The sequence below is a fragment of the Anas acuta genome, chromosome 4 (assembly GCF_963932015.1).
Source record: "Anas acuta chromosome 4, bAnaAcu1.1, whole genome shotgun sequence".
Taxonomy (NCBI): Eukaryota; Metazoa; Chordata; class Aves; order Anseriformes; family Anatidae; genus Anas; species Anas acuta.
This window is the reverse complement of record NC_088982.1, coordinates 716,371-777,523: the sequence shown is the minus strand read 5'-3', so window position 1 is coordinate 777,523 and position 61,153 is coordinate 716,371. Positions and strand designations below refer to the sequence as shown.

General features: G+C 64.9%; 3 protein-coding genes across 6 annotated transcripts; all 3 read right to left on the bottom strand.

Annotated features, from left to right (window-relative positions):
- Positions 1–8,499: 8,499 nt before the first annotated feature.
- Positions 8,500–36,667, bottom strand: ATP6V1B1 (ATPase H+ transporting V1 subunit B1). 2 transcript variants are annotated; one of them, XM_068679468.1, is made up of 15 exons: positions 36,303–36,667; positions 27,394–27,449; positions 26,400–26,498; positions 25,055–25,148; positions 23,903–23,980; positions 23,620–23,759; positions 22,554–22,655; positions 22,380–22,477; positions 22,132–22,255; positions 21,870–22,020; positions 21,316–21,398; positions 21,062–21,166; positions 20,458–20,587; positions 20,188–20,343; positions 8,500–8,653 (listed from the first exon to the last, which is right to left on the bottom strand). In XM_068679468.1, the coding sequence occupies exons 1-15, from the start codon at positions 36,379–36,381 to the stop codon at positions 8,586–8,588; spliced, it is 1,563 nt and encodes a 520-aa protein (XP_068535569.1). In that variant the 5' UTR covers positions 36,382–36,667; the 3' UTR covers positions 8,500–8,585. The 2 variants fall into 2 exon arrangements, with proteins under 2 accessions (XP_068535569.1, XP_068535570.1); XM_068679469.1 differs by lacking the exon at positions 36,303–36,667 and adding an exon at positions 35,434–35,473.
- LOC137855377 (shootin-1-like) lies at positions 12,889–19,760 on the bottom strand. Its single transcript, XM_068679467.1, has 16 exons — positions 19,358–19,760; positions 18,449–18,546; positions 18,223–18,274; positions 17,825–17,919; positions 17,238–17,358; positions 16,781–16,878; positions 16,449–16,530; positions 16,124–16,218; positions 15,723–15,869; positions 15,360–15,513; positions 15,140–15,245; positions 14,760–14,809; positions 14,510–14,619; positions 14,172–14,219; positions 13,855–14,050; positions 12,889–13,680 (listed from the first exon to the last, which is right to left on the bottom strand). Exons 1-16 carry the CDS (start codon positions 19,389–19,391, stop codon positions 13,433–13,435), a joined length of 1,734 nt encoding a protein of 577 aa, XP_068535568.1. The 5' UTR covers positions 19,392–19,760; the 3' UTR covers positions 12,889–13,432.
- A 1,663-nt stretch (positions 36,668–38,330) lies between the features above and the next one.
- VAX2 (ventral anterior homeobox 2) lies at positions 38,331–55,447 on the bottom strand. Of its 3 annotated transcripts, none has more exons than XM_068679466.1 (4): positions 54,483–55,447; positions 53,773–54,027; positions 49,139–49,265; positions 38,331–40,850 (listed from the first exon to the last, which is right to left on the bottom strand). In XM_068679466.1, exons 2-4 carry the CDS (start codon positions 54,023–54,025, stop codon positions 40,244–40,246), a joined length of 987 nt encoding a protein of 328 aa, XP_068535567.1. In that variant the 5' UTR covers positions 54,026–54,027; positions 54,483–55,447; the 3' UTR covers positions 38,331–40,243. The 3 variants fall into 3 exon arrangements, with proteins under 3 accessions (XP_068535567.1, XP_068535565.1, XP_068535566.1); XM_068679464.1 differs by having other exon boundaries at positions 49,078–49,265; positions 54,483–55,377; XM_068679465.1 differs by lacking the exon at positions 54,483–55,447 and having other exon boundaries at positions 49,078–49,265; positions 53,773–54,434.
- Positions 55,448–61,153: the final 5,706 nt, after the last annotated feature.

The following is a 61,153-nucleotide window of genomic DNA, read 5'->3' as shown; positions in this document are numbered from 1 at the left end:
ATTGCACCCCACAGCTGCACGGGGTTTGGTTCGGTTCGGGGCCGTGCCTCAATTTCCCCACCCGCAGGAAGGGCACGGGCGCACGTGTGGGTGCCGGGGGGGCTCTGTGCGTGCAGGGGGGGCTCAGGGAGGTGTGGATGGGGGGGTTACACACACGGGGGGGGGGTTCTGGGGGCCGGGCAGGGCAGGGGTCACGGCGCCCACCGTGCGGGCAGCCCTGACCTATTTAGCGCCGGCGCCCGCCCGGCTGCCGGGGGCCAGGCTGGAAAGTGAGATAATGGAGTGGGCAGGGGCTGGGGGGGCTGGGGGGGCTGCGGGGCTGCTCCCAGTAGGGGATTTCGAGCCAAACTGGTGTCACTGGGCTGCCCCCGGTGTCCCCAGCACTTCTGGATGCTCCCTGAAGGCTCCAGGTGGCCGCAGACCCCCAAGGAGCCACCCTATAGCCGGGGACCCCAGCACCCGGCACGGGGAGGATTTTGGGGTCAGCCCAGGCTCTGCCACTCGTCCCCACGTGTCCCCATGTCCCCCCCCCATGCCCTGGGGACCCTGGGCCGGCTGCGGTGGCGTCAGGGGCTGCTAAGCCCTGGCAGGCGCCTGGCAGGCGCTAAGAGGATCCAACGCCGCTAATCCCCCGCTGACGCAGCCCCCCCAAACCCCCCCCCAGGTCCCCACCACCGCCACGCTGACACCAGGGGGCTGGGGACACCTGTGGGGGTCCCCAGCCGGACCCCTGGGGGGGTGCTGGGGGGTGCCAAGGGGCTCCCCAAGCTCGGGGTCACCCCCCAGCACCCAGGCGCAGCGGGGACCCCAAAAAACCTCCAGCTGAGGGGCAGGCAGGGACCCCCCCCATGGGGCAGGGGATGGAGTAGAGGGAGGGGGCTGGCGGCTGGGGAGCACCCCAAAAATTCTGGGGACGCTCTGGGCTCCTGTGCCGGGCGCGGGGACGTGCTGGGGGGGCTCCCAGAGGGGCAGGGATCCCCCAAACATCCCCGTGCGCCCCCCTTCCTTATGGGGCTGAAGCCCCCGGCACGGGGCAGTTTTGGGGTGCGGAACCGGGGTGCCCCCACCCCGGGGTGCCCCCACGGAGAGGCTGACGTGTGGCGGTCCCAAACTGCGTTGCATTCACAGTTCGGGGAGCACGTCAAGGCTAAGGGGAGCTGACAGGAAAACCTTTAGTGGAACAAACGGGAAGATGATATCAGGCAAGGCTGACCGGAGCCTGAACCCCAATCCTACACAGAGCAAATTAACGTCAACCAAAATAGCGCCGGGCACCGGGCGCAGCCGGGCTGTCAGCCCGCATCAGGGCACGGATGCATAAGGGATGGAGCAAGGGGGGGGCGCGCGTGGGGTGGGGGGAGGCGTCACGGAGTGGGTGTGGGGGTACGGGGTTTGGGGGGGGAAAAATCCCGGCCGTGGGGATGCGCGGAGAGGGGAATGGAAAGCTCTCCGTGGGGTGCATGGGGCTGGGGGGCACAGAAAGCCCCCTCTGTGGGGTGCATGGGGCTGGGGGGCACAGAAAGCCCCCTCTGTGGGGTGCATGGGGCTGGGGGGCAAAATCCCAGCCATGGGGATGCATGGAGAGGGGAACAGAAACCTCTCCATGGGGTACATGGGGTTGGGGGGCACAGAAACCCCTCTCCATGGGGTACATGGGGCTGGGGGGCACAGAAACCCCTCTCCATGGGGTTGCACGGGGCTGGGGGGCAAAATCCCAGCCATGGGGATACGTGGAGAGGGGAACGGAAACCTCTCTATGGGGTACATGGGGCTGGGGGGCACAGAAACCCCCCCATGGGGACGCAGGGGGCTTGGGGAGGGGGTGGGAGGCAAAAATACCCCACTGGGGGGGATGTGCAGGGGGGTGACAAGCCCTGCTCCATGGGGTCCAAGGGGTGGGGAGGAGAAACCCAAATATCTGGGGGTGCACAGGTACATAAGGGGGTGGCAGCCCCCTCCCCATGGGGAAAAAAAACAGGGAAGCCAGAATTGGGGCAGCGTTTGGGATGCTGACCCCCCCCCAGCCCCATAACTCCCCCCTCCACCCCCCAAGCCCTGCGCCAGGGGTGCCCAGTGCCGTGGCAGGTGGCGAGCGGGGAGGCGGAGGGGGGGGGGGGGAGAAGCAGCAAAAAGCTCCGTGAAACACATCAAAAGCTGGCAAAGTGAGGGGGGGGGGGCAGCCGGGGGGGCCCCCTCCTCCTCCTCCCCCGGCTGAACTCGCACATTATTTGCGCTTGGCTTCCCCGGCAGCGAGAGCGCTGGAAGCCAACTCCCCAGCGAGCGCCGAAGCAGAGCTTCGCAGCCATTTTGTTGTTGGCTTGAACTGGAAAAAAAGGAGAGAAAATAAAAAAAAAAGGAGAAAAAAATAAAAAGGAGAAAAAAAATAAAAAAGGAGAAAAAAAATAAAAAATAAAAACAGGAGGAGAAAAGAAAAAAAACAAGGCAGCGCAGCCCTGCAGCCGATGGAAACGCGCGGTGGGAACGGAGAGCTGCGCGCACGCACCTCGCCGACAGCACCCGGCACCCGGTGGCTGCGACGTCCTGGGATGGGGAATGCCCCGATTGAGTGTTCGGGGTGCTTGGGGTGTTTGGGGTATTTGGGGTTCTTGGGGTGTTTGGGGTGCCCAAGGTGCCCAAGGTGCCCAGGACCCAGTACCCGGCACCTGGCACCCGGCAGCTGCGACGTCCTGGGATGGGGAATGCCCCGATTGAGTGCTCGGGGTGCTTGGGGTGTTTGGGGTATTTGGGGTGTTTGGGGTGTTTGGGGTGTTTGGGATTCTTGGGGTGCCCAAGGTGCCCAGGGTGCCCAGGACCTGGCACCCGGCACCTGGCACCCGGCACCCAGTGGCTGCAATGTCCTGGGATGGGGAATGCCCCGATTGAGTGTTTGGGGTGTTTGGGGTATTTGGGGTATTTGGGGTATTTGGGGTGTTTGGGGTGCTTGGGGTGTTTGGGATTCTTGGGGTGTTTGAGGTGCTCAAGGTGCCCAAGGTGCCCAAGGTCTCAGGGTGCCCAGGACCTGGCACCCGGCACCCGGTGGCTGCGACATCCTGGGATGGGGAATGCCCCGATTGAGTGCTTGAGGTGTTTGGGGTATTTGGGGTGTTTGGGGTGTTTGGGGTGTTTGGGGTTCTTGGGGTGTTTGGGGTGCCCAACGTGCCCAACGTGCCCAGGGTGCCCAGGACCTGGCACCCGGCACCTGGCACCCGGCACCCGGCACCCGGTGGCTGCAATGTCCTGGGATGGGGAATGCCCCGATTGAGTGTTTGGGGTATTTGGGGTGTTTGGGGTGTTTGGGGTGTTTGGGATTCTTGGGATATTTGGGATTCTTGGGGTGTTTGGGGTGCTTGGGGTCCCCGAGGTGCCCAAGGTGCCCGAGGTGCCTGAGGTGCCCGAGGTGCCCGAGGTGCCCAGGACCCGGCACCCGGTGGCTGCGACGTACTGGGATGGGGAATGCCCCGATTGAGTGCTCGGGGTGTTTGGGGTGTTTGGGGTATTTGGGGTGTTTGAGGTGTTTGGGGTGTTTGGGATTCTTGGGGTGTTTGGGGTGCCCAAGGTGCCCAGGATGCCCAGGACCCGGCACCTGGCACCCGGCACCCGGTGGCTGCGACATCCTGGGATGGGGAATGCCCCGATTGAGTGCTTGGGGTGTTTGGGGTATTTGGGGTGTTTGGGGTGTTTGGGATTCTTGAGGTGTTTGGGGTTCCCAAGGTGCCCAAGGTGCCCGGGGTGCCCAAGGTGCCCAAGACGCACCGGGTGCCCGAGGCGCAGCGGGTGGCACGCGGTGCCGATGCGCCCCGATGTCACATTACTGGGGGCAGCACCAGCCCCCCCCCAAAAAAAAACCCACAGCTCCCAGTTCATCCCAGCCCCCCCACAGCCCCCCCAGCAGCTCCCAGTTCATCCCAGTTTGCATCAGCACAGTGGGGACCGGTGCTCGCCGTGTCCAGCCCCAAACGGGCACTTTGCGCACCGGGGAGCGCACCCCACGGCATCGCCCCCAACCCTGGGGGGGTGGGGGGGGGAAATGGGGAGGGGGGCACGGGGAAAATCCCAAATCTCTGGGAGAGATGGGGAAGGGAAAGGGGCCGCCGGGATGTCCGTCTGCCCCCATACGCTGACCCCACTGCTTGCTGGGAGCGGCGGCCCCATGGCACCACGTGCGTTTTTGGGGGAAACACGGGAAAAAAAAAATCACCAATAACACCCCCACCAGCACCGGGCGGCTTTGGGATTGCGGTCACCCCACAAACCCAGCCGGGAGGCACAAAGCTGGGTTTGGGCGGCCCCACACAAACAGTTTGGGGTGCACGACCCCATAACGGTGGGCTGGGTGGGCACCCCACACCCCACACCCCACAGCGTTTGGGCACGGGGCCCCTGCAGCCCCGCGGTGACCCCATGCTGCAGGCAGAAATGGGGCCCTTTCCCCTACAGCCCCCTTCACCCACTCTGGGATCCTGCCTGCCCCATGCTGGTGTCCCCGTGTCCCTGTGTCCCCCTGTCCCTGTGTCCCCCTGTCTATATGTACCCCTGTCCATATATCCCCATGTCCCCATGTCCCTGCATCCCCATGGTCCCCTGTCCTTGTGTCCCCATGTCTCTGTGTCCCCATGTTCCCCTGTCCCCCTGTCCCCATATTTCCCTGTCCCCATGTCCCATATCCCTCTGTCCCTGTGTCCCTGTGTCCCCCTGTCCCCATGTCCCTCTGTCCCCATGTTCCCCTGTCCCCATGTCCCCATATTTCCGTCCCCATGTCCCTCCATCCCTGTGTCCCCATGTCTCCCTGTCCCTGTGTCCCCATATTTCCCTGTCCCCATATTTCCCTGTCCTCATGTTCCCCATGTCTCTCCATCCCCGTGTCCCCATGTCCCTGTGTCCCCATATTCCCCCGTCCCCCTGTCCCCATGTCTCTCTGTCCCCATGTCCCCATATTCCCCTGTTCCCATATCCCTCTGTCCCTGTGTCCCCATATTTCGCTGTCCCCATGTCCCTCCACCCCTATGTCCCCATGTCCCTCCATCCCTGTGTCCCCATATCCCTGTGTCCCCATATCCCCCTGTCCCCCTGTCCCCAGTCTCCCTGTCCCTTGGGGTGCTGCTCCCCGGTGGGACCCCAAGGCCACCCCAAGGGGTCCCAGCACCCTGCCCCAGAGGGTCACGGGGTGTCCCCCACCCTCACCCCATATGAATTTGGGGTGCTGGAGGCAGTGCCGGGGGCACTGCGGGACCCCGTCCCCTGTGCCCAGTATAGGGGAAGGGGCGGAGCCAGGATCCCAACACACCGCCCAGTGCAAACCAGTGCAAACCAGTGACACCCAGTACGTGGGGTGGGATGGGACTGAGGCCCCCCTCCGTGTCCCCAAGCTGTGGGACCACCCCAACCCCACAGTCCCCTCTTTGGGGTCTCTCCCTGGGGTCCCAGCCCAGGGGTGCTGGTTTGGGGTGCAGGGGGTGCCCAGCCTGAGCCCCCCATGTGGGTGTCAGGGTCCTATAGGGGTGCTGAGGGTCCCCGTATGGATGCAGAGGATTCCCATATAGTCAGGACCGGCCCCATAGGGGTGCTGGGTCCCAGCCCAGGGTCTTTAGGCAGATGTAGGGGTCCCTGTATGGATACAGAGGGTCTCTATAGGGGTGCAGGGGTTCCTGTAGAGGAGAAGGGGGCCCCTATAGGGGCACTGGTGTCCATATATGGGTGCAGGGATCCCTATATGAGTGCAGGGGGTCCCTGTATGAATGTAGGGGTCCCTATATGGGTGTAGGGAGTCCCTATAAAGGTGTAGGGGGTCCCTATATGGGTACAGGGGGTCCCTATAATGAGTGCAGGGGGTCCCTATATGGGTGTAGCGGGTCCTTATACGGGTGCGGGGGTTCCTATAGAGGAGAAGGGAGCCCCTATAGGGGTGCTGAGGTCCGTATATGAGTGTAGGGGTCCCTACATGGGTGTAGGGGGTCCCTATATGAGTGTAGGGATTCCTTATATGATTGTAGGGGTCCCTATATGGGTGTAGGGGGTCACTATACGGGTGTAGGGGGTCCCTGTATGACTGTAAGGGTTCCCTATATGAGTTCAGGGGGTCCCTATATGAGTGTAGGGTCCCTATATGGGTGCAGGGATTCCTGTAGAGGAGAAGGGGGCCCCTATAGGGGTGTAGGGATCCCTATATGGGTGTAGGGGTTCCTATATGGGTGTAGAGGTCTCTATATGTGTGTATGGGGTCCCTATATGAGTGAGGGAGGTCCCTATATGGGTGTAGAGGGTCCTGAAATGAGTGCAGGGGGTCCCTTAATGGATGAAAGGGGGCCTTATATGAGTGTAGGTGTTCCCCATAATGAGTGTAGGGGGTCCCTATATGGGTGCAGGGGGTCCCTGTATGGGTGTAGGGGGCCCGTATATGGATGCAGGGATTCCTGTAGAGGAGAAGGGGGGCCCTATAGGGGTGCTGGGGTCCATGTGTGAGTGTAGGGGGTCCCTATACGTGTGTAGGGGGTCCCTATATGATTGTAGGGGTCCCTATACGGGTGCAGGGGGTCCCTATACGAGTGTAGGGGGTCCCTATATGGGTGCAGGGGTTCCTGTAGAGGAGAAGGGGGGCCCTATAGGGGTGCTGGGGTCCATGTGTGAGTGTAGGGGGTCCCTATATGATTGTAGGGGTCCCTATATGAGTGTAGGAGGTCGCTGTACGGGTGTAGGGGGTCCTTATATGACTGTAGGGGTCCCTATATGAGTGTAGGGCCCCCATATGGGTTCAGGGCTCCCCATATGGCTGCGGGGGCCTCCTCCCTGTCTCCCCGCCCAGCATCAGGGGCTGCCCCTTGTGCTTTGGCTGATCCCAGACACCCTTTTGGGGGGGCTCCCTCTGCGCTCCGGAGACCCCCTGAGGGCTTTGGGGTCCCCCAAAAAACCTCGAGGGCCCCCCTAAAACAAATTTGGGCCCGAGGAGGTCCTCCCGGCCTGCAGGGGGCGCTGTGGGGGGGACCGGGCCGGGCCGGGCCCTTTCGCTGCTTCCGGCGCCGCGTGGGCAGCGGCGGGGCCCGGCCCCGCTCCCGGCCCGGTTGGGGCCCGGTTCCAGGCCCCGGTTCCAGGCCCCGGTTCCAGGCCCCGGTTCAGGCCCGGTTGGGCCCGGTTGGGTTCAGGCCCGGCCATGTGGTTCCTGTACGCCCTGAGCTGGCTGTCCCTGCTGCTGCAGGTCGCCTTCGTCACCCTGGCCATCGGTGAGGGGCTGGGGGAGGCCTTGGGGGAGGGATTGGGGGGGTTTAGGGGGGTCTGGGGGGGGGTTTAGGGGGGTTTGGGGGCTGGGGGGGGTCTCTGGGTGTCCCCCGTGTCCCCTTTTTGTCCCCTGTTTGTACCTGGGGGCTGCTGGGTTGGGGTCCCCTGGGGGTCCCCAGGGGGTCCTTAGGGGGTCCATAGGGGGTGGGGGTCTCCAGGGGGTCCCCAGGGAGTGGGGGGGTCCCCAGGGGGTCTCCATGGGGTGGGGGTCTTCAGGGGGTCCTCAAGGGGGTCCCCAAGGGGTGAGGGTGTCGCAGGGGGTGGGGGTCCACAGGGGTAGGGGGTCCCCAGGGAGTGGGGGGGTCCCCAGGGGGTCTCCATGGGGTGGGGGTCTTCAGGGGGTCCCTAGGGGGTCCATAGGGGGTGGGGGTGTTCAGGGGGTCCCCAGGGGGTCCTTAGGGGGTGGGGGTGTCCAGGGGGTCCTCAAGGGGGTCCCCAAGGGGTGGGGGTGTCGCAGGGGGGTGGGGGGATCCCCAAGGGGTGGGGGTCCTCAGGGGGTCCCCAGGGGGTGAGAGGTCTCCATGGGGTGGGGGTCCTTAGGGTTTGGGGGTCCCAGGGGATCCCAGGGGATGGGTGTCCCCATGGGGTGGGGGTCCACGGGGGATGGGGGTGCCCAGGGTTTGGGGGTCTCCAGGGAGTGGGGGTCCTCAGGGACTGGGGGGGTCTCCAGGGAGTAGGGGGTCCCAACGGGGTGGGGGTCCCCATGGTCCCGAGCCCCCCCCAGTACCACCCAATCCGGTCACCCCCACAGCCACCAAGGCACCCCGAGCTCCTTAGGGATACCCTAGGGTTTGGGATCCTTCTGGGTGCCCCCATTTGCACCCTTCCTTCCCCGGGACCCCCCCCCCCCCCTTTTATCCCCACGGGGGGGGGTGGGGGGGCTGATCCCATTGCTCCTCCCGCAGCCGCCGGCCTCTACTACCTGGCGGAGCTGATCGAGGAGTACACGGTGGTGACCAGGAGGATCATCAAATACATGATCTGGGTGAGTGCGGGGCTGCCGGGGGGGGGGCCACACCCATCCTGTCCCCCCCCCTCGGGGCGTTGGGGACACCGCTGCCACCTCTGACGGGTGCCCACAGCCGGGTTTTTGCCTCTTTATCTGCATAAAAACAGCTCAAGAGCTGCGTTTGCTTTGCTCACACCACAATTACTCCGTGCAGGAGTTTGGGGGGGGCTCAGCCCTGCTTGGTGCCCCCCCCCGTGACCCCCCCCTGCTCCTCCTTGCAGTTCTCCACGGCCGTGCTCGTCGGCCTCTACCTCTTCGAGCACTTCCCCGGCTTCATGGTGGGCGTGGGGCTCTTCACCAACCTGGTTTACTTCGGCCTCCTGCAGACCTTCCCCTTCATCGTGCTCACCTCCTCCAACTTCATCCTGTCCTGCGGTGAGCGGGGGGGGCAAAACGGGGTGGCAGGGGTCAGTACGGGGTGGCGTGGGGCAATATGGGGTGGCACGGGGCAATAGGGGGTGAGCACAGGGCAATACGGGGTGGCAGGGGGCAATACGGGGTGGCGTGGGGCAGTAGGGGGTGTCAGGGGGCAATAGGGGGTGGCAGGGGGCAATATAGGGTGGCAGGGGGCAGTACGGGGTGGCAGGGGGCAATAGGGGGTGGCGTGGGGCAATAGGGGGTGAGCACGGGGCAATAGGGGGTGGCGTGGGGCAGTACGGGCTGGTGTGGGGTAATAGGGGGTGGTGTGGGGCAGTACGGAGTGGCGTGGGGCAATATGGGGTGGGAGGGGGCAATAGGAGTGGCGTGGGGCGATAGGGGGTGAGCACAGGGCAATACAGGGTGGCAGGGGGCAATAGGGGGTGGCGTGGGGCAGTACAGGGTGGTGTGGGGCAATAGGGGGTGAGCATGGGGCAATACGGGGTGGTGTGGGGCAATAGGGGGTGGCAGGGGGCAATACAGGGTGAGCACGGGGCAGTACGGGGTGGTGTGGGGCAGTACGGGGTGAGCACGGGGCAATACGGGGTGAGCACGGGGCAATACGGGGTGAGCACGGGGCAATAGGGGGTGGCAGGGGGCAATATAGGGTGGTGTGGGGCAGTACGGGGTGGCAGGGGGCAATAGGGGTGAGCATGGGGCAATATGGGGTGATGTGGGGCAATATTGGGGTGGCACGGGGCAATAGGAGGTGGTGTGGGGCAATATGGGGTGAGCACAGGGCAATATGGGGTGATGTGGGGCAGTATGGGGTGGCAGGGGGCAGTATGGGGTGGTGTGGGGCAATACGGGGTGAGCACAGGGCAATATGGGGTGGCGTGGGGCAATACGGGGTGGCAGGGGGCAGTAGGGGGTGGCAGGGGGAAATAGGGGGTGGCGTGGGGCAATACGGGGTGGCACGGGGCAATATGGGGTGAGCACAGGGCAATAGGGGGTGGCATGGGGCAATAGAGGGTGGTGTGGGGCAGTACAGGGTGAGCACAGGGCAATAGGGGGTGGTGTGGGGCAGTATGGGGTGGCATGGGGCGATATGGGGTGAGTACAGGGCAATAGGGGGTGACGTGGGGCAATATGGGGTGGCAGGGGGCAATATGGGGTGGTGTGGGGCAATATGGGGTGGCAGGGGGCAGTACGGGGTGGCAGGGGGCAATATGGGGTGGCGTGGGGCAATAGGGGGTGAGCATGGGGCAATATGGGGTGGCGTGGGGCAATACGGGGTGGCACGGGGCAGTACAGGGTGGCAAGGGGCGATAGGGGGTGGTGTGGGGCAATATGGGGTGGCAGGGGGCAATACAGGGTGAGCACGGGGCAGTATGGGGTGGCAGGGGGCAATACGGGGTGAGCACGGGGCAATATGGGGTGGTGTGGGGCAATAGGGGGTGGCGTGGGGCAATAGGGGGTGGCGTGGGGCAACAGGGGGTGGCGTGGGGCAATAGGGGGTGAGCATGGGGCAATATTGGGGTGAGCACGGGGCAATAGGGGGTGGCACGGGGCAGTACGGGGTGGCGTGGGGCAGTACGGGGTGGTGTGGGGCAATAGGGGGTGGCACGGGGCACCCCGGCTGCCAGGGCAGTTCGGGAAGCCGCAGGACTTTGAGCTTTGAACCCTAATCCCGATTTATGGGGCGCGTGGGTGTGGGGAGCTGCTCTGGAAAGGAAAAACTCGGGAATAAACATTTGGGGTTGCGCGTAGACAGGAATTCAGCACGATTTCTGCAAAAAAAGGGCGGGCAGGAGGGAGCTTTGCAGCTTTTAGGTCCGGATTTTGTTCCCTGCGGTGCTCCCGACCCCATTCCTGTGGATTTTTCGGTTCCAACCCCGGTGCCCGCAGCCTCCGGGGCCAAATCCCTGCAGGACGGTGGCTCTGGGACGTCCTGGACATGCAGGGGGGCACTGCAGGAACAAAAACCCAGGAAAAAAACAGGAAAAACCCTGCAGGGGGGATGTGGGTTTGGGGCCGGGGGGCACGGGGAGGGATTTGTCCTTTTTTTTTATCCTGACCCCGCTGCGTTCCCTCGGCAGTTCTGGTCGTCCTCAACCACTACCTGGCCTTCCAGTACTTCGCAGAGGAATATTACCTGTTCTCCGAGGTGAGAAAAGTAGAAAAAGTACTTTTTCTTTTAAAAAAAAAGTACTTTTTAATTTTTTTTCTAGGAAAAGTAGAAAAAATCCTACTTTTTAAGGTTTTTTTTTACAAGCTAAACCCAAACCACCTCCTGCTTGGGATAATCGCTCCTCGTTTCACGCCTCGGGCACGCTGATTCTTCTGTCCTCACACCTGCAGGGGGGGGTGGAGGCCCGGATCCACCCCGGGTTCTCCTTAAATCTCCTTAAACCCGACCGAAAATTTGGGTATTTATTTCCTCGCCGCCCTGTGCTCTGCCTGCAGGTCCTCGCCTACTTCACCTTCTGCCTCTGGTTGATCCCTTTTGCTTTTTTCGTCTCCCTGTCGGCCGGAGAGAACATCCTGCCGTCCACGGTGCAGCCTGGAGGTGAGTTTTGGGGGGGGAAATCCTGCCCAAATCCTACCCAAATCCTCCCAAAACCGGGGCAGAAAGGAGCTCTGCTGCCTGGGGGGAGGCTGCTCCGGTTTTGGGGCAGGTTGGGGGCTGGGGGGGGGATGCTTTGCTCCAGTCCTTGCGCTCTGGAGCTCTCGCTGGGCTTTCCCCTCGTGCTTCAGCCTCAGAATCAGAGGATTTGGGCTGCCTGTGGGGCTGGGACAGCCCAAACGGGAGCAAAATACAAAAAAAAACCCACTCGTGCGCTGCCCCAAACCGCAGGACCTGCCCCAAAATCGCTGATTTTGGTTTTTTCTTCCTTTTTCTTCTCAGATGACGTCGTCTCCAACTATTTCACCAAGGGAAAGAGGGGCAAGCGCTCCGGCATCCTCCTCATCTTCTCCTTCATCAAGGAGGCCATCCTGCCCAGCCGGCAGAAAATTTACTGAGCAAAATGCGCCGAGGGGCTGCGGGGCAGCGCGGCACTGAACGGGCTCTGCTGACGTCCTGGGACTGCCTGCGAGGAGGAGGAGGAGGAGGAGGGTGAGGAAGGTCCGGTGCCCCACGCAGAGACCCGCCAGGCACCGGCACCCCTTCCCGGTGCGAGGCTGGAGGCCGCGTGCTGTGGTTTGGCTCCCTCGGCACAGCGGCGGGCTGTTGACGTTTAACTGAGGTTTATACAGAGCCATTAATTAAAAAAAAAAACACAAAAAACAGAAAAAAAAAAAAAACAAAAAAACAAATTAACCAGCCTCTGGATGAGCCCCCGCGTCCCCGCCTGCTGGCACCGCGGCACGGGGAGCACCCCAGGACAGCAGGGGTGGAAGGAAAAAAGGAAGGAAGGAAGGAAGGAAGGAGCGCTTTTGGGTTTTTGATTTAATTTTGGAGATCTCCAACTTTGCCCTGGTTTTGCTGGAAAACTCCCCGAGGGGCCTGGAAGCTGCTGGCCGTGCCCCCTAAACCCGCCGATCTCCCTGATTTCCAGGTCAAAAAAAATAGATGATCCTGCTGAGAAGGAGGCGCGAGCCCTTTGTTCCTTCCTACGATCATTAAAAAAAATCCTTTTTTCCCTTTTTGTGCTTTGTTGTCGCTCCGCTTCGGCCTGGGGCAGAGCTGGGTTCCCCCCGGCTCCACGGGGTCGCGGTTCTGGGATGTTTTTTAAGGAGTTTTTAAGAAAACGGTGACGTTTTTTGCCTTATTACCTGCGAAGCTGGGTGCGGGGCTGCCCCTCCAGCCCCTATTCCCCGAGGACATCGCCTCCTGCGCCTGCGTCTTTTTGGGTTTTATTTCTGGAGAAGAAGGGGACGTCCCCAGGCGACCTCGGGGTGTGTGTGGCGAGGTTTTTACCCCAAAGCTGCAGCCTGCGGGCCCCCGTGGGGGTCAGGACGGGCTCGGCAGCCCACGGGGACGGGGTCAGGCTCCTCGTGCTGATCCCTGGGCATTTAGGATATATTTAGGATATTAATGACACCTTAATGGGGATTTTGAGGAGTCCCACAGCGGGATGACAGCGACCAAAACCCCGCGGATATTGAGCACCAGACGAAGCCACGCGGGCACGGTGCGCACCCTAATTAGCACAACGAGGCTCCATCAATCCCAACCATGCAAAAATGCGTAAATTTTGTAAATTTTTAACGGGGAGAATCCCTAAAATCCCACACCGAGGCGCGTGGCCCCCCGCCAGCCGCAGAGGGAAATTATTTATTTTATTTTTTTCCTGCAGGCAGAGAAGGAAAGCGGAGGCTGAGGGGGACCAAAGTCACCCCCCCGGTGCTGTGCCCGTCCCCGGGCACCTCCAGAATCCAGAATTGAGCCCCCCAGACCCTGCCCCTGGATGCTTTGGAGCATTTTGGGGGGGTTCCCGAGCTGCCCCCACTGCACCGTGGCCAAGGGCGACCCCCCCGGTGCCCCCCTGCTGGGGGCTTCGCTCTGCGCCCCAGCCCCCCGGCACCAGAGGGGGGCTGCGAAGGAGCCGGGGGGGGGCCGGTGCCACCTGGGTTTAATTAAAGCAGAAGGAAATGAGCACAAAGCGAGCCATAAATGTCCTCGTCCACCCCATTTGGCCGTGGCTGTCCCCTCTGGCCAGGACCCCCCCCCCGCTGCCCCCAGCATCGCCCCCCACCCAGTGTCCTTCCCCCAATTTTGGGCAGATTTCGTCTGCGTTGCCATGCCCGAGCCAGCAGCTGCGTCCTGGTGGCCCTGGGGACACGGCTGGTGGCCTAAGCAGGACGGACGGAGGGCTGGACAGACGGACAGCCCTGCTCCCCTCCGTCCGCCCCGCTCCGGGCAGGTTTGGGGTGGGTTTGGGGCTGCCCCTTCTCCTCCTTCCCCCCCCCTCCAGCCTGCCAGGCGCAGGGTCTGCTCCGGGAGATGCCGCCCACCGCCCGCGGGCGGAACTGGAGGGGGTCCCCGGCCCCGTCCCCGTGCCAGGGGCTGGGGGATGCGGCTCTGCCAGCGTCCTGGTGACCTGGGGAGGGACAAAGGGACAGAGGGGGGGACATCGGGGTCACAAGGGGCTGCTGTGAGCATGGGGACAGTGACATCAGGTCCTTGGTGATGGATCCGTGCCACCTACCCGAGCCCCAAACCCGAGCCCCAAACCCGAGCCCCAAACCCCTCTGCGCCCAACCCCAGCCCCTACCCGGCTCCGTCCTGCCCCCAGCCCCGGGGTCGGGGTCGGGGTTGGGGTTGGGGTCGGTGCTGTCCGTCCTGGGGGGGGACTCGGGGACATCAATGGCCCGGCGACGTCGCTGCAGGATGGCCTCCAGCTGCCTGTCCTGGCCCCGCACGCTGCTCCTGCGCCCGCTCGTCCTCCGGCTCGCCCTGCGCATGGCGCCCTAGGGGACGGCACAGCGAGCTGGGGGGCTGCGGGAACAGCCCCCCCCAGCTCCGTCTGGGTCACCCCATGAAGGGGGCACCCCCTCTGCCACCACCCCTTTTGGGGACACGGCTGCTCACCAGGATGCCCCGCAGCTCCAGCGCCGCGCTCCTCCGCTTGCTGGCTGACTGCGGGAGGAGGGGAGGAGATGTCACCGCGTCCCCCCCCAAACCCGCAGCCCCCCCCCCGTGCCCGTGGTCCCCAGGGACTGGGGAGCTCGGGGTTTTTTGGGATAATCCAGGATGGATGGGGAACCCTTGGGGTAAAGGCTCCAGCTCCCTGCCCGTCCCCATTTGCGCTGGGAGCAGCGATCCTACAGACCTGGCGCATGGGGAGCGGGGTCCTGACCCCCTTTTTGGTGCACCCAGCAGAGGCGGCTCCCCAAAAACACCCCGAGCCCCAGCCCCACGTCTCCTACCTGGCTCAGGGCCACCCGCTCCTTGGCGGGTCTCAGCACCACCCCGTTTTTTATCCTCTCCATCATCTCCTGCACGGCTCGGGCTTTGGCATCGCCAGGTCCCGGTTTCCCTGTGGGGGGAGCACCCCGCTGGGAGCCGTGCCGGGCAGGGGGGGGGGTGCTCCTGACTCCATCCGTGTCGGGAGCATCACCAGCAATCCCCTGGGAATTTGGGGGTGCCCAGAGCTTGGGGCCACGCTCTCGGACTTACGGTGCTGCGGGTTGGCCTGCCCCTTCCTCTGCCTGAGCGCCAAGAGGGGGCTGTGGGGGGGGGAGAGGGCTGAGATCCTGCAGGAGCTGCCCCCCCAGCCCTGCTCCCAACACAGCCCAAAGCAGCCAAACACACAGCCCGCACCCCCTGCTCCATCCACGGCACCGGCAAGCCCCCCACCCCATTAATTCCCCCCTCGGAGCCATCCCCACCTCACCCACCCCAGTGCCCAGCCAGAGCCCCCCCGGCACCGTGCCCAGCTCTGCCCCATCCTCCCCCTGCCCTCCTGGCACCCGCAGCCCCACCGTGTGTGTGGGGGAGCAGGATTTGTGCCCCCACAGCCCAGACCACCCCGAAGCCCCCCCCCGGGTGCCACTCACTCCACGGGGACGCTGGGCGCAGGCGGTGGCAGCGGTGGCGGTGGCGGCGGTGGCGGGGGCTCGCTCGGTGCCAGGTCCCCCTCCTGCTCCTCCTGCTGCGACCTCGCTGCCGTGGGGCCACATTTAGTGCTCAGAGGGGGGTGGGCGTTTTAGGGCTGGTTCCCCGTGCCCAGATGAAGCCCCCAGCCCCAAGGGGGGGGGGTCAGGGTGAAGCACCCACCGGCCGCCTCCAGCTCCTCCAGCCGCCCGCGCGCCTCCTGCAGCTGCGCCCTCAGCTCCTGCCTCCCCTCCTCGGCCTCAGCCAGCGCAGCCCTGGCCAGCTCCAGCTCCTCCTGCCTTGGCCGTGCACCCAGCTGCTCCTCCAGCTCCTTCACCTGCGGGCACACACGCGAGGGGCAGAGAATTTGGGGTCCTCCCCGGGCACCCCCACCCCGTGCCAAAGCGCACCGAGCGCCGGCCCACCCCTGGGCGCATTTCGGAGCACAAGAATGGAAATCCAAGGGGGGGAAAACCCCTCTTGGGGGGTGGAAATGGGTGCGTGGAGAGGTTTGGAGAGGTTTGGAGAGGTTTGGGGGTCCCTCACCTGCTGCTGGTGCTGTTGCCGAGCCTCCTCCAGCGCCCTGCTGAGGTTGCCCACCTCCTGCAGCGCCCGCAGCAGCTGGGCGCTGGGCGCCGCGCTCTGCAGCAGGATGCTGCTCTGCCTGCTCGCCTCCTTCTTCTCCACCAGCATCTGCCCCGGGGGGGGTCGGGATCGGAACGGGGCGGAGGCCGGCGCTCAGCCCCTCGCCAAAAAACCCCCCCAAAAAAACCCCAAACTCTGCGCTGCAGGGCGGCACCCCCGTGCGCCGCGATGGGCACGAGACTTTGCTTCCCTGCAGGATTTGGGGTGCTGCCCCCCCCCCTTCCCTGCCCTCTGATGGCTCGTAGGGTGCTGCCCCCCCCCCCTCCAGCACCCCAGGGTGCCCCCCCCCAGCCCACCCAAACCTTGTGGGCGAAGGCCTCGGCGTGCAGGCGCAGGTCCTGCTCCAGCTCCAGCTTCTGCAGCGCCTCGCAGTAATCCTGGGTGACCACCTGGGACACTGCCACGGGGGGGGGGGTTAAAATTGGGGTGTTGGGGGGGGGGGGGCACAAACCCCTCGGGATGCCCAAATCCCCGCTCAGGGGGTTCGGTATCCCCTCTGGTTTCCACTGGCTTCTTTCATCTGGGTGGTACTGGGGGTACTGGGGGTACTGGGGGCCATCCAGCACCTCCCTGGTGGGGCGCAGGGGGGGCAGGAGCGGTGCCCGGGGGGGTCAGCCCCCCCCTCACCTCTCTTGAAGGATTTGAGGGTCCTCTGGGATGAATCCAGGGCCGCCTTCAGGCTCTGCTTCTCCATCTTCTCCTTCTCCAGCTGCAGCAGGACAAACCCCCCCGTTGGCACCCCGGGTTTGGGGCCTGCTGCCCCCAGCCCCCCCCCAAAAAAACATCAGGGAGCGGGGCTGCACACGGAGGGCTCCTTCACCCCCCCCCAAAAAAAAAAAACATCCCCAGCTCAGCAAGGAGCAGGAGAAGAAGGGAAAAAGGGAAGGTGCTGGGGGGGCTCCGAGCCCCTTTGGGGGGGGGCAGAGGGGGTCCTGGGGGGGGGGGGGCTTCCCCCGTACCTGCTCCTGCAGGTCCCGGTTCTGCCTCTGCAGCTCCTGGACCTGGATGCTCAGCTCCTTCTTCTCCACCAGCAGCCAGGAGAGCTTCTCCTGCAGACCTGGAGCAACAAAAAAAAAAAAGAAAAAGAAAAAAAAAAAAAGGGGTGGGGGGTGCACGGGGGGTGGCCAAGGGGCCAGCAGCCCCCTCCTCCCCCAGGCCACAAACAAAACTGAAATCGTGAGCGTGGGGAAAAGAGAAGAGGGCAGGGGGGAAGTGGGGCTGCGGCGTTTTCATTTCGCCTTTCTCCCTCGTCCCAGCGTTTCCCGGAGCCAGGAGAGCCACGGGATTAATTAATTAATTAGCTAATTAACTAATTAGCTGATTTTGTGACCACCGCTATGGGAACGGCGGCAGGAATGAGCGCAGCTGGGGGCAGAATTCACCGAAATTCGTGCGGAAATAGGGGCAAAAACTCACCCTTGAGCTCCTCCTGGGTAGGGTCGGGGCTGGGGTCCCCCTCCCCGGCCACGTCCCCGTCCCCTGTGCGGGGCGGCAGGGCCAGGCTGAGCCGCTTCAGCTTCGTGTTCTCCTTCTGCACCTGGGGGGGGGGGCCGGGGGGGTCGCTGCTGGAACCCTGCCGGGGGCTGCCCTGGGGGTCCCCAGGGCTGGGAGGGCACCAGCAGGGTCCTGACCCCACTGGGAAATCCCAAAATCCCCCCCCAGGTGCGTGGCTGCAGGGGGCACGGAACGGAAAGGGCTTCTCCCATTGCAGGAAAAATTAGTGAAAACGGTGGAAATTTGCCTCATTTTTTTATTTGCCTCCATGCACACCAAAAATGCCAATTCCAGCCCCATTCCTGGGGCGGAAATCGAAGTTTTTGTGCACAAAACTGCTGCTGACATCCTTGGGGGACACGACCCCCCCATGGCCCCACCAGGCAGCGCCCGGCTTTGGGCACGGCGGGGACGCAGCTTGGGCAGGAGCTGTGCCCACAATACTGCCCAAATTCCCTGAAACCACCCCAAAAAAATGAGGGCGGGGGGGGGTGCGGGGGGGTCCCTACCTGTGCCGCGTACGCCTCGGCTTGTTGGCGACACGTCCTCTGGATCTCACACTCTGCCTCCAGCGCCGAGAGCTCGGCCAGCAGCGCCTGCGAGGCTGCGGGGAGGGGGGGGCCATGGCTCAGCACCCCCCCACACCCCCTTTTTACCCCCCTCTTTCTGCCCCCCCCCTATGTTCCCCCCCCTTTTTCTGCGCCCCCCGGCACCCTGCGCCCTCTCCGGCGCTCACGGCACCGGGGACGTGCGTTTGGGGTGCGCTCCCCAAGCCGCTCCCACCTCCTCCATCCCCAGCAAGGGGTTTGGGGAGGGGGGGCGGGGGGTGCGCAGCCCCCCCAGCCCCACACACGGGGTTGTGCCGTGGGGCCAGGGGTGCTCGGGAGGAATCGGGAGCTGCTCTCACCCTGCTGGAAGTCGTCCAGCCACGCTCTCGCTTCGTCCTCCTCGGAGAGGGTCTGGGGGGGGGGGGGAGGTAGTGCCCAGTGTGAGCCCCAAGACCCCAATTTTATGGGGCTGCCGGGGTGGGAAGAGCCCGGTGAGAGCATCCCGGGGACAAGATCCTCTCTTGTCCCCTCCAAATTGCAAGGGGAGGAGGGAAATAAAGCAGAAAACGAGCCCACGAGTGACACCTGGACCATGGCTGCCTCCTCCTCCTCCTCCTCATCTTCCTCCTCGTCCTTCTCCTCCTCCTCCTCCTCCTCCTCGCTGCCCTCTGACTCCACGATGGCTGCGGGGGAAGCGAAACACGGCCGGAGGTTTCGGATGCAGGTGGGAAAAGGTTTGTGCTCCGTTCCCAACCTGCTGGGACCCCGGGGTGGCCGGGGCGTCCCGCACCCACCAGTCCCAATTTCAACACAACCAGTTTGCCACTGGTCCCAGTTTCCCCCCCTGCTCGCCAAACCTTGCACGGGGACAGCCCGGGGACCCCAGAGAAAGGCGCTGCCTGCTCTGCCCCATAAAACAACGGGATCAGGGTGGCCCACGGCCACCCAAACCCCCCCGTGCACCCCAATTTTCCTGCATTTCCCCCCCCCGGACCAGCTCCCAGAGCAGGCAGGGGCCGCGGTGCGTCACGGGCTGCGGGGCAGGAACCCGGCACCTGCCCCTGACCCTTTTCCTGACAGCCCTAATCTGGTGGGGAATGCGCTGCGGCAGCCAAATCCCCCCCCTTGGTAATCCCCCCCCCGCCACCAGGACCCGCAGCCACCTGCAGGGGACCCCCAGGACCCGTGCCAGGGACGGGGAAGTTTGGGCAGGTTTTGGGGCTGTGCCCCCCACATCCCATACGGATGGAGAGACGGGGGGGCAGACACACAGACACCCCCCGTGCCATACATCTAAACGCAGCCCCAAATCACCCCTCCCAGACCCCCCCAAATCCCCCAGGGGTTGGCTGCACCCTGCGGAGCCCTTTGGGGAGCGCAGGGCCCCCCAAAACCCACGGGGACACCCTTCCCTCGGGTCGTGCCACCACTTCTGGCTGCCCCCAAACCCCCGGGAAGGGAAAGGGCCGGGACCCCAGACCCACAGAGCCTCACCTGCCAGCTGGGTGCTTTCCCCAGCCCAATCCATGGCAGCAGCAGTGCCGGTGCCCCCCCGGAGCCCCCCGGTCCCGTGGCCGCCTGCTCCCAGCTCCCCGGCGCTCGTCCGCTCGCCGCAGGGAAGTGAAACCCCGCTGCAAGGCTCAGCTGCTGCCCCTGGGCGTGCAGCAGCAGCTCGGGGCCGAGCACCCCAATCCCCACGGGGATTTTCCTGCTGCTGCTGCAGCCCTGGGGGTGCCGGTTCGGGGGGGAGGTTGTGGGGGGCACAGCGGGACCCCCGGCCAAAGGGCTTTGTGCAGCGGGAAGGTGCCGGGGGGACGCGCTGCTGCAGAAGGGGAGTGGGAACCGAAACTCGCTCTGCCCCAGCTGCAAGTCACATATCCCTCGGGGCTGAGCCTTTTTGGTGCAAAAATGAAAGAAAAACACCTTCGCGGGGGCTTTAAACCCCCTGGGTCCTCTCAAAAAAAGAAAAGGAGCTGTAGTTTAACGAGACACCCAGGCAGTTCCTGCAGCCGAGCACGGAGCTGGGCTGGGTGGGCTGCTGGAGCCCGTGGGGCTGGCTGTGGGGAGCAGCAGCGTGGGGCAGGGCCTGGCCCTAATTCCTGGGGGGGGCACAAGGTGGGACAGCAGCGCCAGGATGCCACGGGGCAGTGCCATGGGGAGGAACGGGGCAGGGCGAGCTCGGAGCCGGGGTGGGAAGGAGGAGCGCACAGCTTAGGTTGGAGATCACACTGCTTTATTGCGCACGGGACGGAGGTTTCTGGCAATTTCCTTCTCGTTTGGGTTGGAAACGGGAAGTTTTTGGGCAGCAGCAGCTCACAGCGCCGTGCTGGTCGCCTGCTGGCCCCCAGCCTTGGCCTCGCGGGGGTAATACTCGGCCAGGATGGGCTCGGGGATGCGCTTCAGCAGCTGCTTGGGGAAGATGCGCAGCAGCTGCCAGCCGATGTCCAGCGACTCGAAGATGCTCCGGTTCTCGTAGGGGCCTGGGGGAGAAGCAGGGAGGGCAGTGCAAGGGGGTGGGCAGCGCCGGGCTCTGCCCCATCCCATCCCATCCCATCCCATCCCATCCCATCCCATCCCGTCCCACGCAGCCGTACCCTGGGTGATGAACTGCTTCTCGAACTTCTGCAGGAACTCCAGGTACAGCAAATCGTCAGCCGACAGCGCCTCCTCCCCGACCACCGCCTTCATCGCCTGCACGTCCTTGCCGATGGCGTAGCAGGCGTACTGGGGGGGGCAGGGGGTGCCGTCAGGACAGACGGACACCCCCAGCAGCCCCGGCAGGAGCAGCGCAGCTGGAGGCTGCCCGGCTTGGGAAAATGCCACCCTGGGCTTGGCTGCTTGCCCCCGGCTCGTGGCACGCTTGGGGACACCCTGAGCAGGGTCTGCGTGGGCATTTGTGGGCATTTTTTGACCCCACAGCACCAAAACCCAGCAATTTGTGCTCAGTGAGCAGCGTCCTGCTGGCTGTCTCGCTCCTGCAGCAGGGCAAGGCACAGCCGTGCGTCCCCTGCGCCCCGCTGGGACTTTGCGCCCTGGGGACTTCCAGCGTCCCAGGCCAGGCACCTCCGCACCTCCAGGAGAGGCTGGGTGCCAAAACGAAGGGCTCCAGCCCACGATGAGCCAAATCTCGGCCCACAGCCAGGGGAGGAGGGGGCTGCAGCAACAACGGGTGCCGCTGCCCTCCCGCCCAGCCCTTACCAGCTGGTTGGAGACGTCGCCGTGGTCCTTCCTGGTCATGCCCTCCCCGATGGCCGACTTCATCAGACGGGAGAGCGAGGGCAGCACGTTGATGGGGGGGTAGATCTGTGGGGTGACAGGCACGGTCCCACACTGCCAGCCCCCTTGGCCCCCTAATTTCCCCCCCCCAAGCCCCGGTGCACCCGGCATCGCCGCGCTCCCCAGCCCAGGGGCACGGATCCGGACCCATCCCCGAGGCGGTGCCAGGAACAAACCTGGCGGTTGTGGAGCTGCCGGTCCACGTAGATCTGCCCCTCGGTGATGAAGCCCGTCAGGTCGGGGATGGGGTGGGTGATGTCTGGGGAAAGCAGGCGGCGTGAGCACAGCTGCTCCGTGGGCACGGCCACGGCACCGGCCACCAGCCCGGGGCGCATGGAGCTGTGCCACCGGAGGACGCAGCGGGGAACAGGAGCAGGTCCCGCAGCACAGGGCAAGCGAGCACTGGGTTTAGATCCGTGGGGGTGTGTGTGCGCCCCTGGGGGTGCCTGCGTGCCCCCCATGCACATGTGCCCACCCCACCCACGCTCTGGCTGCGGCGTAACACCATGCACCACCACGCTCTGCCTGGGTTGGCGCAGGGGGAAAAAAAGTTGGCGTGGGGAATAAAGAAACCAAAAAAGAAACCAAAAGTTGCTACAAAACAACACAAAAAAGCCGTGGCAGATCCCCCAAGCTCCCCCAAAACAGCTCGAATAAACCAGCCTGGCATTTCCCAGCCCTGTGGTTTCCCATGTCCCCGTGTCCCCGCGCACCCCGGGGTGACGCTCACCATCGTTGGGCATGGTGAGGATGGGGATCTGCGTGATGGAGCCGTTCCTGCCCTCCACGCGCCCGGCGCGCTCGTAGATGGTGGCCAGGTCGGTGTACATGTAGCCAGGAAAGCCGCGGCGCCCGGGCACCTCCTCCCTGGCTGCCGACACCTGCGGGATGAGGGGGGCTGCGGGCGGTGCTGGAGGGGGCAGCGGGGCGAGCAGAGGGGGTCTGGGGACGTGGGGATGGGGAGCTGGGAGGGGGCTGAGGGTGGCACCGACCTCGCGCAGGGCCTCGGCGTAGGAGCTCATGTCCGTCAGGATGACCAGCACGTGCTTCTCGCACTGGTACGCCAGGAATTCGGCCGTGGTGAGCGCCAGGCGTGGGGTGATGATGCGCTCGATGCTGCGGGGAGAGGGGCTGGGGATGTTGGGGGGCTGCGGGGGGGAAGCACCCGGCGCCTGCAGCACCTCCCGGCAAGAGGAGGAAGAGGAGGAGGAGGAGGAAGAAAACCCCCCGGGGGACTCACGTGGGGTCATTGGCCAGGTTGAGGAAGAGGCAGACGTTCTCCATGGAGCCGTTCTCCTCGAAGTCCGACTTGAAGAAGCGCGCCGTCTCCATGTTCACCTGCGGGGCGAGCGGCTCAGCGGGGTCCCCCCACACAATTTGGCTTTGCCAAGGTCCCCTCCCGGTCCTGACTCACCCCCATGGCCGCGAAGACGATGGCGAAGTTGTCCTCGTGATAATCCATCACGTCCTTGGATTTCTTCACCAGGCCGGCCTGCCGGCAGATCTGCGCGGCGATCTGCAGCGGGACGGGGCGGGTGTGCACCATGGGGGGGCCACATCCATACCGGGACCACGGCACGGCCCCACGGCACGCCCAGACCCCCTTGAGGGGCAGGGGGTGCCGCTGGGGCACAGCCAAAGAAGGAGGAAGCATCCCCAAAACGGGCACCGGCATCCCCAGCCGCCCACCCCGCGGCCGTCCCCGCTGTCCCCAGGTGCCCCGCAGAGGTTGGGACCCCAGGGACCTGGCGGGGGGGGGGACACACGGGCAGCTGTGCCCCATCGCCGTGCCACCGTGCCCTTCGTACCGAGCCCCGGCTCGGCCGTGTGAACTCTCCCCTGTCACTCCCGATCCGTCAGGGACATTTTTCTGTCCCACTGCATCACCGTCTGGCGCTGCGCCCTGCCGCTGCTGCGGGGGGAGCGAGGGGCTGCGCTCCCTGACCCCGTCCCTGTCCCTGTCCCTGTCCCTGTCCCCAGCCACCCAAGCCCGGTGGTTTTGGTGCAGCGCCCATCACTCAGAGGATGCTGGGGGGGCTCTGCAGCCCCCACCCCACACTCGGGGCACCCCACATCGGGGGCACCCCTCATCGGAAAACCCCACGGCTCATCTTATGGAGAATCACAGAATATCCCGAGTTGGAAGAGACCCACGGGGTCCCAAAAATTCAGGCCATGACACAGCTCTACCCAAAAATTCAGACCGTGTGACTGGGTGCGGAGCCCAAACGCTTCCTAAACTCCAAAATCTCTGCCCCATAGCGCGGCTCTTGGCTTAATGGGGTAGCAAAGGGGGCACTGCGCATGGGGAAACTGAGGCACCCCAGTGGTGCGCCTGGCACCCACCCTGCACGGCGTGGACGTGGCAGATCCCAGCCCCACGCAGAGCCAGGGCAGGGGGCCAGGATCCTAAAACTCCCCCCCCGCTGCGTCCCCGTGCCAGGGGCTCGTGGCCCCGCTCTGCCCCGTGGGGCACCCACCTCGTTGTGGGGGAGGCCGGCGGCGGAGAAGATGGGGATCTTCTGCCCCCGGGCGATGCTGTTCATCACGTCGATGGGCGAGATCCCCGTCTGGATCATCTCCTCGGGGTAGATGCGCCCGTGGGGGTTGATGGGCTGGCCTGGAGGAGGAAAGGCCGGTGGGGCACCCCAAAAAACACAAAATGTTAACGGAATAATAATTAGAATAATTAATAGGCTATGGAATAACTCATAAGGAGCCCTTTTCGGACCCGCGCGGCCACCCGGTGCCCGCGCCCGTTACCGTTGATGTCCAGAAAGTCCTCGGCCATCACCGGGGGGCCGCTGTCGATGGGTTTGGCGGAGCCGTTGAAGACACGACCTGCAAGGAGAGGGCTGCTGGGGACCGGGGACAGGAGGGGACGGGGCTGCTGTGCCCCCCCCCCGGGCTCTCGGCAGCGCTGGGGTGAGAGGTGGCTGAGGCTGAGCTGCGCCTTCGTGGAAAAGCAGCGCTTTGGGTCCCCGGAGGGTGCCCCCAGCCCCAACCCCTGCTGGCCATTTCCAGCGTGAAGCCCCAAAACGGCTGCCCCGGGCAGCAGCTCAAGGGGCTGCGATGCTGCTGGGTGTGGAAATGGAACTGGGGAGCACCCAAGGGTGCCACGGGGTGTGGGCCAGGTCCCCACAGCCCTCCTGATGCCACCCACGCCACCTTCTCCCCGGGTTGGGGTGACACCGAGGCACCCCAACGTCCCCAAAACGGCTCCGGGGGGTGCCAGAGGGTTCCCAAACAGCTCCGGCACTGCAGCTCCTGCCCAACCTCCCCATCGAGCGGCTCCGCTGGGGATCGATAGCTCCGAAGCCCCCCACCTGCCGCCCCTATAGGGCCACGGGGGTCGGGGCAGCGTTGCGGGTGTCAGAGCACATAAAGATCACGGCGGGGATGGGAACGGGGGCGAGGGAGCGCCGAGCATGAAAGGTCAGCAGCCTTGGCGCTGGCTGGGCACGCAGGCAGCGGTGGCACGGGGGGGGGGGGGGCTTTATTTTATTGACTGCTTTTCCCTTTGCTTTGCTTTATTGACCGTTTTCCCTTTGTTTTGCTTTATTGACCATTTCCCTCGCCGCCGCTGTCGCCGCCGGTCCCGGTGGCACCAGGGTCAATAAAGCAAAGCACCTGAAGAGCACCGAGGGTGGGACAGATCCTACACAGCCCCCCCCCTCCCTGCCCAAACCCTACAGGGGATATGGGGACACCCCGGCCGGGATGGGGACACGGAGCCGTGGCGCTCAGCACCGTGCCCCCTGCCCTTTTTACCGCTGCCCTTTTCGGGTTTTCCCCGCTCCCCACGAGCTGGGAAGGAGATGGCAGGAGACAGCCAGGAGGGAACGGGGCCCAGCACCCAGCACCTTCACCCCGTACAACCTGGGACCAGGCAGGGTTTGGCTGAGCCGGGCTTACCGAGCATGTCCTCAGACACCGGCGTGCGCAGGATGTCCCCGGTGAACTCGCAGGAGGTTTTCTTGGCATCGATGCCCGACGTTCCTTCAAACACCTGCAGGGAACGGGACACACGAGGTGCCCTTAGGGCATCCCTGGGGGCGCAGGGGGGGTGGTGACACCCAGCGCTGGCTCTGGGCACCCCCTGGGTCACACCACCCGGCAGCTGCCCCCGAGCCGGCACACGAGGGCACGCACGTCCGTGCGCCTGGGTAAATATTTCCCAACCTGTAAAGCGTCACTGCAATAAATTCCAAAGCTGCTGGGAATTCACCAGCTTGCACCCTATAAATTCATGCTGGAGGCTTGCACCCTGAGCCCTCAGACCCCTGGGTGGCTCCGAAGCACCCCCAGGGGGGACGAGGTGCTCGTGGCAGCGGGGAGCGCAGCAGCCCCGTGGCGAGACCCCATCGCGGCGCTGCCCCTAGCAGGGAAGGGAAACCCAAGGCACTTTCAGCCGTATAATATTTGACACCGTTTGTATTAATTAACCTCCAGGCTGCTGCTTTAATTAGAGCCGGGGGCCCCCCCGGAGCTTTGGGAAAGCCGGGGCACGCAGCGGGGTGACGGCGCGGTGCCTGCAGGTGCGTGCCCGCGGCTCTGCCTGCCAAAGCTCCTGCCAACGGAGCCTTTTTTCCTTTTTTCCTCCTTTTTTCCTTCTTTTTTTCCTTTTTGAGGCTGACTCCCTAATAGGATTAAGAGGGTGCTGCAAAGGTCTGGGCAGCATTAGAGGGGCGAAGCTCGGCAGCGAGGTCCCGCACAGGTCGCCCCCACAGCCACCTCCGTTCAGCAACCCGAGGCACGGACTGCGCTGGCCTGGTGATGATGAAGATGATGATGAAGATGATGATGATGGTGAGCAAGGACTGGGGCCGCCTGGGCAGGATGATCCCTTTGCCTACAGAGGGCCCTGATGCTCATGGGGACCCCCCCAGCTTTTGGGAGCCCCCAGCCCCAACCACTTGCCCGTGGGGCGCATCGGGGCAGAGGGCTGGTGGCCATGGGGTGACAGCGGGGGGGGGTCTGCAGATTTTCTTTTTGGGAATTTGGCCCCCAAACGCTGCCGCTGGGAGCCAGCTGGGTGCCAACCCCATCCCCACACGTGCCACGCCGCGACCCCACGCTCGAGGTGCCAGGAGCTGGAGGGCCAGAACCACGGCTCCTGCCTGTCCCCGGACACCCAGTCGCGGCCACCAGCGCCCTGCGGGCTGGGACAGCCACCACTGGAGGGGGACAGAGCCCCAGGACAGAGCCCCAGGACATAGCCCCGGGCTGTGCCCTGCAGCCCCCTGCCCGCTGCACTCACCTGGACGATGGCTTTGGAGCCCACCACCTCCAGCACCTGCCCGCTGCGGCTGGTGCCGTTGGGCAGCGTGAAGTTGACGATCTCGGCATACTGGGCAAACTGGGAGGGGGGACAAACCAAGGTGGGAGGTCAGGGTGGGATGGTTGGGATCACGGCGCAGCCCCCCACGCCTCCCCACGCACCCCACTCCTCCCCAGAGGCTCAGAAAGGAGGAGGAGGAGGAGGAAGAGCGAGGGGAAGGTGCCGCCTCGCCAGCCCCAGCCCGGAGCGTGCCCGGGTGCCCCCGGCTGTGCCGCCTGCCCCGTGCCCCCCCAGGAGGGGAAGCCAAGCCGTGTCCTGCTCTGGGGACAACATCCGAGGGGGGTCACCCCATGAGAGCCTGCCTGGCTCTGCTTTCTCCTCTCCTCTTCCTCCTCCTCCTCCTCCTCCTCCTCCTCTCCATGGATCCCCAGCTCGCGCTCAGCCGCCGCGAACTTTGGACTTTAATTCTCCTGCAAAAACCCCTGCGCAGAGGACAACAAAGCGAAGGGAACACCCGCCGCAGCCCAGCTCTTTCATGGAGCTTTTTAATTTCCATCCTGCCGCGCCCGGCGTGAAAGGGGCCATAGAAAGGAGCCGACAAAACCCCAGCCGCGCCCAGGGGACAGGGGACAGGGAACAGCCCAGGGGACAGGGGACAGCCCAGGGGACGGGGGTCGCGCTGCCCCATTGCCCACTCCCTGCCCCAAAAGGGGGCTGGCAGCCAGGCCCAGGTGGGGACAGCACGGTGCCCCCCCCCCAACCCCAAGTGGCACGGCCAAGGGGGTCACCCCCTGGCAGAGGGGGCTCCCCCCAACCACTGGGACTCGCTGGCACGGCCACCGAGTGAGCTGGTGGCCAAAGATATGTTGGGGTCCTGTGTCCCCATGGGAGGGGACAGCTGGGGACATCCACCCCCCGGTGGGGCGATGCTGCCCCCCTTCCAGCCCCGTGGCACCGAGGGGGGGGCTCTCACCTTCACGTTGTCCAGCACCACCAGGGGTCCATTGACGCCGCACACCGTCCTGTAGGCTGTGGGACAAGGACACCGTCAGCCCCCGGGGACCACGGGGATGCCCCCAGCCCGCTCCCCACATCGCCACCCCCAGCCCGTGGGCACGGCACAGGGGGGTCCCGGGACACAGACACGACCCCACCGTGCCCGGGGTGCCAGGTTCAAATTCGGCTGCTGGACACAGCCCCTAGGAAAGCTCCCTTTCCACCCCACAAGTTCCATCTCAAGTTGGCATCGAAATATTTAAATAAAAACGTGCAGAAAGAGAGGAAACGGGCAACCTCAGCCTCCAAACGCGCCGCACGTGCAGCCGAGCGAGCGCCGGGGCTGTCGCTTCGCACGCAGCAGGGAATCGAAACAAAACGACATTTAGAGCCCAAAATGAGTCAGGGCTGACAGCCTGCCCCGGCACAGCCGGGAGTTTTCGCTCCAGGAGGCGGAAAGCTCGTGTGCCAGTCGATATTTTCCAGGTTTGCGTGGCACCGAGTCGCCGAGGTTGGGGAGCGGGCGAAATGAAACCTGGGGGGGGAAATGAGCAAGGAAACGAGGCGCAGGACGCACAGCTCCTCGGGGCAGGATGGGGACTGTGCACCCATGGCACGGTGACAGCCCCGCACCCCGAGGTGTCCCCACCCCCCAGCATCCTGCAACTGGGGGGCCCTGGGGCAAGCCCGAGTCCCCAGCCCCATTTGGGGACGCGGACCCCTCCAAGCACCCAGCTCTGAGCCCTTTTTGGGACAGGCTCCAGGCAGGACCCCGGTGGGATGTGCCACCCAAAGGGTCCTCTGCCACCCAAGCCCCTGCTGCAAGCCGCGGGGCACAGCTTGCCCCAAAAAACCCCCCGGGGTGGGCAGTGGGAGATGGATCCCAGCAAGCATGGGACGGGCTCTGGGGGGCACTGGAGGGGCCAGAACCTTGTGGGGTCGGGGTGTCCCTGCAGGAGGACCCGGGGCACAGCCAGCAGGGGGTGGCTTGGGACGAGGCGGGGGTCCCAGGGGACCTCTCCAAGTGACCCAAAGGCGGGGAGCACCCACGGGGCTGACCACAGGGACCCCAGGGGGGTTCACACGGGTTCACAAACCCCATGTGCAGGTGCTGGGGAACTGCTCCAACCCTAAAGCTGCTCCTTGATCATTTCCCCGATGTGTCAAACGCCGGAACGCCTGCCACGGCGGGGCCTGGCTTATGCTGACCCCGCGGGGCCCTTTCAGCCCCCCTGCCCTCTCCTCTCGCACCGGGCTCTCTCATTTCCTCATGATCCTAATAGGATTGGAGAGGCCGGGCCAGCTGGCGAGCTCGCGGCCCCCTCCCTCCAGCTGCGGGGATGGGTGGTCTATAGGGCATGGGGACCCTCGCCACGGTGTCCCCACGGTGTCCCCACAACCAGGGCTGCCCGGGGACGGTGTCCCCACGGCTCATGCGTGGGTAGGATCCGTCCCCAGAGCCGAGCGGGGCACGGGGAGCTGCCCCCATCCCTCTTGGAGCCCTCCCCATGCGCCCACCCTCGCGCCCCGGTGTTAATCCCCGCCACTTTTGCAATTAGCCGGCTCCTCGTTACCCAATTACGCCCCGCTCCTGCCCCCGCCAGCCCCCGCAGCCCATTCAGCAGCCTGGGGGACTGGAAAAAAAAAAGGGGGGATGGGGGGGGACCCAGCCGCCAATTTTCCTGCTTTTGTCCCTTTTATTCCCAAAGTGACCATTCTGCCTTTTATTTCCCCTTGACAAATATCCGCCCCGGCTTCCCTTCTCCTCGGGAGGTTTTTGTTGGGCTCTTTTCTTCTCTCCCCGCCACCGGAGCCACCCACGTGGGGCAACCCCACGGGCTCGGCCCCCTCCCCACCCCACGGGGGTCTGCGGGCACCCTGCTGCCTGCCAGCCCCTCGCCCACCGAGGGCACCGGAGCCGCCGGCTGCACCGCTCGGCACCCCCCGACCCCCCGAGCTCCTCGTCTGCTCCCCTCCTTCCCACACCCCAAATATCCCCGTGCCCTCCGGATGCAGGCAGGAGGCTGGGGGGGGGTCTTCCCGAGGGATATGGGGTTGATGGAGACCCCCCAGCCCCACAGCATCACTCTCAGCATCACGGCACCACGGATGCGGGCGGGGACCTCCGGGGCCACCCGGTCACCTGGAGCTGGAGCCCATGGGGAGCCTCCCCGGGGGGCTTCTGCAGTGTCCAGGAGGAAATTGGGGGGGACTGAGCCCCCCCAGAGGTGGGTGGGCAGGAGGACGGACGGACAGACAGACCCCATCGTGGGTCTGGAGGGGGGCGCAGGGGGGCTTTGTGCGCACACGTGGCTGCTCCTCACTGGGTCCGCTGAAAAACCCAGGGCGAAACTCTCCCAGGGGGCTCGGGGGGGGGTTTTTTTGGGGGGCTCACCCAGCCTGGCCCTGTTGGGGCCAACATTATGGAAACTTTAACCAGAAACGAGGGATTCTAAGGACAAATTCTTCATCTCCTACAACGCGAGGAGCGAATCGCAGCAGGAACGCGCCCAAGGGGCACCGCGCGGTGACACCCCCCCAAAATCTGGGGACACCCCCGGCTGGGGCACCTGCCCTCTGCACGTCCCACCAGGGGACGGGGGCAGCTCCCACCTGGAGCTCTCAGAGCATATCGCGACATATCGCGACAGCACCGGTGTCGTGACTGGGTTAGGGGCGAGCGAGGAGAAAGGGAAAGCGCCGAGAGCAGGGGGAGGAGGGAGGTGGGCGCGGGGGGGGGGTGGGGGAGAAGCCCCCCGCTACCGGAAAGCACTAATTTGGAAAGCACTAATTCGGATAATTAGGACGTTGAGCCGTTATGAAAAACCCAGCCCCGGAGCGGCGGGGTGGGTGGGCTGGGAATTGGGGGGGTCAGAGGGGGGGGCGGAGAGGGATTGGGGAAGGGGAGCCTGGCAAGCTGGCAGCCCCCTCCCCAAATTCGCAGCTGCTGTCGGATGCCATCGCCGTTGGCCCCCCCCCGCTCACGCACTATTAACTCCAGCGGCGGAGGGCAGGGATGGGGGGGCGAGGGGTGAGGGGGGGGCAGGCTGACAAAGGGCCCCCCCCTCGCTAATTGGTGCCGCTCGGCCCCCCTGCCCTCCCTCCGGCCCTCTGCCCCTGCCCCGGTGGGGACAGCTTAGGGCTCTGCTGCAAAGAGCAGCGCTGCCCGGCCCTCCTCAGCATCAGCCTCATCTTCATCCTCGTCCTCTTCCTCATCTTCATCCTCATCTTCACCCTCATCCTCATCATCCTCACTCTCATCTTCACTCTCATCCTCATCCTCGTCCTCTTTCTCATCCTCGTCCTCATCATCATTGTCATCCTCACCCTCATCCTCATCATCCTCACCCTCCTCTTCACCCTCATCCTCATCCTCATCCTCATCATCCTCATCCTCATCTTCACCCTCATCCTCACCCTCATCCTCATCCTCGTCCTCGTTGTCCTCATCCTCACCCTCACCTTCATCCTCATCATCCTCATCCTCTTCCTCTTCCTCATCCTCACCCATATCATCCTCATCCTCATCATCTTCATCGTCCTCATCCTCATCGTCCTCACCCTCACCTTCATCCTCATCCTCATCCTCACCCTCATCATCCTCACCCTCATCCTCATCACCTTCGTCATCCTCACCCTCGTCATCCTCACCCTCATCCTCACCCTCATCCTCCTCATCCTCATCCTCACCCTCATTCACATCCTCATCCTCACCACCCTCACCCTCGTCCTCATCACCCTCACCCTTATCCTCATCCTCACTCTCATCATCCTCACTCTCACCCTCACTCTCATCCTCACCCTTATCTTCATCATCCTCACCCTCACCCTCATCCTCCTCACCCTGCTCCACAGGACCCTGGGCACGGGGCAGAGCCTGGCACAGACACCCCTGTGCCACGGGCTCACCGGAGGCTGGGTTTGGGTCAATTTGGGCGACAAACCTGGTGTGTGGCTGCCACAACCAGCCCCAGGGTGGCCGGGTTGGTGCCCAGGACTCGTGCAAGGCTCAGCGCTGCCCAAGGGGGTCCCACATCCAAATTTCACACCCAAATTTTACCCAAAACGCTCGGCGAGGCCACTCGGGCATGGCACAGACCCCAGGACGGGGGGCACGGATCCGAGCTGCTGCCTCGAGGGCGACTTTGGGCACCTCGTGCGCCCCGAGGGCCACTTTGGGCACCAAGCCCTTGCCCCGAGGGCGACTTTGGGCACCTTGTGCGCCCCGAGGGTGACTTTGGGCACCTCGTGCACCCCGAGGGCCACTTTGGGCACCTCGTGCGCCCCGAGGGCCACTTTGGGCACCAAGCCCTTGCCCCAAGGGCAACTTTGGGCACCTCGTGCGCCCCGAGGGCGACTTTGGGCACCTCGTGCGCCCCGAGGGTGACTTTGGGCACCTCGTGCGCCCCAAGGGCCACTTTGGGCACCAAGCCCTGGCCCCAAGGGTGACTTTGGACACCTTGTGCGCCCCGAGGGCCACTTTGGGCACCTCGTGCACCCCGAGGGCGACTTTGGGCACCTCGTGCGCCCCGAGGGCGAATTTGGGCACCAAGCCCTGGCCCTGAGGGCCACTTTGGGCACCTCGTGCGCCCCGAGGGCCACTTTGGGCACCTCGTGCGCCCCGAGGGTGACTTTGGGCACCTCGTGCACCCCGAGGGCCACTTTGGGCACTTCGTGCGCCCCGAGGGCGACTTTGGGCACCTCGTGCGCCCCGAGGGCCACTTTGGGCACCTCGTGCGCCCTGAGGGCCACTTTGGGCACCAAGCCCTTGCCCCAAGGGCCACTTTGGGCACCTCGTGCGCCCCGAGGGCCACTTTGGGCACCTCGTGCGCCCCAAGGGCCACTTTGGGCACCTTGTGCGCCCCGAGGGTGACTTTGGGCACCAAGCCCTGGCCCCGAGGGCCACTTTGGGCACCTTGTGCGCCCCAAGGGTGACTTTGGGCACCTTGTGTGCCCCGAGGGCCACTTTGGGCACCTCGTGCACCCTGAGGGAGACTTTGGGCACCTCGTGCGCCCCCAGGGCAACTTTGGGCACCTCGTGCGCCCCGAGCCGAGCCCCGTGGGCTCCTCAAACTTTTCCGACAGTCCCTAAGTGACCGCTCTCCCCCTCGCACCCTGCCCATTGTGCGATGTGTCACTTTGTGCAGCGCTGTCAAACGGCGCGGGGCTGCCCAAGCCCCGCGAAGCCCCCGTGAAAAGCCCGGCGGGGGGCCAGGCACTATGCCACTAATTAGGGCCGCCGGGGCCGAGGGTTCCCATACACACCTGCACGGTCATGTGAGGGAGGGCGAAGAATGGCAGCGGCAGCCAAGCGTGAAGCAAACAACCAGCACGGAGAGAGGGGGGAAAAAAAAAGAAGTGGGGAAAGGAAAAAAAGAAATGGGGAAAAAAAAGAAATGGGGGAAAGAAAAAAAAAAAGAAATGGGAAAAAATGGGGAAAAAAAAAGATATGGGGAAAAAATGGGGAAAAAAAAAGAAATGGGAAAAAGAAAAAAAAAGAAATGGGAAAAAATGGGGGATAAAATAAATGGGAAAAAGAAAAAAAAGGAAATGGGAAAAAAAAAGAAATGGGAAAAAAAAAAGAAATGGGAAAAAGAAAAAAAAAGAAATGGGAAAAAAAAGAAATGGGAAAAAAAAAGAAATGGGAGAAAAAAAAGAAATGGGAAAAAGAAAAAAAAGGAAATGGGAAAAAAAAAGAAATGGGAAAAAAAAAGAAATGGGAAAAAGAAAAAAAAGAAATGGGAAAAAAAAAGAAATGGGAAAAAGAAAAAAAAAGAAATGGGAAAAAAAAAGAAATGGGAAAAAAAAAAAAAGAAATGGGAGAAAAAAAAGAAATGGGGGAAAAAAAAGAAATGGGGGAAAGAAAAAAAAAAGAAATGGGAAAAAATGGGGAAAAAAAAGATATGGGGAAAAAATGGGGGAAAAAAAAGAAATGGGGGAAAGAAAAAAAAAAAGAAATGGGAAAAAATGGGGGATAAAATAAATGGGAAAAAGAAAAAAAAGGAAATGGGAAAAAAAAAGAAATGGGAAAAAAAAAGAAATGGGAAAAAGAAAAAAAAGAAATGGGAAAAAAAAAGAAATGGGAAAAAAAAAGAAATGGGAGAAAAAAAAGAAATGGGGGAAAAAAAGAAATGGGGGAAAGAAAAAAAAAAGAAATGTGAAAAAATGGGGGAAAAAAATAAATGGGGAAAAGAATGGGGAAAAAAAAAGAAATAGGAAAAAAATGGGGAAAAAAAAGAAATGGGAAAAAGAAAAAAAAATAAATGGGAAAAAGGAAAAAAAAATAAATGGGAAAAAAATGGGAAAAAAAAAGAAATGGGAAAAAAAAAAAGAAATGGGAAAAAGAAAAAAAAGAAATGGGAAAAAGAAAGAAATGGGAAAAAGAAAAAAAAAGAAATGGAAAAAAAAAAAAGAAATGGGAAAAAGAAGCTGGGCTGGCTGTCACATCTCTATCAGGCAAAACAAGGCTGGGGGTGGTGGCGGGGGGGGCTGCAGGACCCTGTCCTGGGGGTCAGAGCAGGCACCAGCCGGGCCAGGCGTCCGCGAGGGATTTTGGGGCCAAGACTGGCCCAGCACAGAGGAGGGATGGGATGGGATGGGATGGGGATGGGATGGGGTGGGGATGGGGATGGGGATGGGGATGGGATGGGGATGGGATGGGGATGGGGATGGGATGGGGATGGGGATGGGGATGGGGATGGGATGGGGATGGGATGGGGATGGGATGGGATGGGGATGGGGATGGGATGGGGATGGGATGGGGATGGGGATGGGATGGGGATGGGATGGGGATGGGATGGGATGGGGATGGGGATGGGATGGGGATGGGATGGGGATGGGATGGGGATGGGATGGGGATGGGATGGGGATGGGGATGGGATGGGGATGGGATGGGGATGGGATGGGATGGGGATGGGGATGGGATGGGATGGGATGGGGATGGGGATGGGATGGGGATGGGATGGGGATGGGATGGGGATGGGGATGGGGATGGGGATGGGATGGGGATGGGATGGGGATGGGGATGGGATGGGGATGGGATGGGGATGGGATGGGATGGGGATGGGGATGGGATGGGGATGGGGATGGGATGGGGATGGGATGGGATGGGGATGGGGATGGGGATGGGGATGGGGATGGGGATGGGGATGGGGATGGGGATGGGGATGGGGATGGGGATGGGGATGGGGATGGGATGGGGATGGGATGGGGATGGGGATGGGATGGGGATGGGGATGGGGATGGGGATGGGGATGGGATGGGGATGGGGATGGGGATGGGATGGGATGGGGATGGGGATGGGGATGGGGATGGGATGGGGATGGGATATGGGATATGGGATATGGGATATGGGATATAGGATATGGGATATGGGATATGGGATGGAGCAGGGCACGGGGATGCTGCCCTGGGGTGGGGGGCAGGCATCCAGCCCACCCCGGTTCCATTCAGTGCCGTGCTGCCGAGGCGCGGGGGGGGTGCCCCAGGGGGTCTCTCTCCCCATCACCAGCACCCCCCCGGTGCCGAGGGACAGCCCGGCCCCATGGAGGTGCAGCGGTGCCCTCACCACCAGGTCCCCTCCCGGGCAGCAGCTGGTGCCCCCCCCCTGCTCCGAGCAGAGCCCCCCCGAGCTCCTTGCTTCTCCCCCCGGCTCTCCTGCGTGACCCCAAGGCTGGGGGGGGGGACACGAGGACCGGTGCTCGGGGAAGCCTGCACCCCCCTGGCTCCATCCCATGGCGCAGAGCCCCCAGCCCCAGCTCTGCGCCCCCCCCCCCCGGCACCAAGCAAGGGGACAGGGACAGCGTGCCACCGCGCAGGGGACCCTGATAAAAGCCCCCCAAAACCCTTCCAAAATGCCCCTCTCAGGTGCGCCCTACAGGGACAGCACCAGCCTCCCCCCATGCCCCCACCCTCCCCTTTCCAACCACCCCCATGTTGGGGGTCCCAAGGGGTCCCCCAGCTCCGAGACCCCCCCTCTCCAAATCCTCCACCTCCCCGCAGCAGGCACGAGGCTCACCGTGCCCATGCGAGGCCGGGCACATTCCCTGACCCCAAAACCAACGCTGCCCCCCCAGGACAACGCGTCCTCGATCCTACAAGCACCGCCAGCACCCCGTGCTCCTCGCACATCACGGGGGGGGCTGTTTGTGGGGGCACTGCTTGAGCTTGGCACGGGGGCCGCCAGCCAGCAAAACGTCACCCATGGGTGCGCAACGCGAGCCGGTGCCTGCAGGTTCGGTTTGGGGCTCTCCGGGGGGGGCAGGAGCTGCCTGCAGCGGGTTGAGGCGCAGCCCCAGCCCCTCGCTGCCCCCCCCTGCCCCCCCTGAGGCCGAAGGCTGCCTTCACCCAGCCCCAACCGGGGAGAAGCCGCCCGCAGCCGGGTCCTGGTGGTGCTGCTCCTGCCCCGTGTTGACAGCAAACAGCGGGTGGCACGCAGCCATGGGACTCCACCAGCCTCCAGTGCCCTTGACGCCTCCGACCCCATTGAACCCAGGCAGGTGGGGGGGCGCAGAGATGACCCCAGCTGCCCCCGGACCCCCGGAGATGTGTGGGGTCCCCCTGCCCGGCTTACGCACGGTGAACCCAGGGACCCCCCCAACAGGGCTGTGCCTGTACCCAGCAATTTTGGGGCTGGGAGCAGTGACACGGGGGGGGGGCACGTTGTCATGGGGGGGGGCGCAGAGCCATCCCCATTACAGTGGGCTCCATCGCCCAGAGGACCCCCGCGCCCCCCAGCGCAGCTGCACCTGACCCTGGTGGGGACCCCCCTGCGCCCTCCTCGCTGGGGAGGTGGCCGTGACCCCAACCCCGCGGGCACCCCGCAGGGTGGCGGAGCCCCCCCAGCCCCCAGCCCCCGCAGCCCCCCGAGCCCTGCCCCGCACTCACTCAGCCGGGGGCTGCTGTTGAAGTCGCGGGTGACGGCGAGGGCGTGCTCCCGGGCTGCTGCCTGCACCTGCAGCGCCATGGACCGGCACTGGCACCCTTGGCACGGCTTGGCACGGCTCGGCACGGCTCGGTACCGCTTGGCACGGCTTGGCACGGCTTGGTACCGCCGTTTGGCACGGCTCGGTACCGTTTGGCACGGCTCGGTACCTCTTGGCACGGCTTGGCACGGCTTGGCACGGGTTGGCACGGCTCGGCACGGCTCGGTACCGTTTGGCACGGCTCGGCACGGCTCAGCACGGTACCGTTTGGCACGGCTGGGCTCGGCTCGGCACGGCTGCCCCGCCTGCAGCGGCTCTGCCCTGTGTTGGCTGTAAACAGAGGGGAGGTAGGGGCGGGGAGTGGGGTGGGGAAAGGTAAGGGCAGTGGGGCAAGGGCAAGGGCAGGGGAAGGGGAAGGGGAAGGGGTAGGGGTTAGGGGTAGGAACAGGGGTAGGGGATAGGGGTAGGGCTAGGGGTAAGGGTTAGGGGTAGGGTTAGGGGTTTGGGGTAGGGGATAGGGGTTTGGGGTAGGAGATAGGGGTAGGGGGTAGAGGTAGGGGGTAGGGTTGTGGGTAGGGGGTAGGGGTTAGGGGTAGGGGCTAGGGGTAAGGGTTAGGGTTAGGGGTAGGGGTAAGGGTTAGGGGTAGAGGTTAGGGGTAGGGGATGGGGTAGGGGTAAGGGTTAGGGGTAGGGGTTAGGGGGTAGGGGTTAGGGGTAGAGATTAGGGGTAGGGGCAGGGGGTAGGGGTAGGGGGTAGGGGTAGGGGTTAGGGGTTAGGGGTAGGCTTAGGGGTAGGGGTTTGGGGTAGGGGCAGGGGTATGGGTAGGGGTAGGGGGTAGGGGTAGGGGTTAGGGGTAGGGGTAGGGGTTAGGGGTAGGGGTTAGGGGTAGGGGTAGGGGTAGGGGTAGGGTTAGGGGTAGGGGGTAGGGGTTAGGGGTAGGGGTAGGAGGTAGGGGTTATGGGTAGGGGAAGGGGTTAGGGGTAGGGGGTAGGGGTTGGGGGTAGGGGTAAGGGGTAAGGATTTGGGGTAGGGGGTTGGGGTAGGGGTTAGGGGTAGGGGATAGGGGGTAGGGGGCAGGGGTAGGGGCAGGGGTAGGGGTAGGGGTAGGAGTAGGGGGTAGGTGTAGGGGTTAGGGGTAGGGGTAGGGGTTAGGGGGTAGGGGTAGGGGTAGGGGTTAGGGGTAGGGGTAGGGGTTAGGGGTTTGGGGTAGGGGTTAGGGGTAGGGTTAGGGGTAGGGGTTAGGGGGTAGGGGTTAGGGGTAGAGATTAGGGGTAGGGGCAGGGGGTAGGGGTAGGGGTTAGGGGTAGGAGTAGGGGGTAGGGTTAGGGTAGGAGGTAGGGGGTAGGGTTGGGGTAGGGGGTAGGGGTTAGGGGTAGGGGTAGGGGTAGGGGTAGGGGTAGGGCTAGGGGTTAGGGTTAGGGGGTAGGGGTAGGGGTAGGAGGTAGGGGGTAGGGGTAGGGTTAGGGGTAGGGGAAGGGGTTAGGGGTAGGGGGGTGATAGGTAAGGGAGGGATTTGGGTCGGGGGAGGCTTGGGGTAAAGGCAGCGTTAGGGTTTGGAGTGCAGGTCGGGTGGATTCGGAGCATTAGGGTCATGGGGAGGGCTGAGGATATTGGGGTCTGGTGGGGGGCATTTCGGCAGGGGGCTGGGGTAACCGGGGGGCTTTGGGTAGGGGTAAGGGAAGGGAGGGGGGGTCAGGGTAAGGACGGGGTAGTGCAGGGGAAGGGGTCTGGGGTCTGCGCCCCCCCAGCCCAGTGTCTGCTCTGGGTGCCCGGGCATGGGGGACAGGGGGGACATAGGGGGGACATGGGGGGGACATGGGGGGGACATGGGGGGGACATGGGGGTCACGGGGGCTCGTGTGGGTCACGGACCTGCACCCATGGGTGGGTTGTGAAGGTTGTGGGGTGCAGGTGGATCTCCAGCACTGGGGGGCTGCAGCCGGGGGGGCAGCTTGGCCACCGAGGGCGAAGGAGGAGGCGGCAGGCGGGAGGCAGGACGTCACTTTTATTAACCATTAGAAACCATTAGAAACCATTAGAAACCATTAGAAACCACGCTGGTCGTTCGAGTTTCACATACAGGACACGATTTGGTTCTCTTGCTCCAACTTCACGGGGCTGGGGGCGAGCACCCCGGGACCGGGCTCCCCTCCTGAGCCCCCCCCGGGTTGGTTTTGGGGCAGCAGCAGCGGCTTGGGGCAGGTTTGTGGCAGCTTTCCATGGGTTTAGTTTGCCAAAATTGCTCGGTGTTACAGCCTCTGCCTGCCCTGCTGCCCTCAAAATTGGAACAGGGGCGCAGGAGACCCCCAGGGCATCCTCGGAGCACCCCAGATTTTGGGGAACTCTTTGGGAAGCAAACCCAAGCCTGGCGCTCTCCAAAGTGAGCCCAAACGTCCCCGACCGCATCAGCGCCAGGGGGGCCACTTCTGAACCAAAACCACCCCGAATTTCCTCCCGGTTCACCCAGGAGGGGAGGAAGCAGGGCGAAACCCTCGGGAAATTTTGGTGGCACAGCTCGCCCGGGGTGAGACAAAGCCGGGGGGGCTGCCAGCAGGTCCTGCCTGCGGGACCCAGCACCAGCCCCCCCCCAGCTCGGCCCCGCTCGCTCCGAAACCCCCTGCAGAGCCCGTGGGGCTGGAGAACGGCGATATAAATATAAATTAAGTGATTTGGGGAGGGGGAAGGTCCTCGTCCTGCCGAAATCCAAAACCTCGGTCAGGCACCAGCACCACGGCGGCGTTGGGAGCGCGGCGATGGTGCAGGAGGGAGGACGGGGAACTGGGGGCCACATTTGGGGACGGGGGCATCTGCCTGCAGCCCCCCCCAGGGCTGGGAGCTGTGGTCTGAGCTGAGCAGGAGCAGGGAGCATCCCCCGTGCCCCCGGCGCTGTCCCTGCCCCCCGCCAGCCCCCCTCCTGCCTCAGTTTCCCCACCTGCGCCCTGGGCAGTGCGCTCCCGTAAAGTGCTCCAGGCGTGATGAGGGACGGCTGCTGTGCCACAGAAACACTTGGTTTTAAGGAAAAACAGTCCCTGGTACGGCCCCTCCTTGCTGGGAGTGCTTCTGGTGTTATTTTGGGCTTCTTTCTCCCTCTCTTCCCCAAATATTTTCAGTTTGGTTGGGAAAAGCAAAATGTGGGGCTCTTAAAGCTGGCGTTTGCTCCGTGCTTGCACGGCTGGCTCTGCTCCCAGCTCCTGCTTCTCCTCTTTTTGTTTCCTGGACAGAAATTTGCAGAGGGAAGTTCCTAGCAGGGAATAATGCCACCGCGGGGCACCCTGATGGGAATAATGCCACCGCGGGGCACCCTGCCAGGGGGACGCCTCCTCAGGGTGTCCTGCCAGGGGGATTCCCCCCGATTATCCTGCCCCCGGGAGGTGCCAGCCCAGGGTCCTGCCCGCACGGTGCTGCCCAGGAGCAGCCCCAGCACCACCCGCAGGATGAGCCCTGAGACCCCCACCACTGCTGGGGGTGAGCCCTGGGAGCAGGATTTGGCACCGGGACCCTCTGGCACCACAGAACATGGTGACCCCAGCTCTTTTGGGGACAACCCGCGGGGAGCAGGGCTCTGCATTTTCACCCGTGCCACTCCATGGGATGTGAGCGAACAGCAGGAGACGTCCAGGGGGCATCAGCACCCCCTGCCCACCCCCGGGGGCTGCTCCTGGCCCGCGGCATCGTCCTGCGAGCCCAGGGGGGTACCTGGAAGGGGAGGTGGCCCCGGCGGATCCAGCGGTGTGGGGAGGGGACGCGGCAGCACCGGGACACCCGGGAACCCAGGCAGTGGTGACCAGGCTCGGAATCAGCCCTAGGGAGAGGAGGTGGGCGGTGTGGTCCTCGGTGGGATCTTAGATCCTGGGGAGGGGGCCGGGCGTGCACGCACAGCACCCAGCCCTTTGGTGAAGTCCTTCAGCCCCCACTCACGACACGAGCCCCGCGTGGGGCGCAGGGTGCGTGGGGACGGAGATGGGGAGGGGGGAGGACACCTTTTGACACTCGTTTTCGTTTAAGGGCTTGGCTTCTTGCTGGGTAGAGAATTGTCTTTCCTTTCCAGCCGCGTGTAAGGCTCAAAAGCGGAGCTGCCCAGTCCGTAAGCGCTCGGCAGGTCGTGCAGGCTGCCCAGCAGCGGCGCCCCGAAGCACAGCGGGGCCGCGGGCAGCCTGGCCGAGGAAGAGGAGGAAGAGGAGGATGAGGAGGAGGAGGAGGAGGCGGCGAGGGCAGGGATCTGCAGGCTGAAGGCTCCGGTGCTGGGGGGGCTGCCGCGGCCGCCCAGCCCCGGTGAGGTGGTTCCCGGGGTGGCCACGCCGGACCCGCTGCCCGCAGGACTCCCCACGGGGTGGGAGGTGGGGGACAGGAGGCTGGGGGGGGCCGGGACGGAGAGGAGGCGGCCTTGCTCCAGCAGCCGGAGGATGTTGCAGGTGGCGAAGGACTCGGAGGTGGAGGTGGAGCGTTTCTCAGAGTCCCTGCTCTGGTCCTTCTTCTGCTTGGTGCGCCGGTTCTGGAACCAGACCTTGACCTGGGGACGGGGCAGGGAGGAGGGGTGGGGGGGTGGGGGGGGGGACACAGAAAGGCACGGACAGAAAGACAGCACGGGGAGGGCAGGGACAGAGAGACAAGAACCAGGAGAAGAGTGAGAGATGCGAGAGAGACAGACGTGCCAAAACAAACGCCCCGGCCCCCTGCCCCGTTCAGAGGGGCTGCGGGGAGCCCGGCCCGCTGCCAGTTCCAGAGAAACAGCAAATTTCTGGAACAGCAAAATTCTGGAACAGCAAATTTCTGAGACAGCAAAGCTCTGGAACAGCAAATTTCTGGAAGAGCAAAGCTCTGGGGCTGCGAGGGGGAAGCAGGGTCAGGGTCTGCGTCCCGTGGTGCTGCCCGTGCCCATGGGTGCTCTCCTGGCGCAGCCGAGCTACGGGCGCTGGGCACCCCCTGCGGTGCCCCTAAACCCCTAAAACCCCGGCTCTGCTGCCCTGTCCAAGCAGTGGGGGCGTCTCCAGCCGTGCTACGGTGCCGGGGTCACCTCTGGGGCCAGCAGGGCTCTGGTGGCCCCGAACATCTGAAGGCAGAGCCGCTTCCAGGCGTGAAGCCGCGGGGAGCGGGGTGGGGATCCCCTCCCCAGGCTGCCTCGAGCATCCCTGCTCCTGCCTCTCCGTCCATCCTCCGGCCTGGAGGAGCCCCAAAAGTGGAGCTTGAGCACCTGGGTGGGACAGGGGCCCCAGCACCCCGTGTCCCTCATCCCACGGCCACCCTACACCCTGGGGTGGGCTCAGGGCTGCCCCGGCACCCCCTAAAGCTGGTGGCATCGCCACGCTTCTGTCCCTCCCTGGCAGAGCAGAGGGGTAGGAGAGGCAGAAAGAGACAGAGAGGGGACGGAGGGACAGACGGACAGGCAGAGGCAGGAGAGGGAAGGAGACGGGTGGGAAGAGATTCGTGTTAGTGCCTGGCACCCTTTGGGGCCGCTGCAGCGTCACCCCAGGAGGGCCACCGAGGGGCACAGCCCCCGCGCGTCCCCCGGCACAATGGGATCACAGTGCAGAGCTAATGGACCGTGGGCTGCAGGAGGTCGCAGCCCCCCGGCCCCTTTCCAGGGGAATAACAACGGCCGCGGGGCTGGGGCTGCTCGGGGAGGAGCAGGGGCAGCAGGGCCAGCAGCCCACACCCATCCCCAAATTCCCAAGGGGGTCCCGGCACCACCGCTCGCCTCCATCCCAAGGGGCCCTGGGTGCCACCGGGGGGACCCAAAACTGACGTCCCCTTCTCGCTGCCCCCATCCCGCCCTCCTCATCGGGGAGTGGGGCAGGGCGCACACCCCGTCCCGGGGCACAGCACCACACCATGGGGTCGGCAGCCGTGTTTGGGGATTTTGGAGCAGGCACCTGCCTGGAGGCACAGCCCCGTCACCACGCGGTGACGGACAAGGGGAGGCACCAGCGTGTCCTGCACGCGGGACAAGCAAGCCCCAGGGGACGAGGCAGGGGCAGCAGGGGCAGGAGAGGCGGGCAGGGTCCCCTCAGGGGTATTTTTCCTAAGATGTGAACCAGGAGGCACCAAGAGGGGTCTCCAGGTCGGGGCTGGGGTGGCACCGGCACCGCTGCCCTCTGCGCCCTGCGCTGGGCTCCTCGTCCTCGTGCCCCTGCCCGGCTGGGGCTGCTCCCGTCTGCACGGGCGTCGTGGTGAGCAGGATCACATTTGCCCCCGTGGCTGAAGTTCATATCCAGCTTGTCGCTAATTAGTGGATCCGTGTCCTTTTCAGCCTCCATTACGATCAAGGGCCGCGTCCCTCTCGCCGGAGACGTAAATAAGCTCAGCCAGACCCGGTCCTCGGCGAGTCCGTGAGTAATTCCCCTCCGGCCCTTCGTCTTCCAGCAGGATCCGTCCCCACCTCCCCTCTCGTATGCTTCTCACCGCAGCCAGAGCTTTGCCAAGGTCTTCTCCGGAGGCAGCAGCTTCAATTTGTCCTGGCACAAACCCACCTCCTGCCCCCCGCGTGCTGGCACGGAGCAGGCAGGCGGCACAGAGAGGGGACCCGGCTCACGAGAAGCCTGGCGAGAGCTCTCGGCGTGGTGTGAGGCCAGGCACAGGCTGAGGTTTACAAATCTGAGAGCATCTGGAGGGTTCCTGGTGCTGGGGACAGGTAATTTCCACGCCACTCGGCCAGCCCCAAGGGTGCCCGGCGGAGACGCGGGCACGCGCTCCCCACCCCTGCGAGCTCCCCGTGGGGCTGCGGGGCTTGGGGGCTGATTTAATCCAATTTAATTGCTTTATTTTATTGTATTAATCATTTTAATGTATTATTTTGATATATTAATTTAATTTTTTTGGTTTGTTTTATTTTTTTTTTCACTTTAAATGCGCACCCCCCAGCGCCTGCCCTGCGCCAGAGCGAGCTGCAGGGCGGGCAGGGGCACAGCCACGAGCCCCCAGCTGCCGGGCACCTCCCTGCACGAGGCTTCCCTCCCACGGGGAAGGGTTCATCCCACAGGAGCTCAGTGCCAGGGGCTTCACAGGACCCCCCCAACAGCCCCCACGCTGTCTCATGGTTTTTCCATGGGTCCCTTCACGCTGCACCCCATGCCAGGGTGCCCCCCCCAAGCATCCTGCAGCACACAGGGGGTGCAGGGAGAGGAACAAAAAATACCCCAGGTCAAACGAGGCTGTCCCCCTGTCCCCCTCCAGCATCAACAGCCCCCCCATGCCCCCCACACATCACAGCAGCAACGTCCCCAATTGTCCCCCCCCCGGCTCCCCGCTTGGCAGCCGAGCAGCAGAGCCGCGTGCTCGGTGCCACCTGCTCCCCTGCGCTGGGAAAATGACTCAAAAAAATGTCACCGAGCACCGGAGCTGCCCAGGGCCCCGCTGTGGGGATGCTCCGAGGAGTCGTTCCGTGTCCGTCTGTCCGCCTGCCAAGCAGTGGGACGGACACACGGACAGCCCCTCCCGTGCTGGAGCTGCCCGGCAAGGCGCGAGTGCCCGCATCTGGGTGGGATTTTACACGAGCAGCTCGTGCCAGCAGCACCGAGCGCTCCACAGCATCCCCCAAAACCAAACCAAACCATCACCGCCCGTGGAAAAGCCGCCCGAGGGGGGGCTGCCAGGATTTGGGGTGTGCAAAACCACCCGTGCACACGCGCGTGCTCTGATCCACGCGCTCCTGCCCACCCGTGTGCGCTGGCACGGGCAGCACCACGTGCGCACACTCGCGCCCTCGGCAGCATCCTGCTCGCGGCCGGCTCTGGGGCCACGGCTCCCCCGAGGGGAGAAGCAGGGCTGGGGGCACGGCCAGGAGCCCCCACGAGCCCCCCACGGGGGGCAGTTGGTCCCCAAAGCCTTTGCCCCCCGGTCACCTCCTTCCGTGGCTGAGCCGGGGCTGAAGTGCTGGGAGCGGCCGCGGGGACCCCGCTCGGATCCCTGCCCTCTGCCCGACACCTCTCGGGTACAAAAGAAACGATTTCCAAATGATTAACCCCGATTAAGGCCCCCAGCCGGCAAGGCCAAGCTCCCCCCCGTGCCACGCTGGGGTGGAAAGGTGGAGGGAGCCCGTGGCCGGGGTGGGGAGGGAGCCGACATCATGGGGAGGGAGCCGAAATCGTGGGGAGGGAACCCAAATTGTGGGGAGGGAGCCCAAATCATGGGAAGGGAACCCAAATTGTGGAGAGGGAACCCAAATTGTGGAGAGGGAACCCAAATCATGGGGAGGGAGCCCAAATTGTGGGGAGGGAGCCCACATTGCAGGGCATGAGCCCACATCTCCCCGGGGCATTTGGAGCATCCCGGAGCCCCACAAAGTATTTTGGCTGCAGCCCCCCTGCTCCGCTCGCCCATCGCTGCCCCAGGCTCTGCGAAAGGTCCCACAACATTTCCCTCCCCACGCCAGCCCCCACCTAGCCAGGTACAGCCCCTGGGCGCTGCCTCCCCTCTTCACACTTATTTTTCCCGTCTCGGGGCACCCAAAAAACGCGTGGCACCTGCTGGAGGCTGAGCAGCAGCACGAGGCTTCCCCGCACCCTCATGGTTTGCTGGAGGAGCCGAGCAGAGCCTGAAACCCCCCCACTGCCCACCCAGGTCCCATCCCTCAGCCCTGCTCACTAAGCCGTGCCAGCGCACACACACACACGCTCTCCCTCACCATCTCCCCCCCCGGCCACCCTGCCCTTCCCCAAACTCCCCGGTGGGATCGCACCAAGCCTCCAAAACCAAAACCCATCGGCACCTCCGCGCCCCACGGGCTGGAGCTCCCCAGCCCCTGGTGCTGACACCCTTGGGGCTCGCCACGTGGGGAGCACGGGGCCGGGCGCATGCAGGGCGGGGGGCTCGCCTGGTTTTTGTGTTTTTTGGTGTTTTTTTTTTTTAATGCAGTTTGTTATTTAACAGCCCTGCCCCGGCGGTGACCCCGGCGCTGTGCCGCTCTCCGCGCCGTGCGCCTCCGTCGCGCCGATCGAGGCCGGTTCCCCACCGGCGTTGGCCACCCGGGATCAGCCCCTCGCCGTGGTGCAGGGAAGGTGGGAGGCAGCCTGCCCTTCCTCCTCCTCTTCCTCCTCCTCCTCCTCCTCCTCCTCCTCCTCGCACCCAGCCGCGTTGCGTAAGCCGGCGGGCTGCCTGCCCAAGAGGTTTTGTAACCGCGCGGTGGCCGCGCAGACGCCGCCTTCTCACCAGCCCCCGCGGTGATGGGAGCCGGCGCTGAGCACCCAGCCCCAGCCCCAAAAGTGCCAACACCCACACCGAGCCCCCCAAAATACCCAGGATGGACGTGCTCCGGGCCATGGCTGTGCCTACAGCACCCTGCTCCACCCAGCCCCAACGCCTCTCCTAGGGGACACCCAGCCAGCGAGTGCCAAAACCAGGTGGGGACAACCCCAGGTCTCCTCCGAGGCTCCGGCAAGGCTGTAGGATGTTTTCCCCATCTATAAAATTCTCAGGGATCCAAAAAGTGCTGCCGGGGAGGAGACAGACCCGGCGGTGGGCAGGGAGCTGTGTGGTGGGAGCTCCAGGCAGCACCGGGGTTTGGGGTTCAGGGTTGGGGTTCCCTGCGCCAGCGGCACCAGAAAATGGGGTGGCATCAGAGTCGGCCCCAAAACTCCCACCTTTATTTACAGTGACCATTTCGCTCAGCTCCAGCTGAGTTTTGGGGGGCTGTCGGAGCACCCAGGCCTTTTGGATTACCTCCTAAAGCCTCTCGAGAGCGGCTGTCTCGCAAAAAACTCCAAAAAAGGTGAATTTTGGGTGGTGGATGGGTGGCAGGATGGGAGGATGGGAGAGCCACAAATTTCCCGTGGCTCTCCACGCCAGAAGCCCACAGACGTTTGTCTCATTGTTTTCTCCTGCCGGGGCTGAGAGTTGTTAATGTCTGGAGGTGCGATTAATTTTTAACCGCCTCGTCTTAATTGTCGTGCTATAAATAGACCTGCCAGCCCCTGCCCCGGCTCGGCCGCTTTCTCACGGCTGTTTCGCTCGGAAAAATCCTGGAAACCTGGTGCAGGGGGTACCCCCACCACGGAGGGTGCTTGGGGGTCCGAGGATGACCCTGTCCCGAGCCAGGGACCCTTGGTGGCCGTGTGCCACCTCTGCCCCGGCTCCCACGAGGATGTGGAGAGCTGGCAAAGACCTCGTGTCACTTGAACCTGAGCCTGGCATTGAACTCCTGACCCAGAAAGCAAAGCCTCCTGGCCCAGGCAAATCCCCCCCCCGGGCAGCCCACCCCTCCTCGCCTCCCGCCTGGGGATTTGTAGGAATTATCCTCCCCGCGACATCCCCCCGGGGTCGTTCTGCCTTGGTGCTTGGCGTTTTCCATCCCGTAACGGCACCAAGAAGGGGCACCTTGCCCCAATGCCTTGGGGTCGGGGTGCGCTGCCCGGAGAGGGCAGAGGGGCTGCTGGGGGGTCTGGGGGGACCCCCACACACCACCCCGGGATGAGACAGGACGTGGGAGCCCAGCGGGATGTCCCCGTGCCACGATGGGACGTGGGAGCCCCCCGGGATGTCCCCGTGCCACGATGGGATGTGGGAGCCCCCCGGGATGTCCCCGTGGGGATGAGGGCGCTCACCGGGACGTCCTTTACGAGCTAATTGAAGCGCTCTCTGGGCTAATTAAACTCGTTTAGCACCAAACTGCCATTTCCACGGATTAATTAGGAAGAAAGGACGCAAACGGCACCGGGCTGGGGCCAGAGCAGCGTCCCACAGGCAGAGCAGGCGCTGGGTCTCCTGGCTGGAGGTGCCCCCCCGGCACTCGCCCTGTGCCCCCCCAGTCCCCTGGGGAAGGCACAGCCCAGCAGACGGACTCGGGGACACCCTGGGTGAAATTCGAGGTGAAATTCAAGGAGGGAGCGCAAAGGATCTGCCCCAGGGTCCCAGTCGCCAGCACAATGCCAAATTTTGACCAGGAAATAACCACAGGGTGCTGGGAGCTGCGCAAAGCATCGGATGGAGCAGCTACACCACGGCCTGCCCCGGGTCCTGGGAGCTGCTCACCAGGAGGGAAACCACCCAAAAATGAGAAATGCTGAAATTATTGCAGAAATTGGATTTTTTTTTCCCCATCTGAGGCAATGGGCACGATGGAGCCCCGTGGGACAGGAGTGGCTGGTGCCGAGCCCCCACCTCTGGGCCACAGCTCGGGGGGCAGCGTGGGGGGTGCAGCACAGACACGGCCCCCAGCCCAGGGGGCATCACCCAAATCGTGCCAAAAAACCTCCCCGATGCAGACAGCAACGCCTGGGTGTGCAAACCCTGGGGCCCCCACCTCGCCAACGAGAAGGGGCCGGGGAGGGACGGCGGGGGGCACGGAGCTGCCACTGGGAACTGGCTGCAGGGGAGGAAACGCCGTGAAAAGCAGAGGAGGGGATTTAAGAAGACAGAGACGAAGGAGAGCGATGGGGAAAAGAGGATGCGGGAAGGAGGAGAGAAGAGGAGAAGAGACAGCCGTGGCCCTACAGGGTGCGAATTTTCTCACCGAGCGGCGAACGCAGCACCAAGGCACCACCCAGACGGACACTCGGCCCCCCGACACGACGGCTGCGCCCCCCCTCCTGCCATCCTGCCAGCCCCGGGCGGTGCCAGCAGCACCCACCCGGCCCCGTGCTCGTCCCCGGCACGGTTAGGGCAGCGCCGTGCCGCTGGCACCCGCCGCGTCCCCAGGGCTGGCACCGCGGGGAGCAGACCCCGAGCGCAGGAGCCAGGGCGCTTCGCTCCTCACCGTGCCACCAGCACCCCCCGGGATGCGTCCTGCAGTCAAAAACCTGCCACCAGCACAGCGAGGGGGGGTTGGGGTTGCGTGGGGGGCTCTGCTCCTCCTGCTCCCCTCGCAGGGGGATGGATGGATGGATGCCGTGGGGGTGTCCCCGCAGCCAGACCCCCAGCACGGCACGCGCCAGGAGCCCGGAGCCAGGGTCAGGCTGCTGGCAGCTAAGGGAAGTTTTGTTCTGGGAGAATTTGGGGAAAATTGAGATTATTTCCAATGTGATTGTGGGGTCGTAGCTGTCTCCAGACGTGCCTTACTGGCCAGAGGGAGCAGACGGAGGTGTTTTGGTAATTCCCAACCGTGCTGTTTGGCACGGGGGTCTCCATTCATTTTATTATTTTATTATTATTATTTATTATTATTTTTGCATTAATTTTCAAACCCAAACCGCTGCAACCCCATCTCCTGCTTAGCAGACGTCACCACGACCCCCTGCGCACGGCACAAACTCCTCCACCTCCGCTCGCCCGGACCGCGCAGCCCAGCCCCGCTCTCCCCGCGCCCCACAGACCTCGGCAGGGCTGTGCTGGGGCAGGACACATGCCCATACTGGTTTTATGGTGTGGGTTCCCCACTTCAGATCACACCCAGGCAGCCTGCACCCAGCCTGCTCCCGGCGGCACCGTGTGCTCCTGCCCGGCCACGCTGCGCCAAGGGCGCTGCCGTGAGCGTTTTGGGGCAGCACCGAGAGTTTTGGGGCTGCACCACGGCACCGGGGATGCTCCCTGTAAACCCCACACGGGTGTTCAACCCCCCCTAAATGGCAAACCGACCGCTCCTTTGGCTCAAAAAGAAATAGGGTGAGGGTGCCCCACACACAGCACCGCGCACGCTTCCACCGGAACACGAGCGAGCGCCTGGCCACCCCGGCACGCACCGAGCCCCCCTTTGGGGGCTGGAGCCGTGGGGGCTGGGGTCAGCACCGGGACACCTCTCCCCTGCGCCCACCTTCCCCCTCCCCACATCTCGGGGGGAGCCGGGGCAGAGAAAGCCGGCGGCCCCTTACCTGGGTCTCGGAGAGGTTGAGCTGCCGCGCTAGCTCGGTCCGCTCGCGGCCCACCACGTACTGGCAGCGCTGGAACTCCAGCTCCAGGCGATAGAGCTGCTCCGCCGTGAAGGACGTCCGCGTGCGCTTGGGCCGGTCCAGGTCCAGGCCCTTGGGGAGGACGATCTCCCGAATCGTCCCTTTGGCATCTAGGGGGAACGGGGAGAGGGGACGTCAGGGGGGAGCCTCCGTGGGGGGATAAAGCTTGGCTGGGGGGAAAGGGGTCGGGGGGAGCTGGTCCGAAGCATCGCCACGGGGGGAGGAAAATATTCCATAAATGAGGCTGCACAACGAGGGCCGGGGGGAGGTTTTGTTCCCGGGCTTGACGCAGGAGTAACTCCGAGAAATCGCCCGAGCTGCGGCTAGGAGAGGTGACACCGCACAGTTCAATTGTCCCCTCCGGCCCCAAGTGCTACGGATTTATAAATCTCCGGGGAGTGTTAACAGTTCTTTGTAAAAACAGGGATTTTTTTTTTTTTTTTTCAAATTGAAAAATAGAAACCGAAAAAAAAAAAAACTCCTTAAGGAAAACGAAGCATTTGGTCACAGATAAAATAGCTTCTGAAAGCCAGAAGCAGAGGAGAGTTGTATACCAAGAAAGAGTTCAAATTAAACAGAATTTTAACTTAAAATAATTATCTTTTTTGTTTGTTTTGTTTTGTTTATGTCCTTCCTTTAGAATACTGGGAAAAAAATAAATCCCTGTTGAAATTCCCTTTTTACAAATAAATCCCTGTTTGAAATTCCCGCTTCTGGGGCCGTTTTCTCCCACTTCTGGATGTGCCGCGTGCCTCGGGATGCTCCTGAGCCCCGGAGGATGGGGTGGGGGTGCCGGTGGGACAGGGATGGGACCAACAGGACCAGCACGGTCCCCAGACTGGGACCAGAACGGCACGGCACCACCGAGCGGTGCCAGCCCCGGTGCGCCCAGCCCCAGCGGGTGAGCAGCGCCTGCACCTTCTGGGTGCTTCACTTTGGGGCAAAACCCCCCGAAATCGGTCCCACTGGAGCAGCTGGGGGGCTCGGGGCTGTGTTCAAACACTCGAGGCTAAAGGAGGCTTTTGTTAGGAAGAAAACTCTTGCACGTGGAGAGCAACGAGACCCGCGGCGGCTTTGCAGCCGGGGGGGGTTCGCAGCTGCTGCGGAGGCTGCAGATTTCACCGGGCTGGGACTGCCGCTGCCCAAAGCCTTCCTCGGGGAAACACACGGGGATTTGGCTCCCACGTTACCCACATCAACCCCTTCCACGCCGCAGGATGCTGCCTGCAGCCCGTCCCAAGGAGCCCCAGCATTATTGTGCACGGACGGGGTGCTCGCCCTGATAGCTACCGAGGGGTCCGGGTGCTGGATGCGGCACCAAGCATTAAAAATTGCTCCTTGCAAGCTCCCTGCGGGGCTCCCCCAGCTCTCCCAGAACACAAACCCCTTGTGCTTGCCATTCTTTGCGCTGCCTTTCCTTAAACATCACGGGCCCAGTGCTCATCACCAGCAGCACTGGTGGAGCCACGTTGAAGCCAAGCCTGGGCGCAAAGCCCCCGCTTCTGCCGAGCGCCTTTCCTGCAACGTGCAGGGTAAAAACCACTCACAGAAAGCACGGCGAGGCTGCTGCAGGCGGCCCCTGGCTTCCCAACCCCTCGCTTCAGGGCTCCCCGGCCCCGTGGGACCCAAGGGCTCCAGCAGCCCCGGCTGGAGGTAAGTTGCTTTCTCTTTCCGGCTGACTCAGGCGTGAAAGGATTAAAAAGCTGCTGGGGCAGGAAGGGGGAAACAGCGAGGAGCAGACAGGGAGGGGGCATGGGGACAACGGGAGTGGGGAGCAAGCACAGGCTTGGGAGAGGCACCCGAGTCCTGAAGCCGTTTTCCCACCGTGGTGCACGGCCAGAGCCTGATCCGGGCTGGAGCACGGCGCTGCAGGAGGCACCGGGAGCGCAGAGCGCATGGGGAGGGCTGGGGGGGAGACGGTCTGGGGGAGGCAAGGAGCGTGTGCCGGCCTCCAGCCAGGCAGGGAAGGTGCCCTCTGCCCCAGGGTACCTCCAGCAGGATGAGGACGCCGGGGTGGGAAATGTTTGGCGAGGGGCAGAGCGTTGGCTCGGATGGTGCCCAGACCACGTCCGCGCTCCGCGGCCACGCCGAGGTCCCCCCCCTGGCACAACAAGAGCCGGGGCTGTAAGCACGGAGCAGCCAGCAGGGACCTGCAGGCTGCCCAGCCACAGCTGCAGCAACGTGCCCCCTCTGCCCCCGCCGCTCCGCACGGCCCCGCTGGCATTATTAGCAGTATTATTAATTGTTATTTCCCCCGCCAGCTGGGCGCGGGGAGGGGGAGAGGGCTGGGTGCGATGCGTGCCGAGCCGCAGCACGCCGCGCCAGCTCGGCGGGGCCCCGTGCCCCGGCCCTGCAGCCCTCACAGCGGGGCTGCGAGGTGCCCATCCGCACAGGGCTGGGGGGCCCGCAGCCAGCCCCCGGTGCCAGGAAGGGCAGAAATCCCATAAGGGGATTACAGACCCCAAACAGCCCCCCAGGTCCTGCCACGGGGGCTTTGCAGCCTCCCTGGTGCGGTTGTAGTGAGTCGGTCTGCTCTTGGGGACCGGGAACGCTGATGGCAGCACAACCAAGACAAAATTTGGGACTAAAATCCCTGGAAAGAGAGCTGGAGCACCCCAGGCAGCCGCACCCCTGGGCGCAGTGGCAGCCACAGGCTCCGGTACGGCGCAGGTCCCGGTGCATGGAGCCTCCGGGGCTCCTGGTGTTCACAGCCCCCGGCCAGGGGGAACGTGGCCCCCCCAGGTCAGGAACGGGGCCGGTGCTGGGAGCGGCACATGGGGAGATGCGGCCCCATTCCCCGTGGATGTTGCAGCCCCTTCGCACCCGGCCCCAAAACATCGGAGCCTGGGGACACGGCTGGAGGATGGGGGCGAGGTGGGGGACAGCGGGCCTGGGTCCACCCCGCTGCAATCCATCCCTGGCGTGGGGGAAATAAAACACCGGGAGGGAGCTGGAGCAGCGGGGAAAACAAAACCACTTGCTGGGAAATCAACGCCGAGCGGCTTCCCTGGCACTGCCCCGTGCTTGGCACCGAGCCCTTCACCGGCAGCAGGTCCCGGGCCGGTCCTGCTGCTGCAGGTGCCCCCGGGGATGTTCCGCTGGGCAGGGGGCTCCCCGCCAAGCCCCCCGCTCGCTGCCCGCTGAACTCGGCGGGTTTGTGCCCTTCCTCCCCGCCACCATTTTGTCCGCGCCATGGCGGCTGCAGCAAGATGGTGCAAAACAGCCGCTGCCCGCCGGGACCCGGGGACGGGGAGAACCGGGGGCAACCCCCCCCCGATCCCCGGGTCGCCCCCGAGTCGCTCCCAGCCTGACCCCGCCAGGACCGCAGCCAAGCCCGGGCAGAGCCAGGCCTGACCCCGGCCTGACCCCCGCCAGCTTTGGCGACCAACCAGGGGTACCCCGGGGGGGTCCCGCAGCCCCCAGCCTCGGGCTCCCACCCGCACCCACCCGGGGGACCGGAGCCTGCGGGGAGAGCGCGGGCTGCTCCGGGCGAGGTCTCCCGACAGGCGCCTATCGCGACATGCGGGAAGGGCCTCGCTGCGCGGCGAGCCCCGCGCGCGGCTCCGTGCAGCCCGGGCGCATCCCGAGGCGCATCCGCGGCGCACGGCTGCCGAGCGCCGCCGAGCATCCGCCGGGCCACGGCTGCCCGAGCTGCACCGAGCCGTACCGAGCCGTGCCGAGCCGTGCCGAGCCGTGCCGAGCCGTGCGGAGCCGGGCCCGTGGCTGGGAACCCGCGGACACCCGGGATAAACCCGGGAGAAAAACGCGGCTGTACCGGGATCGGGGCTCCGGCTGCCGCCGTGCCACGAGCGCTGGGGAAAGGACCGGGAAAGGGACCGGGGAAAGGACCGGGGAAGGGACCGGGGAAGGGACCGGAGCAGAGCCCGTGCGGCCCCGGCCCTGCTCGCCCAGCGGCCTCCGAGCTCCGAGCTCCCGCAGCGGGGTCTCGCTGCGCGCAACCCGGGAGGACGCATCCCGGAGCCCGGGGCCGCCGAGCGCTGCTCGCCCCCAGCCCCAAACTTTCGGGGTTCGCCCCCAGCACGGCCGCTGGTGGCCACGGGAACCGCGGGGCCGGCGGCGGGGAGGGATGCTCGGCTGCCCGCTGCCCGCCGCCTGCTGCCCGTTACCGGGACAGAGCCGAGCCGAGCCGAGCCGAGCCCCCCAGCCCCAGCCGGGAGAGTGATATTATAAAAAGGGGAAATAAATAATAATAATAAAAAAAAGAAATAAATAGCCCCTAACTCGCCGCCGCTCCGTGACGCTTTTCTCCTGCGCCACCGGTTTAAAAGCGAAGCTGCTCCGCTCGCCCTTCTCCTGCTGCGTGCGCGTCCCCCGAGCGCGGCACGGCCGGGCAGGGGTCGTGGACCCCCGCTGCACCCCCGGCCCGGCCGGGCAGAGCCGTGCTGCGCCCCCCGGCCCCGCTCCGGGAGGGAGCGGGGAGAGCGGCCCCGTGCCCACCGCGCGGAACCGAGCTGGGGGCAGCGGCGGCGGGGCCGGGAGGCCGGGGACCGGGGGCGGCCGGCGGCGGGGCCGCACCGGGAGCACCGGGAGCACCGGGAGCACCGGGAGCGGGGCCGGGAAGCGCTGCGGGGGGGGAACCGGGACTCGGGGCCGTACCTCGCACCAGGATGCGGCGGCAATAATCCGCCTCGCCGGGTCCCGACGGGCTCTCGGTGTCCGGGGCGCACTCCTTGGAGGAACCGGGGCTGACCGCCGACGTTCCCGGGATGTCCTTGAAGCCACCGCCGCCTCCTCGCAGCGCGTTCTCCAGCTCCTCCCGGCTCGGTGCCTTCTCCCGGGCCCGGCCGGGGGCTCCGGGCTCGGCCAGCAGCAGGGGGCTCCTGCCAGGCTCGGCCCCTCCATCGCTCATCCCTGCGGGCGCCGCGGCGGGATCAAACATCAGGAGGGAGAGAGAGAGAGACGGAGAGAGGCAGAGAGGAGGCAAGACTAGGCGGGGGGAGGGCAGCCCCCCCCTCCCCAGACCCCTGCCCCTCCCCGCCCCTCCCGGCCCCCCCGGGGCTCTGCGCCCTGGCAGAGCCGGGGGCTCTGCGCCCTGCGCGCCCCCATGGCCGCAGCCCCCCGGCCGCCGTCGCCCTCCCGCCTGCAGGAACGGAGCCGGCCCCGGGGCTGGCATTTAAAGCTCGCCCCCTCCCCTCTCCGGGGGGGGGTGCCCCCCACCCGTGGCAGGGCACCCCACGGGGAGGGGGTGCACCGGGGCCGCACGGGAGTTACAAACTTTGACAGCCCCCCCCCCTCCCCAAACCCCGCCGCATCCCGGGTGCCCCCCCCCTCCCCGGTGCCCTCCCCAGCTCCACCTCCCGCGGCACCTCGCTCCGGGCAAACTTCAGGCGCTCCGGCTGCCCCCGGGGCCGCGCTGCCCGCCCATGGAGAGCCCGGCCCGGCCCCGCCGAGGACCGGCGGCGGCGGCGGCCAAGGAACCGGGGGTGGGGGGGGGGAGCAGCGGCGGAGGCGGCGGCGGGGCCGCGATCCGCGTGCGGGGAAATCAATACCGGGAAAGGGGCGGCTGGGGGGGGCACGGAGGGGAAGGGGAGGCGGCGGGGAGGGAGCTGCGGAGGAAGCGGGCGGGGGGGGGCGGCGGGAGGACGGGCGCTGCTGCTCCGGCCCGGCCCTCCCCCGCGCCGCCGCCGCTCTGCGCTGCGCATCCCCGGCCCCGCGGAGGCGGCGGCGGCGCGGGGGAGGCGCGGGGAGAGAAGCAGAGGTTTGAAGCCGGCTGCCCGGCACGCAGCGCGCAATTCCCTGCCCTCCCGGCCCGTGAGGGCGGTGGGCAAACAAAGAGCCCCCTCGGCGGCCGCTGCCCGGCCCCGGGAACGCGGGGGGAGAGGCGGCAGGGCCGGGTTCAGCCGCACACCCCCTCCCCCGAGCCGAGCTGCAGCGGCTGGGTGGAAGGAATAAAGCGAGAAGTGGGCCCCGGCCCGGCTCTGCCCCCCCCCCAGCTTCACGGTTTGGGGTCGGGGGGCTCGGGGCCGCTCCGCTCCTTCCCCCGGTGACGGATCCGCCCGGCAGCCCCGGGCCGGTGCCCGGTAACGGAGGCTTCCCGGTGCCACCGGAGGCACCCCCGCCGCCTCCCCGAGACCTCGCGTTGGTCCCCGCTGAAACCCCCAACCCCCGGGGCCCGGCTCCGAGGCGAGCGCTGCCCCGTGCCCACCCCGAGCGGCTCTCCCCGAGCCCGGCCGAGGCCTCCGGGCTGGGGGTCCCGAGCAGCTGCCCCCCACCCACGGCTCCGTTTGGAGCTCCCTACGGCGGGGCAAAACCCGTGGGAAAGGGGGGACCCGGCGCTGCTTCACCTCCTGCCGCTGCGCGCAGGACGGGGTGCGAGCGGGACCCCTCTTCGCCGCGCACTGAATCCCCTCAAATCGAAGCGGTTGTAATGACGGTGGATTAAAAAGAAAGAAATTAGCTGGTAATCCAATTGCCGGGAGCCCAGCATCCCCGAGAGCTCAATCCCCGGCGAAGGACACCGCGAGGGCTCCGTGCCCCCCGACGCCGCAGCCCGGCACCGGGCGTCCCCCGGGGCTGCGGCAATCGTGGCCACCGAGGGGGCCTGGGCACGGCCGGGGCGGGAGCTCCGGGATTCCCCGGGGACGGGGGAGTGCGAGGCCTCCAAATGTGCCGCCGGGCTGCGGTGGGCCCCGAGCCGCCCCTCGGTGTCTGCCTCCAGCCCCCAAATAACGGGAACCGGCGGAGAAAGCGCAGAGCGAACAGAAGCGGATGGAGGGAGAGGGAAAGGGAAGAAAAAATAAAAAATAAAGAAAAGAAAAAGAAATAAAATGAAAAGGGCAAAGCGTGGCGCACGAAGGAGGCAGGCGCGCGGGGAGGGCCGCTGCACCCCGCTCCGCACCTCGGCTCGGTGGGGCCGGGGGGGCCAAACGGGGCTTCGCGGCGGGACGGGACCGGCGGCCGGTGCTGCCCGCGGAGCTCAGCTCCCGGTTCCCGGTTGCCCGTTCCAGGTCCCGGTGCTGCGGCAAGGCCGGGCCGGGGCCGCGCTCCCCTGTCCCCACCGCCGGGCCCGGCTGGCGAGGGGGCTCTCGTTGTGCCAGAGCCGAGCGGAAAAAACAAATAATATATAAAACTAACAAAAAAATATAAACCAAACAAATAAAAACCCAAACCAAACAAAAACCCCACGACCAAACCCTAACGAAACCCAGGGACACAGCCGCCACCTCGGTCCCCTCCGCCCTGCGCCCCGGCCGCTCCCGGCGGCGATGCGCGGGGTGGGCTCCGGGCCCGTTCCCCCCGGGGATCGCGGAGAGCAGAGCCGCCTGCACCGGGCGACCGATCCGCACCGAGCCCCGGCTCCGCACCGAGCCCCGGGCAGCCCCCACGGAAAACCCCCCCCGCGCAGCCCCGCCGCCCACCCTCGCTTTTGCTGCTGCTCTTATCGGGATCGCCGTTGCTATCGCTCGCGTGAACCGCCCGGCGTTTGCTCTGCCTCGGTCCCGGTGCGCGGAGCAGCCGGGGAAGGGAAATCCCCTCCCGGAGCCCAGGCGGCTCCGCCGTTCCCGGGGCGCAGGAGGCGAGCGGATCCGCGGGTTGCGCAGGGCGCAGAGGAGCCGGGGCGAGCGCGGGGCTGCTCGGGCTCATCATCATAAATCATAGCGGGTCCCATGATAATAAATAATGCGGAATATCGGTTTTAAACCGTGGCCCTTCCCGGTTTAAATTTCACCGCCGGCGGTGCCGGGATTGTTTGCGCCGCGCCTGTTATTTCGCGGCTCGCTCGGGAACCGGCACCGAGCCCCGGGCAGGGCCGTGCCGGGGGGCTCCCACCCCGCCGAGGGGCTCCCGAGCCCGGCTGCTCCGGGGCTCCCCCGAGCCGCCTCCCGTTCCCCGAGCCGCTCCGGGAAGAAGGGAAAATTTCCTTGGGTTTTCCGTTTTACAGCTCGGCGGAGGTGCCCGCAGCTCGCCAGGCCCGGGGGGCTGCGGGAGCTGCGCGACCCCCGGCCCGCTGGAAATGAAGGTAACGCGGAGCCGGCGGTGGGCACGGCCGCTTCCTACGGGCACGGCCCGGCACGGCACGGCCTGGCTCGGCTTGGCACGGCTCGGCATGGCCGCGCTTCTCCGGGCCCACCGCCCCCGCGGGCGGCCTGAGGGTGTGGGAGCCCCGGGGACCCCCGGTTCCCCCGGTCCGGCTTTACCGGGGAGCCGCCGGGGCTGGCCGGGGAGCAGGGGGGAGCTTCGCGGTCCCCTCCCCATAAACAAAGGATCTTTCCAGGGAAGAAGCCCGGCACGATCCCCTCGGGCCGGGCCGCGGCTGGGGGCTCCGGGGCACCCCGAGCACAGCCCCGGGTCCCCAGCACCGCCGTGTCCCACCCGGGGGTCGGGGGAACGAAATAACGGCCAAAGGCAGCCAGGGAAAGGGGCGCGGGCGGGGGGCAGCGGGAGGGCACGGGGGAAAAGTGCACGGCCCCGGAATAAATGTGCATGGACATGGGGGAATTGTGCAAGGACATGGAGGGGGGAACTGTGCATGGACACGGGGAAAATGCATGGACACGGGGGAAAGGTGCACGGCCCCGGAATAAATGTGCGTGGATATGGGTGGGGGAAATGTGCATTGATATAAGGACCGGGCACGGACACGGGGGAAAGGTGCACGGACACGGGGATCGTGCACGGCCCCGAAATAAATGTGCATGGACATGGGGGAACTGTGCAGTGCATGGGGGAATTCTGCAGTGCATGGGGAAATTGTATATGGACACGGGGACAGGGCACGGACGTGAGGAAACTGTGCAAAAACAAGGAGATTGGACACGTGCAAGGGGGAAAGTGCACGGCCTCGGAATAAATGTGCACGGACATGGGGAATTGTGCATGGACATGGGTGGGGAAACTGTGCATGGACACGGGGACCGTGCACGAACACGAGGGAAAGGTGCACGGACACGGGGATCGTGCACGGCCCCGAAATAAATGTGCATGGACATGGGGGAACTGTGCAGTGCATGGGGAAACTGTGCATGGACACGGGGACCGGGCACAGACGTGAGGGAACTGTGCAAAAATAAGGAGATCAGACACGTGCAAGGGGAAAAGTGCACGGCCCCGGAATAAATGTGCACGGACATGGGGGAATTGTGCATGGACATGGGTGGGGGAACTGTGCATGGACATGGGGGAACCATGCATGGATGCGGGGATCGTGCACGGCCCCGGAATAAATGTGCACGGACATAGGGGAACTGTGCGTGGACACGGGGACTGGGCACGGACGTGAGGGAACTGTGCAAAAATAAGGAGATTGGACACGTGCAAGGGGAAAAGTGCACGGCCCCGGAATAAATGCGCTTGGACATGGGGGAACTGTGCATGGACATGGGTGGGGAAACTGTGTATGGACACAAGGGAAACTGTGCATGGACACGGGGACCGTGCACGAACACGAGGGAAAGGTGCAAGGACACGGGGATCGTGCACGGCCCCAGAATAAATGTGCGTGGACATAGGGGAATTGTGCAGTGCATGGGGAAACTGTGCATGGACACGGGGACAGGGCACGGACATGAGGGAATTGTGCAAAAATAAGGAGATCGGACACGTGCAAGGGGAAAAGTGCACGGCCCCGGAATAAATGTGCACGGACATGGGGGAATTGTGCATGGACATGGGTGGGGGAACTGTGCATGGACACGGGGGAACCGTGCATGGATGCAGGGATCGTGCATGGATGCGGGGGCCGTGCATGGACACGGGGAAATTGTGTATGAATATGGGGACTGTGCACGGACACGGGGGAAAGGTGCACGGACACGGGGAAACTCTGCTTGAACACGGGGATCGTGCACGGACACGGGGAAAGTGTGCACGGACGCGGGGACCGTGCACAGACCCGAGGGAACCGTGCACAAAAACGGGAACCGTGCACGGATACGAGGGAAACGTGCACAAACACGGGAGAACTGTGCACGGGCACGGGGACCGAGCACGGACACGTGGGAACTGTGCACAAACACGGGGATCGGGCACGAGCACGGGGGAACTTTGCACGGCCACGGGGGGACTGTGCATGAACACGGGGACCGTGCACGAACACGAGAAAAACGTGCACGGCCACGGGGGCCTTGCAAGGACACGAGGGAACTGTGCACGGCCACGGGGACCGTGCACGGACGTGGGGAAATGTGCACGAACACGAGGGAACCGAGCACGAACACGGGGCAACGCGCACGGCCACGGGACAAGTGTGCACGGCCACCGGGTAAACGTGCCCGGCCAGAAAGCGTGCCCGGCCGCGGGGGGGACACGGGGGAAATGTGGGGGACACGCGTGTGCATGGTTGTGCACGGCCACGGTGCCAGTGTGCCCGGTGTCCGGTGACTGTGCGAGCGGTGGATGGGCACGGGAAAGGTGCACGGGCACGGTGTGAGTGTGCACGGACACGCTGGGAGTGTGCACGACAAGGGGCAAACGGGCACGGGAGCAGGGCACGGGCACGGTGTCGGGGTGCACGGGCAGTGTAAGTGTGCAAGGACACTGTGTAAGTGTGCAGGGACACGGTGTAGGTGTGCAAGGACACGGTGCCGGTGTGCAAGGACACAGTGTAGGTGTGCAGGGACACGGTGTAGGTGTGCAAGGACACGGTGTAGGTGTGCAGGGACACGGTGTAAGTGTGCAAGGACACGGTGCCGGTGTGCACGGACACGGTGCCGGTGCGCACGGACACACTCAGGGTGCGCGGACACGGGGTGAGCGTGCAAGGTGTGAGTGTGCCGGGCTTCACACGGGTTCGAGGTGACCGCACGGAGACGCCGTGAGCGTGCACGGGGCGTGTGGCTGGGCACGGCTGGGCACGGGCACGGGGATCCGCGTGGACACGGCGCCACTCGGCACGGACACGGGGCGGCCACGCGTGGGTGGGTGCTGTGGGCTTTCTCCTTTTTCCCTCGTTCGTTGGTTTCGGTTTTGGTTCGTTTTGGTTGTGTTTTTTTGGGAATTGCGTTGTTTGGGTGCGTGTCTGCTGCCGGGGGCCACTTTTCGTTTGGTGCTCTCCTTGATTTTTGGGGTTGTTTTTTCAGAGCACACGACGAGCGCGCACACGCGGTGGTTGTGCAGCACCCAACGTGCCCGTGCCCGGGGGGGGGTCAACGTGCCCGGACCGCGTGTGCCCGCAGCAGAGAGGTGCCGGTGCTCGGTGCCACGGTGGGGGCCCAGCGGGCAGGGTCCCACGGGGCGCTGCGTACCCACGAGGCGGGGGGCGCTTCCCGTGCCACCCGCCCGGTACCGGGCACTTTCTCCGCAGCCGGGCGGGGGTCGCAGCCCCAGGGCCACCCCCGGGGCCGGTGCCACTGCCCGGCACGGGAGAGTCCCGGGAGGCCTCGGCGGCTCCTCCCGCACGGGCCCCGGTTTCTGCCCCGGGGGCAGCGCCCAGGAGCGGGTGGGAGCGCAGGGACCCCCGGGCCACCCCCCGATGTCGCCCCCGTCCCGGGGCCCGCCGCGCCCCGCACCCCGGGACCCCGACGGAGCTTATTTCGTTTGCGGGACCCGGCCGGCTCCGGGTAACCGGGATGGCCCCGGGGCTGTCGGGGAGGGGGGAGCCCCTGTCCGACCCGGGGCCGCTCCCCGCCGGGCCCCCCAGCTCCGCAGCCCCGCGGCCGGGATGCGCTGCCCCGGCCTCGGTGCAACGAAATCAGTGGAAATCAAACGAAATCACGGAACCCGCTGCCGCAGCAGCCCCCGGCCCGGCGGCCCCCGGCCCCGCACCGCCGACCCCCTTCCCTGGGGCTCCCCGTGCGCCCATCCCGGCCCCGGGCGGCTGCGGGGCTCCGCGCCCCAAACGAGTCCTCGGCTGTGGGGCTGCCCCGAGCCGGGCAGCGGTGGGGGCCGGGGAGCCCAGGTCCCCCCCGCACTCCTGGGACCCAATTTCGGGCGTCCTCGCCCCCCGGCACCCTGGTTCTGGGAACCCCGCGTTGTGACCCCTGCTTCCAGGGTCCCTGCTCCATGGGTTCCTGGTCCAAAAACCTCACTGCTGGGATCG

Coding starts and splice junctions, on each gene's coding strand:
- LOC137855377 (XM_068679467.1), bottom strand. CDS start 19,391: ATGGATTGGGCTGGGGAAAGCACCCAGCTGGCAG. Junction 18,275..18,448: donor AGGAGGCAGCCATGGTCCAG/GTGTCACTCGTG, acceptor CCCCCCCCCCAG/ACCCTCTCCGAGGAGGACGA. Junction 15,870..16,123: donor CCGAGGCCTTCGCCCACAAG/GTTTGGGTGGGC, acceptor CCCCCGGGGCAG/ATGCTGGTGGAGAAGAAGGA.
- ATP6V1B1 (XM_068679468.1), bottom strand. CDS start 36,381: ATGGCGCTGCAGGTGCAGGCAGCAGCCCGGGAGCACGCCCTCGCCGTC. Junction 27,450..36,302: donor CAACAGCAGCCCCCGGCTGA/GTGAGTGCGGGG, acceptor CTTGTCCCACAG/CCTACAGGACGGTGTGCGGC. Junction 20,344..20,457: donor GAAGCAGTTCATCACCCAGG/GTACGGCTGCGT, acceptor CTTCTCCCCCAG/GCCCCTACGAGAACCGGAGC.
- VAX2 (XM_068679465.1), bottom strand. CDS start 54,289: ATGCCAGCCCCGGGGCCGGCTCCGTTCCTGCAGGCGGGAGGGCGACGG. Junction 49,266..53,772: donor CCGCCGCATCCTGGTGCGAG/GTACGGCCCCGA, acceptor CGTTCCCCCTAG/ATGCCAAAGGGACGATTCGG. Junction 40,851..49,077: donor TCAACCTCTCCGAGACCCAG/GTAAGGGGCCGC, acceptor CCCCGTCCCCAG/GTCAAGGTCTGGTTCCAGAA.